Source organism: Ovis canadensis, chromosome 16 (genome assembly GCF_042477335.2).
Source record: "Ovis canadensis isolate MfBH-ARS-UI-01 breed Bighorn chromosome 16, ARS-UI_OviCan_v2, whole genome shotgun sequence".
Lineage (NCBI taxonomy): Eukaryota > Metazoa > Chordata > Mammalia > Artiodactyla > Bovidae > Ovis > Ovis canadensis.
Window position 1 is genome coordinate 41,873,795 of NC_091260.1, and position 72,089 is coordinate 41,945,883.

The following is a 72,089-nucleotide window of genomic DNA, read 5'->3' on the forward strand; positions in this document are numbered from 1 at the left end:
GAAGTCATATTAGTGGAAGAACAGATCCATGGATCTATGGAACTGAATAGAAAACCCAGAGATGACCCCATAAAGCTATTTCCCACACACTTTTGACAAAGTTACAAAAGCAGTTAAATGGAAGAAAGCTAGTATATTCATTAGATGGAATTGGATTAATTGCATGTCTATGGGCAAAACAAACGAACAAACCTTGATCCAAACCTCAGAACTTTTATCAAAGAATAGCTTCTAGATTAAGTGCAAGAAGTAAAATTATAAAACTTTTAGAAGAGAACATGAGCCCAAGGCATGTAGAAGAGTTTTTAAGCATGCCACCAAAAACATATTCCATTAAAAATAAAAAATAAATGGGGCCTTATCAAAAAAAACTCAAGAATTTGTGCTCTCTGAAAGATCTAAGAGGATCAAAATAGCACTGCTCATTGATAAAAACATTTGTATACCACATATCTGACAAAGGATTCATACTTATCTAGAATATATGCATAGCTCTCAAAAGTCAGCTATAAAAAGGAAGACAATACATTTTTAACAGAGACAAAAAAACATGAAGTTTCATTTCACTGAAGGGAATATATGGATGGTAAATAAAAATGATAAAAGATGTCTGAACTCAGTATCCACTTCTGCTGCTGCTGCTAAGTCGCTTCAGTCATGTCCGACTCTGTGCGACCCCATAGATGGCAGCCCACCAGGCTCCGCCATCCCTGGGATTCTCCAGGCAAGAACACTGGAGTGGGTTGCCATTTCCTTCTCCAATGCATGAAAGTGAAACGTGAAGGTGAAGTTGCTCAGTCATGTCCGACCCTCAGCAACCCCATGGACTGCAGCCTTCCAGGCTTCTCCATCCATGGGATTTTCCAGGCAAGAGTACTGGAGTGGGGTCAGTATCCACTAGGAAATATACAAATTGAAATCACCGTGAAATATCACCACAATAAACCTATTGTGCTATGTGCTTGGTCACTCAGTTGTGTCTGACTCTTTGTAAGCCCACGGACTGCAGCCCGCCAGGCTCCACTGTCCATGAGCTTCTTCAGGCAAGAATATTGGAGTGGATAGTCTTTCCCTTCTCCAGGGAATCTTCCTGATCCAGGGATCAAATCTGAGTCTCCTGCATTGCAGGTAGATTCTTTACTGTCTGAGCCACCAAGGAAGCCCATATAACTATCAGAAAAATTAAAATTAAAATAGTGGCAGTATCTGTTGAGGTACTTTAATGGACTGGAACCTGGTGGTCCGGAGTCGATGATAAGAAAGTAAAGGAGAGAAAGAGGCTGATATTCCTTGGTTTACACAGAAAGCCAATAAAGCCCCTTGCATGGGGCTTGCTCTGTTCACGGAAGCCTCAGGCGCCCTCTCAATGGGGTGAAGGCACAGAGTGCCTTCTCTAGAGGGTCTTAGAAGCCCGGGAAGGAAAGTGAACTCAGAGGGCCTCTGCGCTCCAAAGAAATAGCCTGAGAGGGAAAGAGAGAAAGAGAAAGAAAGACATGGGGACCAGAGCTCTGATGGAGCAAAGGTATTTTAATCAGCATGGTGCAGGCATATATACTGTCTTACAAGGTAGTTATTCTCAGCAAAAATAAAGATTAAAATTCCAGACTTACAAAACATAGGCGATCCATATTAAAGAGAGAGAGTTGTAAACAATCACTTTTACCATATGGTTCACGAGAAGGAAGAAGATACTTATCACCATGTAGAAATACTAATGAAGGAAATGCCTGGATTCCTCAGTCCCAGGAGAGGCTTGCCTCTTCTCTTAATTCCTGAGTATTCAGGAATTAATAAGGAACAGAGAATTCCTGACAGATCCAAAACAGCACACAGGAAGCCTCCTGTTAAATGCTTCCTGACAGGTGGATTCTTTACTGTCTGAGCCACCAAGGAAGCCCATGTACCTATCAGAAAAATTAAAATAGTGACAATACCAACTACTTTGACTGTGTGGATCACAATAAACTGTGGAAAATTCTGAAAGAGATGGGAATACCAGACCACCTGACCTGCCTCTTGAGAAATATGCTGGTCAGGAAGCAACAGTTAGAACTGGATATGGAACAACAGACTGGTTCCAAATAGAAAAAGGAGTACTTCAAGGCTGTATATTGTCACCTTGCTTATTTAACTTATATGCAGAGTATATCATGAGAAATGCTGGGCTGGAAGAAGCACAAGCTGGAATCAAGAGTGCCGGGAAAAACATCAATAACCTCAAATATGCAGATGACACCACCCTTATGGCAGAAAGTGAAGAGGAGCTAAAAAGCCTCTTGATGAAAGTGGGCTTAAAGCTCAGCCTTCAGAAAACAAAGATCATGGCTTCTGGTCCCATCACTTCATGGGAAATAGATGGGGAAACAGTGGAAATAGTGTCAGACTTTATTTTGGGGGCTCTAAAATCACTGCACATGGTGACTGCAGCCATGAAATTAAAAGACGCTTACTCCTTGGAAAAAAAGTTATGACCAACCTAGATAGCATATTGAAAAGCAGAGACATTACTTTGCCAACAAAAGTCTGTCTAGTCAAGGCTATGGTTTTTCCTGTGGTCATGTATGGATGTAAGAGTTGGACTGTGAAGAAAGCTGAGTGCCGAAGAATTGATGCTTTTGAACTGTGGTGTCGGAGAAGACTCTTGAAAGTCCCTTGGACTGCAAGGAGATCCAACCAGTCCATTGTAAAGGAGATCAGTCCTGGGTGTTCTTTGGAAGGAATGATGCTAAAGCTGAAACTCCAGTACTTTGGCCACCTCATGCAAAGAGTTGACTCATTGGAGAAGACTCTGATACTGGGAGGGGTTGGGGGCAGGAGGAGAAGGGGATGACAGAGGATGAGATGGCTGGATGGCACCACAGACTCGATGGATGTGGGTTTGAGTGAACTCCAGGAGATGGTGATGGACAGGGAGGCCTGGTGTGCTATGATTCATGGGGTCGTAAAGAGTCGGACACGACTGAGTGACTGAACTGAACTGAACTGAGCACAAGGCAAATCTTTGTCATGATGAGATAGTACTATAGCTTAATAATGGTAGTGGTTATGTGAATCTGCACATGTGACCAAAGACCTAGAATTACATACACACATTGTCCATTGTGAAAATCCTGGTTTTGATATTATATGATAGTTACGTAGGATATAATCATTGAGAAAAACGGGTAAAATTACAAAGGAGTTCACTGAACTACCTTTTCAACTTTGCATGTTTTTAAATCAAAATAAGAGCTCTCAAAAGTATATAATGGATTTAATATCCCATTTTACAGTAATACCTGTACTAGCTAGGGTTCTCCAGAGAAATAAAACTGATGTGATGAAACCAACTGTCACAGCAACCCAGCCAAATATTGAGGAATTAAAAGAATAAGGTATAAGCATAAAGTAATGTATTTGATTTAATCCTAGTTTGGCATTTTCTTCTTTTGACATAATAGTTTAGGCCAAGGATATTGCCAATATATTTTTTTAAATTCTGCTTTTGGAATTATCATTCATTGGTAGTTTTTTTTTTTTTTTTTTACCATTCTGAGTATAGCAGAGTTTAATCCATTAGGATGGATGTTACTTTTTGAAATAATTAAAATTCATTCCAAGTTAATTTAACCAAAACAATGGTTTAGTAGGCTATGCCATCTTATTTGTTTTAAAAGAAAAATATGTACTTAAATTAGTCAATGTTATTTCTTTGTATAGCAAATAAAATTCTCATAATAAAAGACTCCCCCAAATTAACGAGTATTTGGTGTAATTGCAAAATCAACAGAATAAGTGAGAATAAGTGTAGTTTTCCACATACCAATATTAAAGAACAGAAACTTTTGAATTTTTAAATTTCTTCAGTGTTTGTTAAAAATCAGACCCATTATGTTGCAGCCATATATCCTATTTCATGCTCTTTAAAGTATTAAAAATGATCTTTAATACTGTTAAACCCAACTCATCATATTATCGAGAATACTGAGGCTTAGAGAAGTTAAAGAGATTTGTCTAAGATCACATAGCTAGTGGTGGCAGAAATAAGACTCGAATCCATGTGACTGGAAATGTTTTCAATAATAAACTGGGAAATATCACGTTAAGAATTACACTCTCCCTTTCTTTTTCTGTGTATTGTTAAAGAATGCTTTCACTTTATCTTTTAAACAGAAGTAAGATTCCAGGTTTTATGTAGTAGAATATTTTGGAGAAGTAAATAGAAAAGAGGAGCTGTTTTTGACTATGCTGTTCTCATTAAAGGAAAACAGTTTTTATTTTAGCTCCTTTCACTTCAGGATTTTAAACTTAGGTATTATTTTGTTACATTTCTCTTCTTTTCAGAAGAAAAGCCAAACTACAAAATTGAATGATGTCATCTACTATTGCAGAAGTGGACTTTTACTTTAAATTGAAGTAATTAGTTTTTTTCTGAAAATTTTCATTTCTAATCTTTACTTTTCATTACTACTATTCATTATTATTACTTATGGTTAGAAGTAGTTTAGTTAATACACTAAGGTTAAATTGTAGAAAGATATTTAAATAGAAATTCTAGATAATTATTTGGATAATCCAAATCAAAATGTGCTACCCTATTCCAAGCAGCTAATCAGGGCCAACATAATTATTTCTGTTTGGTTTTACCTTGAATTGACCAGAAAACAGCACCTCTTTTCCATTTCACTTAGAAATCTATTGTTTTCTATAATCTGAAACTTTATTAAACAGATTGAAGTTTGTATAAATGTGATTTCAAAAGTCACATCCTTTTCCTAACACTAAAGAAAAGAGAAATCTCTTTTTACTAAAGAGAGCTTTGAATCTGTTAGTTCAATTCCCAATCTGGGGGCAGAAGTAGTTTATAGAGGAGAGATGAACAGAAGGAGAAGTGCCTGGAGAGCTGAATTTACTTGCTTTGGAAAGGACAGTAATCTGCAGGTGCATAGAAGAAGCTAGATTTGTAGCCTATTTGCATTCCTTTCTTATCCTCTTGGATCCTTTGTCATTTTTGTGCTCCTGGACTCCCACTGTGCTTTCAGGTCAGCCCCTGGAGCTCTGTGGAGGATTGCCCTCAGGCTGATGGAAACTATTGCGTGTCTGGAGAACAGAAATCCCTGGGAATTGACATCCTCCCTGCTTAGCTCTTAACCAGTGATGCTGCAGCCTAGAAATACTTCCACTTTCTTACCGCAGACTGACATTGCCTTCAGAGCTTCTCTGTGGGATTGAGCCATAGTGATGCTCCATGAAACTTTAACTGATATTTCTTCCCTTCCTTGGATTCCTTGCCTGTCCAGAATGTTTTCCACACTCCCATGTCGAGGAACTTTTCTAAAAAAAGTCACTCTCTTGTGAGTCTTTATCTCAGAGTCTCAGAAATCTGACCTAGGGAGGAAAGACAATCTCAAAGACAAATTTCACAATGGATTGGACTAGGGAATTGGAGGAGTTTGGAATGAAGGAAGAGAGACAAGAGGGCAGGAAGGAGCTTCTTGGAGTGAAAGATCTCCATTTGTAGAGGAAAAAACTTGTTTTTTTTTTTTTCTTTTTTTTTTGTAGCTTTTGAATGGGATCCTGCTGTCTTAGATTGCATTTCCTGGAAACAGGCTTTGAGACTGATGACTGCACATAGTTATTGGGGAGTGCTCTTGGGAGATATACCATTCTGCTTTTGCTTTTTCCTGAACTGTTCATTCTTCTGAGTGTGCAGTATTATAATAAAGGCATTACTGTGTGTATAATCTAGCTTTTTTTGGCTTAACAAAAGATCCTGTCTTTGTATATATTAGGGACTGTTAAGCAGAAGTGAGTTTCAAAAAAATATTTTCCCCAATCAGCAAAAGCTGATACATGCAACAAAAACAGATATTGGAAAAAAGATCTTTTGTGCACATGTATGTATATTAACAATAATGTTGAACTACTTCTAAATATTGCCTATAAATCTTGAGTTGTTATTGTTAAGTCTCTAAATCATGTCTGACTCTTTTGTGACCCCAGGGACTGTAGCTCGCCAGGCTCCTCTATCCATGGGATTTCCCAGGCAAGAATACTGGAGTGGGTTGCCATTTTCCTCTCCAAGGGATCTTCCCTACCCAGGGATTGAACCTGTGTCTGTTGCCTTGGCAGGGGGATTCTTTACCACTGATCCACCAGGGAAACCCATGAATCCTGAGTAATATTGATAGGTGATAATCAATTAATACTGAAGAAGAGATGAACCTAAGCCAAGGTATAAACTTTAAAAAAAAATGTATATGCAATTTATTCAAGTTTGTCCTGGTGGTTGAGGCCTGTGGGAATATCTGTGCATTTAGAAAACGGCAAAGAAAACTGTTGCTATACATTGCAATCTGATGCTGTTCCCCTGCTGCAATTGATTGGTGTAAATTAAACACTTCTCTTAAACTGAGTCAAACATGAGCCTGTCTATTCTTTGTCTACTGAATGTTCAGTTTTTTCTTGAGTCATTTCCTTTTACTTTTAAACTTGTTTGTTATTTAATATTTTATTTTTCTTAAGACATAATCTGTTTTACATTCTTGTGAACCTTCTAGTTTAGTCTTTCCCTGAAATAATTATTTTTTTCTTTTATTCTTTTTTTACTTTCCTGAGTTCTATGTTCTTATTTTTTGAGTATTTCTATTTCTAATTAATTTTATTTTTTCATGTTTTTAATTATTTTATTAATGTATTTTAGCTTGTTTTCAAGAATAAATATTTTTATTTTTATCTCTTCTATAAGATTTCTAGCAGGCATTTTACAAATATTATTCTGCTCCTTTTTCTCTTTTTACTTTGTATGGAATTTGACCTCTCTTGCTCATTTTAACATAAAATTAGTTTTCCTTAGATATAGTTAAGCTTCCCAAGTGGCACAGTGGTAAAGAATCTGCCTGCCAATGCAGGAGACTCAGGTTTGATCTCTGGGTCGGGAAGATCCCCTGGAGAAGGAAATGGCAGCCCACTCCAATATTCCTACTTGAAGAATCCCAAGGACAGAGGAGCCTGCTGGGTTTAGGAGCCTGACCCCAGTCCATGACAGTCAGACATGACTGAGTATGCACACACCTAGATGTAGTTCAGAGTGGATTTTGTAAGTTCACACTTCCCGTTTCTGTGGTTTTCCTGTTGTGTTAAAATTAGAGAATTTGCTCTGAGATTGCCTGCCTATGTCTACCTGCCTCTACTTTTATGTGGTCATTCTCTTTCCTTTGAGCTCTTCTGGTGGCTCAGACAGTAAATCATCTCTATTACACCTTATTTATTCAGTTTTGCTTCTACTCTGTGTTGTTCCCCATTGTGTGAGGCTATGTGCAGGAAGGACATCTTGCCAGATCTCAAGTCTATAAGGAGGTGGACTGTACCCACCATTGTGATCATGCTGTAGGCCTCTGGAACTCATCTGCTATTTTGGTGAGCCAAATCACTCCTAGTGTCAGCTGTTGTTCTCCCATTACTTGACCTTATGTGCCTTCCAATGAATATCTGTTGACTATTTCCAGGCTTTCTCTATCCTCAGAGTTTTAGATGACGTATTTCTTTCCTCCACTTGATCCCACACCGACACTGAAATCATGCAGTTCTTATGACTGTTGATGCCACTCAAATCTCTTTTTATTTTGACATTAATAGATATTCAGAGTGTCATTAGAAATGCTGTCCTTGGGCTTTTGGCTATGTCGTTAGACTTATTTTGTGTTGTAATTTGGAGAGTGTCAGACTATGACACTATTATTATTATCTCCCCAGAATCTCCATTTACTTTTGAACTACAATTCAATTACTGTTTGTTCTTGTTGTTCAGTCACTAAATCATATCAGACTCTTTGCAACCCCATGGACTGTAGCCCACCAGGCTCTTTACTGTTTGTGTTTTCCCTTTATAAAATCACTTTATAAACTTTGAGTGATTTATCATATATTTACTGACTTTTTTTCAATGCCCCTGTACTGATTTATTTAGCACAATTTGGGAGACACTTCTAGACAATATTCTGATACAAGAATTGCAACTAATTGATTGGTTAAATAAGTTAGTCAAGACATAAATGTTAATTCATTTAGGAGACACAAGTTGGGATCTATATAGCACTGAACTTTGTGCTTCTTCATAGATTTCATTTGATGTCTCCTTTTTTCCTCATGGTCATCATCCCATCTACATTGGGCCATGTCTCCACTGTTAGACCCGAGGTCATGTCTGTGTCCTTAGAGGCTTGTGAAGGACTAGACAATACAAATCAAATATGGGGAAGGCTAGTGTTTGATTTGTAACTTTATTTACCATTTCTCAAACTAAATAGTTTTCTAAGATTCTCTAAAAGTGACCAATTAGTTGCTTTGTTTCTTAAATTATTATGAAATCAATGATCTAAGCATATTTAATGTATTTTGTTCTCTTGCAATCAATATCCTTAGCTATTTTCAATTTATCCTATCTTTAGCCAGTGATAATCCCTTTAAGTTAGCTCTTTTGTTCTTTTGACATGGCCCGTCTTAGGTTTTTCTAGTTAGGTTTTTGAAACCATCAAAGGTTAAAAGTCATCTTTTAACTTTTACATGGACATCTTTTACTCATCTTCTATTGTATTTTGAAATCCCTCCCAATTTTAGCTGGTATCTTCAAGTAGCCTTGTTGAGTTATCAATAAGAATGTATTATATGTATTTTTGAGTTTTCAGGCTTATAAGACAACCTGTTACTTTCTCCTCCATAACCGCTAACACTGGACAGGTCTTGTAGCTATTGCTGTTAGTTGCCACCCATTTGTATTTTAGAGTTTTTGAGACTATCTCATATTACTTATCTTTGATTTTAGGTGATGCTTGTGGGAAATCTTTTTCATGAGAAAAATTTTGAACAATTCCAAAACTATGGTGTTATTTCCACCATCTCTCACGCATATCCTAGTGAGACGCTTGCATATGCAATCTACTAGTCCTCCAAGCATGGGGGAACTTTAAGATGAGTGTAGTTTTCTTTCCATTTGACCTTTGTTATATACATTTATATTTCTATCGGGTTTATGTAGTGGCTGGATCTTTTAACCAAGAAAAACATAATTTAATACCTTTCTGTAACTGAATGGAATTTCTATTAATAAAACTATATCTAATTTCTAAAATTTTGATAGCAGACAACTGTCCCCAATCAATCCAAGGCTTTCTTGTTTTCCTAAGTTTGTCTCTTAAGTCCTTCAGTTCAGTTCAGTCACTCAGTCATGTCTAACTCTTTGCAACCCCATGGACTGCATCATGCCAGGCTTCCCTGTCCATCACCAACTCCTGGAGCTTACTCAAACTCATGTCCATTGAGTCGGTGATGCCATCCAACCATCTCATCCTCTGTCGTCCCCTTCTCTTTCTGCCTTCAGTCTCTCCCAGCATCAGGGTCTTTTCCAATGATTCAGTTCTTCACAACAGGAAGCCAAAGTTTCAGCTTCAGCATCAGTCCTTCCAATGAATATTCAGGACTGATTTCCTTTAGGATTGACTAGTTGGATCTCTTTGTAGTCCAAGGGACTCTCAAGAATCTTCTCCAACATCACAGTTCAAAAGCATCAATTCTTCGGCACTTAGCTTTCTTTATAGTCCAACTCAGCTTGGTCTGTCCCTTCTAAAGAACTTTCATTTTGATTCACCCTTATGATATCACTGGCTATTGTTTGGCCACCAATTTCTCATTGGTAACTCATAGCTGAAAGAATGGTGAGGTTGTTTTTTGTTTTTTCCCCTTTACCTGGGGATATCCAACTATTCTAAAGAAATGTGGACTTAATAAGAAGGGAATACTTACTAGCCAATTTATAGTTCTCTCATCTCATTTTATATGAGAAAATTATTATAGAAAATTTAAGCAACTTTGCAGACATTCCTCAATCCAGGAAACGGTGAAGCTGGAAGTTTGCTCTACTCGCTAGAGGTTAGTTCATAGGTTAGTAAATAGGCTGAGTTCAATTTTGGCGATCTTTTTTCCTTCTTTACAGTTTTGCCACCTGTCTGGAATCCATTCATTTTATGACTACCTTTCCTACTCAAGATAGAAATAGTCTTATTTAAAGTTATATTTTTAGTACTTAAGATTTTAAAGTGACTTCGCATAGTTCAATTTGTCTCTTCTGTTAATCTATGAATTAGGAAGGTTAAAAGATGCTATTCTCATTGTTTCGGTTAAGAGATTGGGATCATGATTTTAAATTACTTGTCCAAGGTCACATACCTGGGTAATGTGGATTCAGGACTCAAACTCATACCTTCTGATTCCTGTTCTAATTATTTGTATGATATACTGTGTGGTCTTGAGACAGTCTTTTCTCCCATAGCAGTTGTACTCAAAATTTTATAGTGAGAAGCTCTTTCTATTGTCAAAATTTATGCATGCTCCATAAGACAGTGATTGTATTTTCAGTTTAAATTGATTGTTAATATGTGAAACTGAATAATTAAGAACTTCTATATGTTCTTCAATATAAATATTTTCAAAGTAGAATCTATACTGAATAAAAATTAATAAATAATATTTAATAATTTTATAATTACTGTGTATTTTTGTGTGTCAGAGACTACTCCTTAATTCTCTAGGCATGAATACTGGACTGGGTTTCCATGCACTCCTCCAGGGGACCTTCCTGACCCAGGGATGGATCCCATGTCTCTTATGTCTGCTGAATTGGCAGGTGGGTTCTTTACCACTAGTGCCACTTGGGAAAGCTCTTATTATTTATTAAACCTGCACAAATCCATTTCAAAGGATCAAATGTCCAAAATTATATTTGAAGTTATCTGGGAATTGGAATTAAAATCTATCTGCTTACAAGTCTTTTAGCCTCATGTGCTCAAGTATGTGTGAAATAACATATTTATTGAATATACATAAACTGCTTAATTCATAAAATTTGGAGCTCCTTGCTATATATTAACAGCATCTCTAATAGTAAAAAATGGGTCTAAGGGGTTAGTGGCTTAATGCTTTAGTGTTATTAATGTATTATTTTTAGGAAGTGATACTTAACTCAAAATATTGAAAGATTTAAAAGTTTTCCCTAAAATGATGCTTAGCATAAAGATGTGGGCATTATGTATTGAAAGCAATATTTCTGGATTAGGCCAATCTCTCCCAAAAAACTTCTAAGCTCCTATATGAAAGGCAAGTCATTTCCTTTTTACTAGTTTTGCCTCTAAGAGGAGTGTTTTACAAGGATCTATCAGAAACCTAAGACTCTAATAAAACACCTCCAAGGTGGAACTCAAGTTTAGAGAAGTAAACCAAGGAACTGAAATAAATAGACCTTGACTCGGGTTGTTAAGTTAGAGTAATGTACCTTCCAAGATCTGGTTGTCTTTAATCTTAGGATTAACATATGTGGTGTGAGTCTTAGTTAATGTGCTTGAGTTCCAAAGACACATTAGCAAAATCAATGTCATTAATTTATAGTTACACCTCATTTTCCCAACCAGCAACTCAATGGCATTTAATTGTTAATTACATTACAGTTAGAGGAAAATGTGTCTTTGTGAAGTATATCTTCACTGTCTAAAATGTTTTTCTGTTTTCTAAATTTATTGGAGAGACTGCTTACAATAGCTTTGTGAACTAGTGTGTAAATAATTAAAAAAAAAAAAATCAATAGACCTGTATAAGGTCAGAACCTGAGAATGGAATGAGATCAGTTAAACAATGTTGTTGCAAAATAAGGAAATAGAGCCCATATCAGTTGGCAAAGACATTGTTATTAACATAAATCTGAACCTCTGTATACTTAAATTTGAGCACAGTTTAACCATGTGTCATGCAAGCTGGAAAGATTATCAAATGAACAGATGATCATAAGTAGATACATAAAGAAATGAGCTCATTAGATTATACATGGATGCATATCTTAGTCCCCAGTATAATATAATACCAATTCACTTTTTGATTGAAAATTGTACCAGTTTGTAAAACCAAGACAATGAAACCATTAATGGGCCAGCTGATGTTAATGATACAGTAGAACTGAATTTTGTATTTATAAAGTTACATCAAACTCTAAATAATCAGAGAATTCAACTAAATGTAACCTTAGTAGAGAACCATAAGGAAGTGAAGGTAATCAAACTTTTTTCCCCTGACCTAATTCTCCAGAAAAATCTCGGGAATATTTTGCATGGAGTGTATATATTAATAGGGAAAGAAGATTAAATAGTGTAGGCCTACATATACTTGTGTGTTTAAAAACACTTGCCACTCTAGTCTTTAATTTCACAGCACCTGCAATCTGCAGTACTTTTAAAAAGTTTCTATTTCCTAGATATGAGTCATGCTTTGTCCTCAGGCATCACTTTTTAAAAGCACCTATATCTTATGCAAAACAGTCTGCTAAAAATATAAATAACTAGCCAAAATCATGTTGAATGAACATCATGTTTCAAGCAAACCTCTTTGGAATGAGTGGTAAACCTACAGGGCATAAACTATTAGAAAATTCTTCATAGCTTAAGAGTAACCACTGTGGCTTACACCTGCACTATCTTTAAAATGGTCAACACATGACTTATGTACACTCTCCTCATCTTTGAACCACTTTCTACTCTTTCTTCTCAAACCACATCAGAAAAAATTTTGCTTTATTAGAGACTATTCTTAAAAGAAGTGGCATGACAGTTGTCTAATTTTCCAGAGACTTACGCTTGTTTTCTTCCGTATTGAACTATCATCATAAGAAACTACATTTTCTTGTTCAATCTCTTTCTAGCTCACTCATTAAAAATAAAATCCCATAACAATCTGCTGCTCCAGAATTTTCTTTTGGAAATTAACAATCTTATAACTGTCAAAGTAAAAATATCTTAGCCTATTAATATACCATGTATATTTTCACTATCTAATTCTAAAGGAAATTATTGTTATAGTCAGAAATATTCCATAATCATTATGTTGATAATGCTGCTTACAGAATTGAAGAATTTTAGGAAAATTTTCAGTGTTTGAGGACCATAAATTATACTTGTGTAAAAAAAATAGTGATTTTGAAGTAACAAATCTTGATAACTCAAGAATTTGATTATATTTTAGCTCAGTGGTTCTCAGCTAGAGGTGGTTTTGTCTATTTTCCTTCCCCAAGGGAACATTTGGGGACATCTATGGAAACTTTTTGAGATTTGGGGGAGTGCTCCTGGCATTTAGAGGGTAGAGGTCAGGAATGAGTTAAAATCCTACAGTGCACAATTCAACCTCTCCCTTGACGCAGAGTCATCCGGTTCAAAGTGTTAATAGGGCCAAAGCTGAGAAAGCCTGCCACCTGATATGATTTTTGTACTGCAATGATGTGGTCCATACGGCTCAATATTTAGAATGTTGTATTTTTGAGGTCCTGGAGAAAGATCTTTTCCCTAAATATGGCTGTTAACTTCAGAGAAATTGTTCAACAAATTAATCTTTGATAATAATTTTCTTGTACATATGTAGTTAGTAATTATATGAAGGAAATAAATAAAAACCAGAAAGTTAAATGTAGATGTAAACATAAGGATCAACTAGAACTAATTTCTCATTTAATATACAAGATAATAGAGACCGGTAGATTTTACTTGACTTGTGGTCACGTATATTGTGGCAGGATTGGTGTCACAGTCTGTTACCCTTCAGACTAAACTGAGACCAAAATTTTACCCATTATTTATAATATAAATTAATCTAATACTATGTTCTATTGAAATTAATATGATGCCCAAAAATTAGTTGAGTAAAGGAAGTAGAATTGGTTTCAAAATGGTTAAATTTCAACATGTCTGGATATTGATTTATATAAAAAGATGTTCTTTAAATAAGCCCTCAGTTTAGAAATCCCCAGTAAATATTCCCTAAAAAGAATCTGAATCTGAAATGTTAAATATCACAAAAGTTGAAATGCTATTTCTATTTTAGAAAAAGCAATTATGGAAACTCATAGACATTCTCACTCTTTTGATATCAACTTATAATTATTTAGAGTTTGATTATTTTTTGTGTGAAATGTGAAGTCCTTGCTCTCCTGATGTTTTGCTTTTTCTCATTTTGTTCCTCATTAGCACCTGTCTTGAGAGAGAGAAAGAGCAAGGAAAAAGGATGAAGCTTCAGGCAGACAATGTTTTTACTTGTTAATAATAATCAGAAATGAAAAGGAGGAAAAGTAGAGGTAAGATTTTCTTACCCTCTATGCATTTGGATGTGACTCACTACACGAGACAGAGGAACTAAGAAACAGTGCTTCACAAATCCTTTATTAAGGATGATGTTCAATAGTTAAATAAATCGGTCCATTATCTTTTAGCTCATTAGTCATAAATAAAAACACTCATTTACTGTGTTTACAAGTTAAAATTAACTCCTGCTTTTCATCATTTATATTACTGTCATATTATCCCTGAAAGGTAATCAGACAGGTATTAATATCTCTTTTGTACAGATAAAGAAACTGAAGTTCAGAGAAGTTATTTTTGTCAAGGTTACATGCATGGAGAATCATCAGTCTGAGAATGAGGCTAGGGTCTTATGACTCCTCAACAATACTGGGACTCTTTATAATGTTCTAAGCAATCCATTTATTTTTTGTGGAGCAAATTTTTATAAAGAATTATTCTTATATCTACAATAAAGGTAATGAATCCTTATAGATCAAAAAAGTGTTTTTGGAAAGTTCAGAACTTTTTGTTCTGGCTTCTTAGTATATGTTTAATGCTTTATTTTGAAGTAGATTTGTAATGAAGATTGTATAGGGGACCCTCCATGGATATTTCAACCACTTCCATTCAAACATCTTTCCCTTAAGATTGCAAGGTCTTGGGGAATGTCTAAGCAATGTTGTATTTGCTGGAGCATTTAGTAGAGTGTGTGAAACACAATAGATTTGCATATGTGTGCTGTGCCAAGTTGTTCACTTGTGTCTGCCTCTGTGACTCTATGAGAGCCTCTGGACTGTAGCCCACCAGGCTCCTCTGTCCATGGGATTCTCCAGGCAGATATTGGAGTGGGTTGCAATGCCCTCCTCCAGGTGATCTTCTGGACCCAGGATTGAACCTTCGTCTCATGTCTCCTGCATTGGCAGGCAGGTTCTTCACCACGAGCACCACCTGGGAAAACCCACTGCAATATACATAAGAAGCAAATAAATTAAAGAAAGCATGAGTGGATTGCTTGGGACTCTTGACAGAGTAAAAGTAGTTATAGACTGGGTAGCATACAGGAAGACTGAAGTTCTGAATGAGGAAGAATCACAATCTTGAGTTATCTTTAGGACTTGGCTGATTATTGTCCTGGGAATGAATATAAATGCAAAATTCATTCCAAATAAATTTAACTTGTGACTTTAAATGAGGATCTGCCACTCCTCTTAATGATAATACTCGAAGTCAAGATCTAAGCACATAGGTCAATAAAATATTGAAAAAATGTTCGGAACAACTACTTTTTTCTTGAACCTCCTTTCTCCAGAAAAATCTAGGTGAATTCAGAGAAGCAAACTGTGCCCCATTGAACCCATGTTTTATTAAAAGTTGGACTCAGTTCATGAAAATACATTAATAACTTTAATGGCAACTAAGAATATCAGTATAGTCACCTTGAGGCTAAGAGGAACTTGGGTTGTTTCTCAGACTTTAAGAGTAAAAGTTGGCAGTTGAGTAACCTCAAATAATGACCCTTGGATGAAGAGCTTTTTGTTAGTGTTTCAGGGAACAGAACTGGACAGCTGAGAAAGATTTGTTTTTGTTTTGAAGGCAAACCCCAACTGAAATCTAGTCTTAGCAAAATAAGAGAGATGGCAGAGCAGAAGCTCATTTTCTCCAGGTTAGCATGCATCAGCAGGAGAAAAATAGGCTTGTTTTTGGTAAGAATGTATAAAAGAAAATCTGTTTTCTATACAATAATTTTGCACAAAGAATAATAGCTCTAAGAAAACCTAGCTTTCTAATTAGTGCAAATAACAATTATTATTCACTAAACCACTAAAAATAAAATAACCAACAAATAAGTTATACATTTTGTTTTTACTATCATAAATACATTCTGATTTTTAATTAAATGGCTATAGTAACTCCTCTAAGTCACAATGTCACTTTCCTCCCCTTCTTTTTACTGGGAATACACCTCTGTCTTATAGGTTTGTGTATTCTGTTAGGGTTTTATTCACCTTTGTATTTCTCATCCCACTCCTGAAAGCCTGAACAATAAGTATCCAATATAAGTATGTTGACTACATGAGTGACTGAGAGGACCAGAGTGCACAAAACAAGGGTAAGGAAATGGTTAAAAAAAATGTTTAAGATCATGTTTCAATATGATTTTTACACTTTCACAGATCAAAAAGAATTTAAAAAATTGAGCTTGCAGAAATCATAGAAGTCATTTGCTCCAATCTTATTGTTGTAGCTATAAAAGATGAATCTGAGTATTTGATCAAATTTAAGAGAGTAATAAGTGGGAAAAATATATCAACACTGGCCTCTTTTTTCCCCAGTGTATTGATCTTTTCATTTAATCAAATCTCATCTAAGTATTTGCACTATTATTTTAGATATAGTGTCTTATTTTATTTGTCTTCATGTTGAAGCAGAAAAACCTAAGTTCATGTACCTAATGAAATGCAATAAGAGAAAGCATTTTTCAAACTTAAGGTGCATTAAAATCACTGGAAGCTTGTTCAAACTCAAACTGCTGGAACCCACCTTCAGAGACTCTGATTTGTTTGGGAAAGAGCCCAGAGCAAAGCCTGAGCATTGTTCTGTGTTGGTGAAGAGGAAAGGAAAAGATATCACCTTCTAGATAGAAAAAGAACTGTTTGTGTGACATTCCTTCTTTCTTTCTTTTTAACCTCTGAAGACCCCCTGGGTGTGGAGTGATTTATTTAATGGGTCACTGTGAGAAGCTGGTTTAGCAGGCCTTTTCCCCTTAGCACTGCTGGGATGTGGAGCACGAGGCCATTCTAGTGCTTAGGATCTCAGCCTCTTCTGGGGTGGGTCCACTTCTAGCACTGACAGAACCGAGTGGAAACATCTGCTTTGTTCACGTATTAACAAGTCATATTGTCCAAAATAAGTAGAATACATGCATCTGCTTCACCTCCTAGGAATAAAGATGATGCTTCAATCTCATGTTGACTTTTTGTTTTTTAATAAAACAGAATTAAGAAGGGAGATCATGAACTCCTTATTGCTGAATTCAGACTTATATTGAAGAAAGTGGGGAAACCACTGGACAATTCAGGTATGCTGCTGCTGCTGCTAAATCGCTTCAGTCGTGTCCGATTCTGTGTGACCCCATAGACGGTAACCCACCGGGCTTCCCCATTCCTGGGATTCTCCAGTCAAGAACACTGGAGTGGGTTGCCATTTCCTTCTCCAATGCATGAAAGTGAAAAGTGAAAGTGAAGTCGCTCAATCGTGTCTGACCCTCAGCGACCCCATGGACTGCAGCTTTCCAGGCTCCTCCGTCCATGGGATTTTCCAGGCAAGAGTACTGGAGTGGGGGGCCATTGCCTTCTCCAATTCAGGTATGACCTAAATCAAATCCCTTATGATTATACAGTGGAAGTGACAAATAGATTCAGGGGATTAGATTTGATAGAGAGAGTGCCTGAAGGACTATGGACAGAGGTTCATGACATTGTACAGAAGGTGGTGATCAAGGCCATCCCCAAGGAAAAGAAATGCAAAAACACAAAATGGTTGTCTGAGGAGGCCTTTCAAATAGCTATGAAAATAAGCGAATCGAAAGACAAAGGAGTAAAGGAAAGATACACTTATTTGAATGCAGAGTTCCAAAGAATAGCAAGGAGAGATAAGAAAGCCTTCGTCAGTGATCAATGCAAAGAAATAGAGGAAAACAATAGAATGGGAAAGACTAGAGATCTCTTCAAGGAAACTAGCAAGGCTGTCCTAAGACGGTAGAGGAATAGTACAGGGAAACCACTTTCTCCCCCACATATTCGTTGAAAGATTGTTTGAATGTTGAACAACTCCCACAAAACAACTTCTGAACGCTGGCAAAGGACACTGGGCACCCAGAAAGGCAGCCTATTCTCTGAAAGGAGGTAGGACAAAATATAAAAGACAAAAGGAGGGATAAAAGAGTTAAGGACAGAGACCTGTCCCCAGGAAGGAGTTGTGAAGGAGAAGTTGCCAAACAGCAGGAAACCCTCTCACCAGCAGGTCTGTGGGGAGTGTTGGAATCTCAGAGGGCAACATAACTGGGAGGAAAAAAAAAATCCTACAGAACACGCACCTAACCGCAACTCCCAGCAGAGAAGTAGCCCAGACTCTCCCACCACCGATCTGGGGGTGCTGGACAGGGAGGCATGGATTGCATGCTTAGGCGGGGGCCTGAATGCCCTGAGGACAATCTGAGGGAGATAACCTGAGATAGCCAGAGAGAGACAGGGAAAAAAAAAAAAGGTAGAGAGAGAGAACTTTCCCGTGAAAAGCTCTAACATAAGGCACAGCCTGGCCCATTCATAGAACAAAGGATTGAGCCAATACCAAAGGAGAGCTAACTGGCTGTGGTCCAGCCCATCCCCGCCCCCCAACCCCCTGCCTGAGGCAGAGAGGCAGGAGAGGGACAACCAGAGCTGAAAGGCAAGGGGCAATCTTGGCCCCAGAGATGGCATCTTCCACCACAGTGTGAGCAGGCTCCCAGTTGCTAACCAAATCTTCTTGGGACCCTGGACAGTTGACATCTGCCAGGAGGGTTGCAGCCAGAGATCAGCTCCCCAGAGGAGACACCTGGCAGAGTTGAGACAGCACTCTCATGGCACAAGCAGGAAACCAAGTGGCTGGGACACTGAAGGTGATTAAGACACACAGCCCCACCCACAGGCAGCAACCTCCATAATAAAGAGGAACCACAAACTTCTGGCCTACAGAAAGGCCACCCCGAACAGAAAAATCTAAACAAAATGAAAAAGGCAGAGAAATGTTCACTAGGTAAAGGAACATGATAAATGCACACCAAACCAAACAAAAGAAGAAGAGATAGGGAGTCTACCTGAAAAAGAATTCAGAATAATGATAGTAAAGATGATCCCAAATCTCAAAAACAGAATGCAGTTACAGATAAATAGACTAGAGACAAGGATTGAGAAGATGCAAGAAATGTTTAACAAGGACCTAGATGAAATAAAAAAGAGTCAATCAATAGTGATTAATACAATAACAAAGATCAAAAGCACTCCGGAGGGAACCAACAGTAGTATAACTGAGGCAAAAGATAGGATAAATGAAGGTAGAAGATAGAATGGTGGAAGTAAATGAGTCAGAGTGGGAAAAAGAAAAAAAGAATTAAAAGAAGTGAGGACATCCTCAGAGACCTCTGGGACAATGTTAAATTCCCCTACATTTGAATTATAGGAGTCCCAGAAGAAGACAAAAAGAAAGGCCATGAGAAAATACTTGAGGAGATAATAGTTGAAAACTTTCCTAAAGTGGGGAAGGAAATAGCCACCCAAGTCCGAGAAACCCAGAGTCCCAAACAGGATAAACCCAAGGTGAAACACCTCAAGACAAATAGGGATCAAATTAATGAAGATCAAACACAAAGAACAAATATTAAAAGCAGCAAGGGAAAAGCAACAAATAACACACAAGGGGATTCCCATAAAGATAACAGCTGATCTTTCAATAGAAACCCTTCAGACCAGAAGGGAATGGCAGAACATGCTTAAATTGATGAAAGAGAAAAACCTACAACCCAGATTACTGTACACAGCAAGGATCTCATTCAAATATGAAGGAGAAATCAAAAACTTTTCAGACAAGCAAAAGCTGAGAGAATTTAGCACCACCAAACCAGCTTTTCAACAAATGCTAAAGGATCTTCTCTAGACAGGAAACACAAAGGTTTATACACTCAAACCCAAAACAATAAAGTAAATGGCAACAGGATCATACTTATCAATAATTACCTTAAATGTAAATGGGTTAAATGCCCCAAAAGACAAAGCCTGGCTGAATGGATACAAAAACAAGACCCCTATATATGTTGTCTACAAGAGACCCACCTCAAAACAAGGGACACATACAGACTGAAAGTGAAGGGCTAGAAAAAGATATTTCACACAAATGGAGACCAAAAGAAAGCACGAGTAGCAATACTCATAACAGATAAAATAAACTTTGAAATAAAGGCCATGAAAAGAGAAAAAGAAGGACACTACATAATGATCCAAGGATCAATCCAAGAAAAAGATATAACAATTATAAATATATATGCACCCAACATAGCACCACAATTTGTAAGACAAATGCTAACAAGTATGAAAGGGGAAATTAACAGTAACACAATAATAGTGGAAGACTTTAATACCCCCTCATACCTATGGATAGATCAACTAAACACAATTAGCAAGGAAACACAAACTTTAAATGATACAATGGGCCAGTTAGATCTAATTGATATCTATAGGACATTTCACCCCTAAATAGTGACTTTCATCTTTTTCTCAAGTGCACACGGAACATTCTCCAGGATAGATCAAATTCTGGGCCATAAATCTAGCCTTGGTAAATTCAAAAAAACTGAAATAATTTCAAGCTTCTTTTCTGTTCACAACGAGGTAAGATTAGATGTCAACTACAGGAAAAAAAAAAAAACTATTAAGAATACAAACATATGAAGGCTAAACAACGTGCTTCTGAATAACCAACAAATCAAAGAAGGAATCAAAATATGCACAGAAACAAATGAAAATGAAAACACAACAACCCAAAACCTGTGGGATTAAGTAAAGGCAGTGCTAAGGGGAAGGTTCATAGCAATACAAGCTTACCTCAAAAAACAAGAGAAAAATCAAATAAATAACCTAACTTTATACCTAAAACAACTAGAAAAAGAGGAAATCAAGAACCCCAGGGTTAGTAGCAGGAAAGAAATCATAAAAATTAAGGCAGAAATAATTGGAAAAGAAACAAAGGTGACTATAGCAAAAATCAACAAAACTAAAAGCTGGTTCTTTGAGAAGATACATAAAATAGACAAACCATTAGCCAGAGTCATCAAGAAAAAAAAGGAGAGGAATCAAATCAACAAAATTAGAAATGAAAATGGAGAAATCACAACAGACAACACAGAAATACAAAGGATCATAAGAGAGTACTATCAGCTACTACTATTGTCCTACAACTGTAGGACAATAAAATGGACAACTTGGAAGAAATGGATGAATTCTTAGAAAAGTATAAGCTCCCAAAACTGAATTAAGAAGAAATAGAAAATATTAACAGACCTACCACAGGCACAGAAATCAAAACTCTAATCAAAAATCTTCCAGCAAATAAAAGCCCAGGACCAGATGGCTTCACAGCTGAATTACACCAAAAATTTAGAGAAGAGCTAACACCTATCCTACTCAAACTCTTCCAGAGAATTGCAGAGGAAGGTAAACTGCCAAACTCATTCAATGAGGCCACCATCATCCTAACACCAAAACCAAACAAAGATGCCACAAAAAAGAAAACTACAGGCCATTATCACTGATGAACATAGATGCAAAAATCCTCAAAAAAAGTCTAGCAAACAGAATCCAACAACATATTAAAAAGATCATACATCATGACAAGTGGGCTTTATCCCAGGGATGTAAGGATTCTTCAATATTCACAAATCAATCAGTGTAGATACACCACATTAACAAACTGAAAGATAAAAAACATATGATTATCTCAACAGATGCAGAGAAAGCCTTTGACAAAATTCAACATCCATTTACAATAAAAACCTTCCAGAAAGCAGGGATAGAAGGAACATACCTCAACATGCTAAAAGCCATATATGATAAACCCACAGCAAACATTATCCTCAATGGTGAAAATTTGGAAGCATTTCCCCTAAAGTCAGGAACAATACAAGTGTGCCCACTCTCACCACTACTATTCAACATAGTTTTAGAAGTTTTAGCCACAGCAATCAGAGAAGTAAAGAAATAAAAGGAATCCAGATTGGGAAAAAATAAGTAAAACTCTCACTGTTTGCAGATGGCATGATCCTCTACATAGAAAACCCTGAAGACACCACCAAAAAATTACTAGAGCTAATCAATGAATATAGTAAAGTTGCAGGATATAAAATTAACACACAGACACCCCTTGCATTTCTATACACTAACAATGAGAAAACAAAAAGAGAAATTAAGGAAACAATTCCATTCACCATTGCAATGAAAAGAATAAAATACTTAAGCATAGATCTACCTAAAGAAACAGAAGACCTATATGTAGAAAACTATAAAACACTGATGAAAGAAATCACAGATGACAGAAATAGATGGAGAAATATACGTTCGTGGATCAGAAGAATCAATATAGTGAAAATGAAATATGAAAATGAAAATACCCAACGCAATCTATAGATTCAATGCAATCCCTATCAAGCTACCAACAGTATTTTTCAGAGAACTAGAACAACTAATTTCACAATTTGTATGGAAATACAAAAAACCTAGAACAGCCAAAGTGATCTTGAGAATGAAGAATGGAACTGGAGGAATCAACCTGCCTGACTTCAGACCATACTACAAAGCTACAGTCATCAAGACAGTATGGTACTGGCACAAAGACAGAAATATAGATCAATGGAACAAAATAGAAAGCCCTGAGATAACCCACGCATCTATGGACACCTTATCTTTGACAAAGGAGGCAAGAATATACAATGGAGAAAAGACAATCTCTTTAACAAATAGTTTTGGGAAAACTGGTCAACCACTTGTAAAAGAATGAAACTTGAACACTTTCTAACACCATAACACAAAAATAAACTCAAAATGGATTAAAGATCTCAATGTAAGACCAGAAACTATAAAACTCCTAGAGGAGAACATAGGCAAAACACTCTCTGACATAAATCACAGCAGAATCCTCTATGACCCACTTTCCAGAGTAATGGAAATAAAAACAAAAATAAACAAATTGGACCTAATTAAACTTAAAAGCTTTTGCACAACAAAGGAAACTATAAGCAAGGTGAAAAGACAGTCTTCAGAATGGGAGACAATAATAGCAAATGAAACAACTAACGAAGAATTAATCTCAAAAATATACATGCAGCTCAATACCAGAAAAATAAAAAACCAAATCAAAAAATGGGCCAAAGAACTAAACAGACATTTCTCCAAAGAAGACATACAGATGGCTAACAAACACATGAAAAGATGCTCAGTATCTCATTATCAGAGAAATGCAAATCAAAACCACAATCACAATGAGGTACCATCTCACGCCAGTCAGAATGGCTGCTATCAAAAAGTCTACAAACAGTAAATTCTGGGAACCCTCTTACACTGTTGGTAGGAATGCAAACTAGTACAGCCACTATGGAGAACAGTGTGGAGAGTCCTTAAAAAACTGGAAATAGAACTGCAATATGACCCAGTAATCCCACTTCTGGGCATACACACCAAGGAAACCAGAACTGAAAGAGATAATGTGTACCCCAATGTTCGTTGCAGCACTGTTTACAATACCTAGGACATGGAAGCAACCGAGATGTCCATTGCAGACTAATGGATAAGGAAGTCATGCTACATATACACAATGGAATATTACTCAGCTGTTAAAATGAATGCATTTGAATCCGTTTTAATGAGGTGGATGAAATTGGAGCCTATTATACAGAGTTAAGCAAGTCAGAAAGAAAAACACCAACACAGTATATTAACACATATGTATGGAATTTAGAAAGATGGTAATGATGACCCTATATGTGAGACAGCAAAAGAGACACAGATGTAAAGAACAGACTTTTGGTCTCTGTGAGAGAAGGCGAGGGTGAGATGATTTGAGAGAACAGCATTGAAACATGTATATTATCATATGTGAAACAGATCGCCAGTCCAGGTTCGATGCGTGAGACAGGGTGCTCAGGCCTGGTGCACTCGGATGACACTGAGGGATGGGATGGTGAGGGAAGTAGGAGGGAGGTTCAGGATGGGGGACACACGTATACCCATGGCTGATTCATGTCAATGTATGGCAAAAACAGCCACAATATTGTAAAGTAATTAGCCTCCAATTAAAATTAATTAATTAAAAAAAGAAAGAGATATCAAGAGAACATTTCATGCAAAGATGGGCACAATAAAGGACAGAAATGGTATGGACCTAAAATAGGCAGAAGATATTAAGAAAAGGTGACAAGAATATGCACAAGAGCTATGCAAAAAAAGATCTTCATGACCCAGATAACCATGATGGTGTGATCATTCACCTAGAGCAAGACTTCCTGGAGTCCAAAGTCAAGTGGGCCTTAGGAAGTATCACAACAAACAAAGCTGGTGGAGCTGATGGAATTCCAGTTGAGCTATTTCAGCTCTTAAAAGATGATGCTGTGAAAGTGCTGCACTTAATATGCCAGGAAATTTGGAAAATTCAGAGTGGCCACAGGACTGGAAAAGGTCAGTTTTCATTCCAATCCCAAAGAAAGGCAATGCCAAGGAATGTTCCAACTACACACAATTGCACTCATCTCACATGCTAGCAAAGTAATGCTCAAAATTCTTCAAGCCAGGCTTCAACAGTATGTGAACCAAGAACTTCCAGATGTGCAAGCTGGATTTACAAGAGGCGGAAGAAGCAGAGATCAAATTGCCAATATCTGTTGGATTATAGAAAAACCAAGAGAATACCAGAAAAACATCTACTTCTGCTTTGATTATGTCTAAGCCTTTGACTGTGTGAATCACAATAAACTGTGGAAAATTCTTCAAGAGATGGGAATGCCAGACCACCTAACTGCCTCCTGAGAAATCTGTATGTAGGTCAAGAAGCAACAGTTACAACCAGACATGGAACAATGGACTGGTTCCAAATCAGGAAAGGATTATGTCAAGGCTGTATATTGTCACCCTGTTTATTTAACTTATACGCAGAATACATCTTGTGAAATGCTGGGCTGGATGAAACACAAACTGGGATCAACATTGTTGGGAGAAATATCAATAACCTTAGATATGCAGATGACATCTCCCTTATGGCAGAAAACAAAGAGGAAATAAAAGCCTCTTGATGAAAGTGAAAAAGGAGAGTGGAAAAGCTGGTTTAAAACTCAACATTCAGAAAATGAAGATCATGGCATCCAGTCCCATCACTTCATGGCAAATAGAAAGGGAAGCAATGGAAATAGCGAGAGACTTTATTTTCCTGGGCTCCAAAATCACTGCAGATGGTGACTATATCCATGAAATTAAAAGACGCTTGCTCCTTGGAAGAAGAGCTATGATCAACCAAGGCAGTATATTAAAAAGCAGAGATATTACTTTGCTGACAAAGGTCTCTCTAGTCAAAGTGATGATTTTTCCAGTAGTCATGTATGGATGTGAGATTTGGACTATAAGGAGAGCTGAATGCTGAAGAATTGGTGCTTTTGAACTGTGGTGTTGGAGAAGACTCTTGACAGTCCCTTGGACTGTAAGGAGATCCAATCAGTCAATCCTAAAGGAAATCCATCCTGAATCTTCATTGGAAGGACTGATGCTGAAGCTGAAACTCCAATACTTTGGCTACCTGATGCGAAGAAATGACTCACTGGAAAAGACCCTGATGCTGGGAAAGATTGAAGGCAGGAGGAGAAGGGGACGACAGAGGATGAAGTGGTTGGATGGCATCACTGACTCGATGGACATGAGTTTGAGTAAGGTCTGAAAGTTGGTGATGGACAGGGAAGCCTGGCGTGTTACAGTCCATGGGGTCACAAAAAGTGGGACAGAACTGAGCGACTGAAATTTAAGAATGGGAAAGGATATTAATTTATTTTGTTGCCTCCTCAGGTGATTTCTGCTCCTTGATGCAGAGGCATTTGTTATAAATTGCTGAAGTATTTCAGGTTATTACATTCATTTATATAGCCCCTAACAATTTTAAGTAATGATGACTATCATAGCAGCTATTTCTAGATATTTAAGCATAACCCCCCAAACATGACATTCAATTTTCTATTTTATTATATACTTTATATATCATATATAAATGTGCACAATTTAATTATATAAATTATAACTATATTGTTTATATTAGTTATATAACATTACTTTTTTATGCTAGTCTATCATCTGAGGTCATATTAGCTGAAATACTTGGGCTCTTTTTCCAGAATAGATCAGTGTAATCTGCAGTCCAACTCTAACTTCTGGGTTAAAAAAAAAAAAATTTATGGATATTCATGTTATTTGGCATAAGTGAAACCAGGAAGATGGTACATTTTTTTATATCTTATAATACAAATGATATGTAAAGATTTATATTAAGAAGTTTTTTGGCCAAGTTCACATTTTTTATTAATATTTTAAAATTAATGAAGCAAAATTGTGAGTGGATTCTTATGGTGAAAAGATAGTTCACCAAAGTAATGCATTGTTCTTTCTGAATATGTTCTCCCTTTCAGAGATTAAAAGCTGTTACAAGTTTGGTGTGAATCTTGCCACATTTTTTTAAATGCACTGAAATGTATAGTTTTAATTTTTGTATTTATTTAAATGATGATATATTATTTTGCTACTGTATTTAAAATGCTTTATTTAAAACATCAATATGTAATATAAAATAGTAAATTTATAGGTGAATTATGAAGCATAATAAAACAAAATTCACATCTGAAAAATCTGAAGATTATGAGTACCACAGAAGCTTCTTGTATGTACTGCTTTCATCTTCTTGCTAGTTTTGCCCCAGTGTGTTGCTATCTTGAATTTTGTATTTTTTTCTCTTGAGTTTAAAAGCTATTTTCTCTTTCTGAGACCCACAACCACCTCTTTCAGTTGCTGTGGCATTCTAGTAAGTCTTGATACATCATACAGCAATTTCACCTGCCATGTTTTTCTTCCTCAAGTCATATTGACCATACTTATGTTTTTGCTCTTAGTATTCAAGTAAGAATCAGCTTGTAAATTTCCCCAAATATCCATTTTGAATTTTTTTTTGGAAATTATTTTGCATCTAAAGACCAATAAAGGGAGAATATATTTTTTTTAGAAACTTCAATTTTTACATCTATTAACATGCTGTATCTGTTTGTACACCATGTTTTCTCTGATTTCTCTTCCACAAAGTAGATTTCAAGAAGCCATATACCAAAATCTATATGCAAGCAAAGACCATTCTTTTACTACTTTACTTCCCCAAATTCTTTTTATTTTTTTGCTATGGATGATGAGTTCAGCTGTTACTATTATAAACATGATAATCAGATAACACCTGAATGGGTATCAGTGCTGTATTATACATGGAACAGAAAATAGCTTGTCCTTTCAATGAAGTTAATTAATTATAGCAGTAGTGGAGCAGTGGTGGTCAGCTAGGAAAAGAAAGAACAGATCTGAGTCCTCCCGGGGACTCATGATGTTCTGCTTTTGTTCAGAAAGCCCAGAGAAAGAAGACTGAGAAAGCAAAATATCTGAGTAATGACAAAAATCTAATTTAAGACAGGGAGCAACCTAGTTGTGAAAAGATGGAAACTTGCTCTTACAGAACTGCTTATTATTACTTTGAATATGAAAAGTGAGAATTTGGAGAAGTCAGAATTATGCAGGTGATTAGATTACATCAACATCACATTTTATGATCCTGACACACTTTAAGATCCCTGGCTACCTACCAAGATATGCTTGTCCTTAGAGTACAGATATTAGCTTCCAGATGAACCAGTGGATAATATCAAAGTATTTCTCCTTGCTCTTCACTTTTACAACACTGATTGGGTCTCATCTACTTTATACAATTTATGTAACTTTGAGATTTTTATTCACTTAAAAATACAAAAAAGTAAAATATATTTGATAAATTATTACAGTGATTTCTTTTCAATTTTAAAGCCTTGGAAGCTGAAAACTTTCTATTTTTCTCTTCATCAAACCTCAAACAAAGATTACTGAACATTCTGTTTCCTAGGAATACGATTCAGAAAGACCATTTCTACATCACCTTCTCTGGCCCCTGAATAATATGATTTCCTTCACAAGCTATTATTTTTATGTGCATAAAATGTGACTGCAATAGAACAAACCAAAATCAAAAAACAAACCCAAACAATAATATGGCACTGGCTCTTTATCTTGTATTGATTATATGGCTAACCTGTACTTTACTGATGACTTTAATATGACGTTTTACCACCCTATTTCTCTTTGTTTCAATACTTGATGTTTGACTTGATGGTTTTGTTTAAAATGAGTCACACCATACTGAGATTTCTATTGTCAAAATTCTGAAAGGTACAAGTAGTCCATTATCTTTGATTTAAAGTGGGAGTTACAGGGCAGAGAAAATAATCTATCTTGGCCTCAGGAACACAGTATAAAATCAGTACTAAAGTATTATTGAAAAAATAGGTGACATATCTACAACATAATGTAAACCTTCTCTTCAGTGTGTTTTCCAGCAGCATTAATGAGCAACAATACCTAGAACTTAGCAATGCTTAGTAACAATAGTAACAATGCTGAAAATAGCATAAGTTTACTTTTGCACACATTATTTCTTCCTGATGAAACTCACCAAAACATTCTTCTTTGTAACTGTGAACAAAAGGGTAAAATGTTAAACAAGAAAAAGAAAAGCCACCCAATATGCACTAACAGCTGTCTTCTTTCCTTAAACATGTAGCTATAAATAAGTGTTTGACATCATACAGCATATGCTATTTGGCTTGCATTATGAGCATCGTTTTCAAAAGAATTAACCAATTCAGCAAAAAAAATTAAAAAAAAAAAACACCAGAGAAATACCATTAGAATAAAGTGATAATTGTTTTGAGAAAATTGAGGAGGATCTGAGTTCTTATTCAATATTTTACTTTCTTAATGAATAGATAATACAACATAGTTTGAGAAGGAGAATGGACCTAATATTTGTTAAATATTAAATACCTGTCAGGAATTATGCTCAACAGAATTAAAGCAGAAAGAAATATAGTTTTGTGTCAAATGTAATATAGATATGGCTACTCTTATAGACAATTTGAAGGGAAGAAGCCTGATGGATCTGCAGAGTCTGAAAGAAAAGAGGTATAATGAGAGGGACCTTGAAAGAGAGGAGGACAAGTGACGTGGAGAGAAAAAAAGTCTGGGGAAAGAGTACAAATATGCATAAAGCAAGGTAAAGGTTCATCATGTTGTCCCTGAGAAGTATGGAAACATCAGTTAAACTGGGGCATGGGGTCATACAGAAGAACAATTGCAGATAGAGTAGGAAATTTAGGGACAGGATCCAGAAAAAGAATCCGGTTATACAGGCTCTCAAATTTGAATTCAATACAGTTAGTCAACAGAGAAGAATGATTGCTTTGTTTGTTCACTTGTTTTCCTGTTGAAAGTTTCTGACCCACACAAGGAAAAACTAATTAATAACATTTGCTCCTGGCTCTCTGATGTTCCTTTCCAGTTTACTGGCTCTCAGGAAATTTCCCCAGATGGATACTTTTCAGACCTTGAGCACCTTGCTAAACTCATTCCTAGTATTTGGGAGACTTCCTTAGGTTGACTAGATTTGAGACACTGACCCATCTAGCTGACATTCTTTCTAAGGAATATATTCCCTAATTTTTATCCCTTTCTGCCTAGTTACCATACTCCAAAGCTATGCATCTAGAGACCATCAATAAACTTTTCTGTAAGGAAAATTAAAGAGAAAAGAAGTGGAAAAAAAAATTCCAGATATCTAGAAATTACAGATATCTAGAAATGATACCTTTTCTGTATTCAGAATTATTGCCTCACCTTTGCATTTCCTTAACAGTTGTTTTGAAAATTAAATATATTTTTCTGTCTCACTCATTGTTAGATCTTATGATACATACTACAGTTCAGTTTCTTAGGGTAATTCCTATTTTATTAGCTTGCTATTACCCCTTTGAGGATTAAAATGTTCAGGGACTTGATGCAAATTTACTGTTGAGATATTTCTTATCTCTTAGTCAATGAGTATGAACTACTCTAGAGTATCCCCTTTGTCAGATGTGACATATTTTAGGTATAAATTCAGGAACTTAATAAGAAGGCCTTATAGGAAATTACTAATTGGCCCCAAATTGTAATTTTTCACTGGATTTTATTAACTACAAATTTGTCAGTCACAAGTACTCATTCACATAAATGTAGATAAACATGTTCCCATGAAGGTATATTTCAGTTATAATTTTGGACCTCAGCAAATCTTCTGAGTTATATCCAAATGAGTATTGTAAGAAATAAGTGAGAAAAGAGAAACAGGGAAGGGGAAAGGCAGGAAGAAAAGACAGGAGGGATTAATAGAATGTTAACCAGGAGGAGAAGGGGGTGATAGAGGATGAGATGGTTGGATGCCATCATTAGCTCAATGGACATGAGTTTGAGCAAACTCCAGGAGATGGTGAAGAGATAGGGAACCTTGGCGTGCTGCAGTCCATGGAGCTGCAAAGAGTCAGACACGACTGAGTGACTGAACAACAGCAACCAGGGGAAAACAACAACGTATTTTACAAACAGAAGAAACAGAGGTAGAGCGGAGTGATAAAGGCAGGGTTGGTGTGGGTATATGGGTGGAGAGGATGGGCATGGTATGTCTAGGTACAGGTAAGTAATAGATTCTGAATTAATTGCTTTCTTATTGTGCTCTGGTCTCCTGGTAGGACATGCCAGAGTTCAGCCTTGTTCCTTGGCTTCCTTCATTTTTCTAAATTTTGTTGCAAAAGTCACTTACTATACCCCAATTTGTATTCTGAGTTTCTTATTCTGGCTTTACGAAAATTCTCAGTTGATCACTTTTTTAAAGTAATGGCTAGAAATTTGACTAGTCTGTTGGATTTTTTTAGTTTTAACAGAACAGTGTAAAGATAACTTGCACATGATTTGCATATATTATACTAATAGTTTAAAAATAATCTGAGTTCAAATATGGTTTCAAATTTTAATAGCTTGTTGATTATAAGAAATGAATTATTTTTTATGATGTTTGTCATAATAAGATTTTGTAGTTTAATATGAGGGACTGCAGAATCATAGGTCAGCCGTTAGAATCATAGATTCATATTAAGTGACATAATTTATTGATAGATACAATTCATATTCTGAAATCAGATTGCTTGTGTGGAAATCTAGCATTTAATACATTCTAGTAAAGAGATCTTTAGGAATAATTTTACCTCTCTGATCCTCACCTTCCTCATATGTTGAAAAGGATTAATAACAGTAACTACTTCAAAGAATTGAGATATTGAATACCAGAGATCCAAGGTGAAACTAGGCTTATTTTGGCTTGGCACAACTATGTATGTGGTTCTTTCTTCCTACCCATCGCTCCCTCAGCTCTTTTCATGACTCTATCCCTTATTTTATTCAGGTTCCGCATCACTGATCAGTCATTCTGCAAGAGTATCCATCCTCTTCCCTGTTCTCTCCTTTTTTGTATTACTTTCCTTCTGCACCTACATTATAATAACATAAAATATATTGGACTGCCTCTTGCACTTCAGGTTATCCATTTATCACTATATCCTTGGCACATGGAAGATGTTCCAACAGATATTTATTAAATGACCAAATGAATTGATATAATTCTTAAGAAACACTCAGCAAAGGAAACTGCCATTAACTTTAACCATTAAAGTTAAGGGCTAAAATGATAAATATGAATTTTTCCATTCTGTTTGTGTTAAAAGTACATACTAGGTACATTTTAGTTTAACTCTGGAATTATGAATTTACATAGTCATTTTTTTATAGGTGCTGGTCAATATCATTCTTAAATTATACTTCTGATGTTTAAATCAGTTTATTGGTTTTTGAACATGTTAAGAAACATGGACTAACTGATATTTCTGAGGTTTTGTAATTCTTTAGAATGTAAGTTTTTGTTAAAAAATAAAACATCTTATCATCTGTGAGATATATTTACATATGAAAATGAGATATGAAAAATAGACTTCCAGTTTTTGAAGACTATGATTAAAAATATGAATCAAAAAGAGTGGATATATACCGGAAACTAACACAGTGTTGTAAATCAACTACACTTCAGTTTTAAAAAATTGAAAAAAAAAAAAAGAGAGTGAATAGTTTTTCTAACTTGTTAAGATTCATTTTTTTCTAAGTTTAAAATAAAGTCTAAATATCTTTCTATTATAAAGTAAAATTAAGTTCATTGAGTTTTTTAAAATTAATGAAATAATGCACTATTGGTGAAATGAATTTTTCATCCTAATTGGATTTTCTGGTTGACTAGAGCTTATGCTTACTCTGTTAAACATCTACACACATACACACAATTGATTCTTCTCCTTCTTAAACAGAATATACTTAAATAATTAGACTCAGCATTGCTCTGAGTTAAACAAAGACATCACTGAATGTGTTGAGAGACTTACAAAAATATCAAAAGCAAGCCAGGAAAGTAACTACAGAGAGCAGAGCAGTGTTAGAAAGTTCTTATCCTTTTAGATGTAGGTCTCTTCCCCACTCTTAAAAGTTATTGAGTATGTTAAAGTGCTTTCACTTATGTAGGTTATATGATTTGATTTTTAGAATATTAGAAATTAAAGTTGATATATTAAAATTTTATTTATTCATTTAAACACAAATTCATAGCACTTCAACATAAATTCATTTGAACATAAATTCATCTATTTTAATGAAAAATAGCTATACTTTCCAAAACAAACAAAAATAGTGAGAAGAGTGACACTGTTTTTACTTTTATGCAATTAAAATATATCTTTGGCTTGGGAAGGCAGCAGATTCTCATAACTGTTCTGTTTCAATCTGTTGCACTAGGTTGTTTTGGCTGACATAGATAATGAATATTCAGACACACAGAGCAATAGTTGGAAAAGGGTATAACAGCCTTTCCAGAACATTTTAGATATTGTATTTGCATACTATTACCAACTAAATAAGTGGTAGTTTCTTACAGGGTTTTTGCAATGTGAAATGTCTTATCAGTGAATTTTTCTTACTTTATTACGTTAAAATTCATTGTTCTATATCACATTTTAAAAGTATCTCTTACCCATACTAGACTTTGTAATATCATTCATTTGTCATTTGGAAATATTAGTTTACTGAGATATGCAGATCTTCCAAACGTTGACCTAGTTTGTTCAGTTCAGTTCAGTTCAGTGGCTCAGTCGTGTCCGACTCTTTGCAACTCCATGAATCGCAGCACGCCAGGCCTCCCTGTCCATCACCAACTCCCGGAGTTCACTCAGACTCAAGTCCATCGAGTCAGTGATGCCAACCAGCCATCTCATCCTCTGTCGTCCCCTTCTCCTCCTGACCCCAATCTCTCCCAGCATCAGAGTCTTTTCCAATGAGTCAACTCTTCGCATGAGGTGGCCAAAGTACTGGAGTTTCAGCTTTAGCATCATTCTTTCCAAAGAAATCCCAGGGCTGATCTCCTTCAGAATGGACTGGTTGGATCTCTTTGCAGTCCAAGGGACTCTCAAGAGTCTTCTCCAACACCACAGTTCAAAAGCATCAATTCTTCAGCGCTCAGCCTTCTCCACAGTCTAATTCTCACATCCATACATGACTACTGGAAAAACCATAGCCTTGACTAGACGGACCTTAGTCAGCAAAGTAACAAAGTAATGTCTGCTTTTTTAGGCAATAGTAAAAAAAAAAATCACATGTATTAATATTACCCTGCTCTTCCTAGACGGAGAAGGCAATGGTACCCCACTCCAGTACTCTTGCCTGGAAAATCCCATGGACGGAGGAGCCTGGAAGGCTTCAGTCCATGGGGTCGCTAAGAGTCAGATACAACTGAGCGACTTCACTTTCACTTTTCACTTTCATGCACTGGAGAAGGAAATGGCAACCCACTCCAGTGTTCTTGCCTGGAGAATCCCAGGGATGGGGGAGCCTGGTGGGCTGCCGTCTATGGGATCGCACAGAGTCACGCACGACTGAAGTGACTTAGCAGCAGCAGCAGCAGCTCTTCCTAGAATCATTTACAAGACTCCAAGTTCATGGTGGCATTAAAAGTTTCCCAGAATTTCTTGAAAGCTGAAAAGGTCTTATTGGCAACAACAACAAAAATCTGTTAGTTATTTTCTTTGTGAGGCTTACTTTGTTCATTTTGGGGGAAAAATGCTGTTGTTTCCAAGTGTGAACCAGTATCTCTGTGGTTATTTCTTTCAAATAAAACTGATATTCCATGAACAAAGTGGCTAATTTAACTCACAACTTAAATAATTGCATATGTGCAATTACTTGAAATAACCATCATACCATAATGGAACCAAAGTATTTATGCATGCTTCCTATTTTGTCACATAAAACAGTAAAAAGACATTAAAAACATGGTATTCAAGGGTTCATTTTTATTTATTTATTTATTTTTCTTGAGTTATGATTAACATACCAAATTATGTTAGTTTTGTGTGTACAATGTGGGGAGTCCATATTTTTTATCCATTGTGACATCATTAACACAGTAAGGCCTGTTGCCATCTGTCACTACACAAAGTTTACAGTATTATTGACTATATTCCCTATATTGTACATTATATCCCTATGACATTTATTTTATAGCTGAAAATTTGTACCTATTAATCCCCTTCATCTGTTTTGTCTGTCCTACTACTTCCTTCCTTTTTGGCAGCCACCAGTTTGTTCTCTGTATCTATAAGTCTCTTTCTGTTTTGTTTGTTCGTGTTTTTCTTTTTTTTTTAGATTATGCACATAAGTGAAGTCCTATGGTATTTGTTTTTCTTTGTCTGGCTTATTTCACTTAGCATAATACTCTGGGTACATTAATTTTGCTGCAAACAGCAAGATTCATTCTCTTTATGGCTGAGTAATATTTCACATATACGTGTGTATGGGATTCTCAGGTGACTCAGTGGTAAAGAATCTGCTTGCCCATGCAGGAGTCACAGGAGATGTGGATTCAGACTCTGGGTTGGGAAGATCGCCTGGAGGAGGAAATGGCAAACCACTTCAGTATTCTGGTCAGAATAACCCCGTAGACAGAGGAGTCTGGTGGGCTGCCGCCCATAGGATTTCAAAGAGTCAGACACGGCTGAGCGACTAAGCACTGAGCACATATATATGCATGTGTGTGTGTGTGTGTGTGTGTGTGTGTAATACACATCTTCTTCATCTGTGGTATCTTTACCACATCTTCTTTATCTGTTCATCTTTTGGTGAGCACTTAGGCTGCTTCCATATCTTGGCTATTGTAAATAGTGCTGCAATAAACATAAGGGCACACATATCTTTTCAAATTAGTGTTGTTTTCTTTCAGATAAATACTCAGAAGTGGCATTGCTGGATCACATGGTGGCATTATGTTTAATTTTTGTGGAACCTTTATATATGGACAGAGGAGGCTGCATGGCTATCGTCCATGGAGTCACAAAAGAGTTGGACAGACTTAGCGGCTAAACAGCAACAATACTGTACTGTTTTCCACCGTGGCTGCACCAATTTACTTTCCCACCAAGTGCTCCAGTGTTCTCTTTTCTCCACATTTCCACCAACACTTCTTTCTTGTCTTTTTGATGAATTCCATTTCTGCAAGTGTGGAGTGATATCACATTGTTCTTTTCCCTAATAGTGATACTGAGCATCTTTTCATGTGAATGTTGGGAATCTGTATATCATCTATGAAAATATATTCTTGTCCTCTGCCCATTTTTTTAAGCAGGTTTCTTTTTAATTGATATGTATGTATGTGTACTTTGTTTTGAATATCAATCCCTTCCTTTCCTGATATATTCTTTTCAAATATCTTCTCCCATTCAGTAGGCTGCTTTTTCATTTTGTTGATGGTTTCCTTAGCTGTGCAAAAGCTTTTTCAGTGAATATAGCCCCATTTGTTTATCTTTGCTTTCATTGCCCTTGCCTGGAAAGACATATACAAAAAATGTTAAGATCAACATCAAAGAGGTTACTGCCTATATTTTTTTCTAAAAGTTTTATCATTTCAGGTGTTACATTTAAGTCTTGAATTCATTTGGGTACATTTATATATATGGCATAAGAAAGTGGTCCAGTTTTATTATTTTGGATGTAACTGACCAGTTTCCCAATAGCATTTATTGAAAAGACTGTCTTTTCCCCATTGAATGTTCTTGCCTCCTTTTCATAAATTAATTATCATTTGTTATTAGTGGATGTAAATGCAGCTAACTTCTATGTATTAATTTTGTATCCTGCAACTTTACTGAATCCGTTTATTAGTTCTAATATATATTTTTTGGTAGAGTCTTTGTGATTTTCTATATGTTGTGTCATGTAATCTATAAATAGTGACAGTTTTACTTCTTTTTTTATTTGGCTGCCTTTTATTTTTTTTGTTGTCTGAATGATGTGACTTGGACTTCTGATGCTATATTTAAATGAAGTGGCAAGAGTGGGCATTCGTGTCTTGTTCCTGATCTTAGAGGAAAAGCTTTTATCTTTTCATCATTTATTATGATGTTAGCTCAGAATTTGTAATACATGGTCTTTATTGTATGGAGCAATGTTTCCTGTATACCCACTTTAAAAAAAATGATTTATCATAAATGGATGTTGGATTCTGTCAAATACTTTTTCTATATTATTGAGATAACTATATAATTTTTATCCTTCAGTATGTTACTGTGGTATACCACAATGATTGATTTATGGATGTCAAACCCTGTTTGCATCCTTGGAATAAATGCCACTTTCTCATCGTGTGTGATCCTACTAAACAGTTGTTGAATTTTGTTTGCGAATATTTTATTGATGATTTTTGCATCTATGTTCATCAGGCATACATGCCTGTTTTTTTTTTTTTTAAATCTTTGTCTTGTTTTGCTTCTGGGTAAAGATGGTCTTGTAAAATGAGTTTGGAAATGTTCCTTCCTCATCAGTTGTTTTGGAATAAATAATTGGAGAAGAATGAATATTAACTCTTTTTTTAATGTTTGGCAGAATTCACTGTGAAGCCATCTGGACCTGGACTTTTGTTTAAGGACAGTTCTTTGGTTACTAGTTCAAGTTTGTTATTAGTAATTGGTCTACTCATATTTTCCATTTCTTCATGATTCAGTCTGGAAAGATTATGTTTTTGGGATATTGCCCATTTCTTCTAGGTTGTGTAATTTGTTGGCATATAATTGTTCATAGTATTCTCTTATAGCCATTTGTGTTTATTTGTTGTTAGTTATAATTTCTCCTCTTCCATTTCTGATTTTATTTATTTCAGTGCCGTCTTTTATGATACAGCTGGCTAAAAGTTGTCTATTTTGTTTTTTCCAAGAATCAACTGTTAGCTTCATTGACCTTTTTGATGTAGTCTCTATTTCATTTATTCTTGCTCTGATCTTTATTATTTTCTTCTATCTACTAACTTCAGACTTTACTTTGTTCTTTTTTTTTAAGTTTCTCTAAATGTACCTTTCAATTAAGGTTTTTCTTGTTTCTTGAGATAAGCCTGTATCACTATAAACATCCTTCTCATAACTGCTTTTGCTGCATTGCATAGATTTTTGACAGCTGTAATTCCATTTTTGTTTATCTCATAGTATTTTTAATTTCCTCTTTGATTTTTTTTCATTGATAGTTTGATTATTGTTTAATCTCTCAATGTTTATGATTTTTTCCCCCAGTTTTCTCCTTGTAGTTGAATTCACTGTCATCAGAATAGACACTGCATATGATTTCAATTTTTAAAAAATTACTATGACTAATTTGTAACCTAAAATGTGATCTATTCTGGAGAATGTTACATGTGTACTTGAATAGAATGTGTATTTTGCTTCTTTTCTCCCTTTATTTTTGTTAATACTAGTTTTATATATTAAAGTGCTCCTATGTTGAATGTATAAATATTTTCTATGTTATATCCTCATGTTGAATTGACCCTTTGTCATTATATAATGTCCTTCTTTGGCTTTTGTTACAGTTTGGTTTTCAAATCTATTTTGTTTGATATGAGTATTTCTTCCCTAGACTTCTTTTTGTTTCCACTTGTTTGCATTTCCACTTTCAGTCCATGTGTGTCTTTAGATCAGAGATTAGTCTCTTGTAGCTAGCATATACATAGGTCTAAATTGTTTAAAATCTGTTTCATTTCCCTATGTCTTTTGATTAGAACATTACATTTAAAGTAATTATTAGTAGGTATGTAGTTATTGCCATTTTGTTAATTGTTTTCTAGTTGTTTTTGTTCATTTTCGTAGTTTTTTTTTTTTTTTCCTGTTCTTGTCTTCTCTTGGTTTCTTCCCTTGTGACTTGATGGATTCCTTTAAACTTATGTTTTAATTCCATTCTCCTTATTTTTTGTGTATCCATAGTAGGATTTTGGTTATGGTTATCACGATGTTTATATATATATTGACTGTATATATGGTCATCTGTTTCAAGCTGCCAGTAACATATTTAAAAGCATTCTAAAAGCACTACATTTTTACTTCCACCTGCATGCTTTAGGCATTTGATGCAATATTTTACATATTTTTATTTTGTGATCCTTTTCCTGCTTATTATAGTTATAGTTGATTATACTGCTTCTGTCTTTTAATCTTATACTAGCTTTTTAAGTGACTGATCCACTGCCTTTACTATAGATGTTCCTTTATCAGGGAGATTTTTCCTTTCATATATCTTTTTGTTTCTAGTTGTGGCCTTTTCTTTTATGTTTAAAGAAGACCCTTTAACATTTCTTGTAAGGCCAGTAAATTTTTTTTTCCTTATCTAGGAAACTTTTTCTCTCTCTTTCAATCTGAATAATAATCTTACTGGATAGAGTATTCTGGTTATACATTTTTTTTCCTTTCAGTTCTTAAATATATTCTGCCACTCCATTTGACCTCTAAAATTTCTGATGAAAAGTCAGTGGATCATATTATAGAGTTTCCTTATCAGATTAGTTTTTTTTTTTTAATCTTGCTGCCTTTACAATTTTCTAACTTTTCTCATTTTAATATAACATCTGTTGGTGTAGACCTTTTTTAGATTCATCTTCTTTGGGACTCTCTGTGATTCCTGTACCTGAACATCTGTTTTTTTCCACAACTTAGGGAAGTTTTGAGGCATTATTTTTTTCAATATGTTTTCTGTCCCCTTCTCTCAACCTTTTCCTTCTGGGGTCCTTTAATGAGGATATTAGTATAGTTGATATTGTCTCAGGATTCCCTAAACCCTCATCATTTTAAAAAGTTTCTTTCTTCCTTTTGCTGTTCTGATTTATTTCCACTAGTCTAGAATCCAGATCACTTATATGTTCTTCTGTATCATCTAATATGATGTTGATTCCCTTAGTGTTTTTTTTTTATTTCAGTTATTATATTCTTCAGTCCTGGTTAGTTATATTTTCTAAGTCATTGTTGAAGTTCTTACTTAGTTTCTCCATTCTCCTGAGTTTAGTGAGTATCCTGAAGACTTTTTCTTTGAATTCTTTAATCAGATTGATTACTTTTCTCTGTTTCACTAGAACATTTTTCTGGGGTTTTATTTTGTTCTTTCGTTTGGAACTCGTTCCTCTGTATCCTCACTTTGTTTGGCTTTCAGTTTTTGTTTCTATGAATTAAGCACAGCAGCTACCTCTCCTGGTCTTGAAGGAATGGCCCTGTGTGGGAGTGTCTCCTCTGTGGACCTCTTGCACCTGAGAGCGTTGACTGACTGACTGGAGCTGGAGTGGATGTGGGCTGATGGCAGACCCTGGTGATTGCTGCACCAAGGTCACCTTGGTGGGCTGGATAGGGCTGGAGCAAACGGAGGCCGGAAAGAGTCCTAGGGGGACTCAAACAATGGTGATTACCAGCACCTCCAACCCCCAAGGAGGGCTCCAGCAGTTTCTTGCCTGTTTGAAAGAAATTATAGGGTTAGTGAATGGATTTTCTTCCTAGGTAATCTAGGTTCCCTTTAAACTGCTGTCTTTTCACGGTGTCCTAAAATGGGTGAGTCTGAGCTCTGGCTTCTCAGAAATATCCCTCCCTATTGCAGGTCACTGTTTCTCCATCTTTTCTACCCATTTGCATGTAGTCGTTCTGTGTGTGTTGTCTGTTCAATTACTCCTCAGTGTTTTTTAGGAGGAGTTGCTCTATATGTAGGTGCAGATTTGTTGAGTCTATGGGAGGAGGTGAACTCAGGGTCTTCCAATGCCACCATCTTGGACCCCTCTCAAGGACTGATATTTAATAATAAGAATGCAGAGGTGATGAATTCAATGACTACTGAAGAATTTTCTTGGGTCAGAATTTTATCTCCTGGACTTTCAATCATATTTTGGAAATTTCAGATTCAGTGTAACATAAGAAATATTATTCTGTATATGTTGTATATCAAAAACTATGATTCACTGAAAATATATAATAAAGAAAATACAGTTGTTATGCCTGCTCTAAACATTCAATCTTTGAATTCACAATATAAATAATTTAATATAATTAGATAAGTACTCTTATAGTGGCATTTACAAAGTGCTTTTGTACACAAAAGAAAGGTAATTTATTTTTTTCTGGAGCTAAGCTTGTTGTTGTTGTTGATGTTCAGTTGTTCAGTCATGTCTGACTGTTTGTGAACCAATGGACTGCAGCTTCTCTGTCCTTCATGGTCTCCTGGAGCTTTCTCTAACTCATATCCATCGAGTCAGTGATGACATCCAACCATCTCATCCTCTGTTGTCCCATTCTCCTCCTACCTTCTATCTTTACCAACATCAGGGGCTTTTCCAATGAGCTAACTCTTTGCATCAGGTGACCAAAGCATTGGAGCTTCAGTTTTAGCATCAGCCCTTCCAGTGAATATTTAGGATTGATTTGCTTTAGGAGTGACTGATTTGGTCTCCCTGCTGTCCAAGGAAATCTTAAGTGTCTTCTCCATCACCACAATTTGAAAGCAGCAATTCTTTGGTGCTCACTCATCCTTCTTTATGGTTCAACACTCATATCCATACATGACTACTGGAAAAACCATAGCTTTTACTGTAGGGAACTTTATCAGCAAAGTAATGTCTCTGTTTTTTCATACCATATCTAGGTTTATTATTTAAAAAAGTCTGAGCACCAAAGACTTGATGCCTTTGAATTGTGATGCTGGAGAAGACTCAAACTTTGGCCACCTGATATGAAGAGTTGACTCATTGGAAAAGACCCTGATGCTGGGAAGGATTGAAGGCAGGAGGAGAAGGGGATGACAGAGGAAGAGATGGCTGGATGACTAAATGGACATGATTTTGAGCAGGCTCTGGGAGATCGTAAAGGACATGGAAACCTGATGTGCTGTAGTCCAGGGGTGTCAGAGTCAGACATGATTGAGTGACTGACCAAAAACAAGGTTTGCCATAGCTTTTCTTCCAAAAATTTAGAGTCTTTTAATTTCATGGCTTCAGTCACCATCTGCAGTGATTTTGGAGCCCCCAAAAATAGTCTGTCACTTTTTCCATTGTTTCCCAATCTATTTGTCATGAAGTGATGGGACCAGATGCCATGATCTTAGTTTTTTGAATGTTGAGTTTTAAGCCAACTTTTTCACTCTCCTCTTTCACCTTCATCAAGAGGCTCTTTAATTCCTCTTTGCTTTCTGCCAAAAGGGTGGTGTCATCTGCATATCTGAAGTTATTGATATTTCTCCTGGCAGCCTTTATTCCAGCCTGAGCTTCAATCAGCCCTGCATTTCACCTGCACATAAGTTGATGTACTCTGCACATAAGTTGAATAAGCAGGATGACAATATACAGTCTTGATGTAATCCTTTCCCAATTTGGAACCAGTCTGTTGTTCTATGTTGCTTCTAACTGTTGCATTTGACCTGCATACAAATTTCTCAGGAGGCAGGTAAGGTGGTCTGGTATTCCCATCTCTTTAAGAATTTTCCACAGTTTGTTGTGATCCACACAGTCAAAGGCTTCAGTGTAGTCAATGAAGCAAAAGTAAATGATTTTTTGGAATTCCCTTGCTTTTTCTGTGATCAAGTGGATGTTGGCAATTTGATCTTAGTTCCTCTGCCTTTTCTAAATCCAACTTGCAGATCTGAAATTTATTGATTCATGTACTCTTGACGCCTAGGTTGGAGGATTTTGAGCATGACCTTACTAGCATGTGAAATGACAGCAACTGTGTGGTAGTTTGAACATTCTTTGGCATTGCCTTTCTTTGGGACTGGAATGAAAACTGAATTTTTTCAGTCCTGTGGCCACTGCTGAGTTTTCCAAATTTGTTGGCATATTGAGTGCAGCACTTTCACAGTACCATCTTTTAGGATTTGAAATAGCTCAGCTGGAATTCTATCACCTCCACTAGGTTTGTTCGTGGTGATGCTTCCTAATGCCTATTTGACTTCACACACTCCAGGATGTCTGGCTGTACATGAGTGATCACACCAACCTGGTTACCTGGGTCATTAAGATCTTTTCTGTTTAGCTCTTCTGTTTATTTTTGTCATCTCTTCTTAATATCTTCTGCTTCTAGGTCCATAACCTTTTTGTCCCTTGTGGTGGTCAAGTAAACCAAAGGGTACATTTGGTTGAATGTTCAGTGTTACTGATTATAGTTGTGCCTTCTATCAAATATAGAGTAGATTAACCAATACCACTGTGGGAATTATTAATGTCAGTAAACTTATCTATGTTGTATTTTAAAGTGCTGAACTCTACTGAAGTAATGACTTAATATTAGTCAATAAAAATCAGTATCAATGACAACAACTGTTTGATGTTCAGAGGTGTGTGTGGCAAATGAACATATACTTCATGAAAAAAAAAAATGAACTCTAAAGTTGGACCCAAACCCATTCTCAACTAGAGAACTAAGCCAGAAACAGGTCTAACAACAATAGCAAATCCACCTGCATTGCTTAAAGTTGAAGATTCACTGGCTGTCTCATGCCACAAATAACATAAAACTAAAGTATTAATGGACTGCAAAGAGATCCAACCAGTCCACTCTAAAGGAGATCAGCCCTGGGTGTTCTTTGGAAGGAATGATGCTAAAGCTGAAATTTCAGTACTTTGGCCACCTCTTGTGAAGAGTTGACTCATTGGAAAAGACTCTGATGCTGGGAGGGATTGAGGGCAGGAAGAAAAGGGGACGACAGAGGATGAGATGATTGGATGGCATCACCGACTCAACGGACATGAGTCTGAGTGAACTCTGGGAGTTGGTGATGGACAGGGAGGCCTGGCATGCTGCGATTCATGGGGTCACAAAGAGTCGGACACGACTGAGTTACTGAACTGAACTGACTGAAAGTATTAATAACAGCCTATCTTCAGTTAATTGTGAGTAACACTAAGTTATCCAGCCTGTATCCTTTCATTTATAATGTTTGTCTTCCCAAGTATGTGGGCAATAGATTAAGACAACATGAATGAGTGTAAATGTATGTTTAGTTAGATGTGGTTAAAATGCTTGCATCAGCCAGTTCTGTTCAGTTGCCCAGTCATAACCAACTCTGTAACCTCATGGACTGTGGTACACCAGGCTTCCCTGTCCATCACCAACTCCTGGAGCTTACTCAAACTCATGCCCATCGAGTTGGTGATGCCATCCAATCATCTCATCTACTATCATCTCCTTCTCCTCCTGCCTTCAATCTTTCCCAGCATCAGGGTCTTTTCCAATAAGTCAGTTCTTCACATCAGGTGACCAAAGTATTGGCGTTTCAGCTTCAGCATTAGTCTTTCCAATGAATATTCAGGATTGATTTCCTTTTGGATTAGCTGGTTTGATCTCCTTGCAGTCCAAGAGACTCTTAAGAATCTTCTCCAACACCACAGTTCAAAAGCATCAATTCTTCAGTTTTCAGTTTTTTTCACAGTCCAACTCTCACATCCATACACGACTGCTCGAAAAGCCATAGCTTTGACTGGACAGACCTTTTTTCTCAAAGAAATGTTTCTGCATTTTAATGTCTCTACTTATTAATGTCTCTACTTATATAAATACTCTATGCCATTTTATTTTGAGTCTGTTCCCTCTTCTCCATGATAAGGTCATTCCCTCATATGAAGTAATTTTGGCTTGGCTGTAATCAATAACAAATAGTATTTGATGAGAAAAGGACGGACATGGGGGACAGTTTGGTCTAGACCTCAAACATGGATTGGTTCAGTGCAGCCAAAGAAGAGCATCATGCTTGGGAATGAAGAGCAGAGATGGTGTTGAAGAGCTTGGAGGCTGTAGTAAATCTCATACTATACTTAGAAATTGAAATAACAGTCTACAGATAATTAAAGTAATTTCAATGAAGAAGTTATCATCAGGTCTTCTTGGTAGCAGTAGGAAAAGATACTTTGGAGCTTACTGAAATGGATACAGGAGATCAATCAGCAAGTAATTGAAATAATATGACACCTCCTCTTGATGAGTGAGGCACCACTATAATAAAATATATGAACATGTATTTTTATTTGGTAGATATAATTGTGTATATAAATTGCCAGGTAGTTTAGAACACTGAGTTAGTCTTTCAGAATCTCAGGAATGTGTCAGAATTTTTCAAATCTTCCTATGGACATCTCATCCAAGTTTTCCTTTTGAGCATTTTTTTTTTAAGTCTGTTGCTTTCCCTAATTCTTTTCTTTTCTTCTCCTTCTTCTTCTTCTTCTTTTTTTTTTTTTTGCTTGGCAGAAATGTTTAGTTATTTTCCCTGTTTTCAACAATTGCTTTCTAGGAAAAGGATGTTTGCACTGAGAAAGTTCTGAGTCAGGTCATTTAAAGACTCTCTTGCAGGTTGAGTCTTCAGAGGAACTATCAGACAGGTCAGTAACGACAGTTCTCTGGGAAAGTAACTTTGTAAGAGTTTCAACACCATTCTAACCTCTCCCATGACTGCCAGGTTGTTGGTTTTCATCATGATTACAGGAGCTTGGATCTGAGGCTATTGCATAGCTTTTGAGTGTAAAATAGAAATAGGACAAGTTGAAACATGACAAAGGTCACTGTTCCTACAAATTTCAGTGTTTTTCCTGAATAAATGCACCCTAGATTGCTACAGCTAAGGGATTTCCAGAGTTCTGAAAAGTCTGAATCTTCCAACACTTACCACTGTTAATATTATAAATGAGATTACTTTTAGACATGCCATTTTCACTGGTGTCACTCATTTATACTCATTTAAATTGTATTAATATATTTATTTGCAATGCAGATTCACTAAAGTTTTTTTCTTTCCCTCCAGTTTAATGGAAATATAATTGACAAATAGAATTGTATAAATTTAAAGTGTACAATGTGATGATTTGATATATGTATACATTGTGAAATGATTGTCACAGTCATATTAATTATCTCATATAGTTGCCTTTTTTGGTATGAGAACACAAGATAATTCTATTAACAACTTTCAAGTGTACAATACTGTATTAAGCATAGTTACTATGCTGAGTATTCAGTTCAGTTCAGTTGCTCTGTCATGTCCAACTCTTTGCAACCCCATGGAATTCAGTACTCCAGGCTTCCCTGTCCACCACCAGCTTCCAGAGCTTACTCAAACTCCTGTCCATTGAGTCAGTGATGCCATCCAACTATCTCATCCTCTGTCATCCCCTTCTCCTCCTGCCGTCAATCTTTCCCAGCATCAGGGTCTTTTCAAATGAATCAGTTCTTCGCATCACGTGGCCAAAGTATTGGAGTTTCAGCTTCAGCATCAGTCTTTCCAATGAATATTCAGGACTGATTTCCTTTAGGATGGACTGGATGGATCACCTTGCTGTCCAAGGGATTCTCAAGAGTCTTCTCCAACACCACAGTTCAAAAACATCAGTTTATTGGTGCTCAGCTTTCTTTATAGTCCAACTCTCACATCCATACATGACTACTAGAAAAAAACCAAAGCTTTGACTAGATGGACTTTGCTGGCAGAGTAATGTCTCTGCTTTTTAATATGCTATCTAGGTAGGTCATAACTTTTCTTCCAAGGAGCAAACGTCTTCTAATTTCATGGATGCAGTCACCATCTGCAGTGATTTTGGAGCACCTCCCCCTCCAAAAAAAAATATAGTCTCTCACTGTTTCCATTGTTACCATCTATTTGCCACGAAGTGATGGGACCGGATGCCATGATCTTAGTTTTCTGAATGTTGAGTTTTAAGCCTACATTTTCACTCTCCTCTTTTATTTTCATCAAGAGGCTCTTTAGTTCTTCTTCACTTTCTTCCACAAGGGTGGTGTCATCTGCATATCTAAGGCTATTGGTATTTCCCCTGGCAATCTTGATTCCAGCTTGTGCTTCATCCAGTTGAGCATTTCTCATGATGTACTCTGCATATAAGTTAAACAAGCAGGGTAACAGTATATAGTCTTGATGTATTCCTTTCCTGATTCCATTCCAGTCTGTTGTTCCATGTCCAGTTCTAACTGTTGCTTCTTGACCTGCATACAGACTTCTCAGGAGGCAGGTCAGGTCGTCTAGTAATGCCATCTCTTTCAGAGTTTTCCAGTTTGCTTTGATCCACACAGTCAAAGTCTTTGGTATAATCAAGATAACTAGAATTTAATTATCTTATAACTTAACACTTATATTCATTAATGGGCATCTTCCTTTTCTCCCCTACTTTAGTCCCTGGTAACCACCTTACTACTCTACCTCTATGACTTTGGAATTTTTTTTAAGATGGTCCATATAAGGGAGACCGTACAGTGTTTATCTTTCTCTGTGTGGTGTATTTCTCTTAACATAATGTCCGCAAGTTTCATTCAAGTTATCTAAAATGATAGAATTTTTTTTCTTTTCTATGGCTGAAAAATAGTCCTATATATCTAGGAATATATAAAATATATATGTATAATATGCCACATCTTCATCTGTCAATGGACATTAGTTTATTTCCATATTTTGGCCATTGTGAATGATACACAATGAGCATGGAAGTGCAGATAGCTGTTTGAGATACAGATTCCATTTCTTTTGTATATAAACCAAGCAGTGGAATTGCTGGAGGGTAAAGTAGTTCATCACTAAGAACAAAGCTAGTGGAGGTGATGGAATTCCAGTTGAGCTATTTCAAATTCTGAAAGATGATGCTGTGAAAGTGCTGCACTTAATATGCCAGAAACTTTGGAAAACTCAGCAATGGCCACAGGACTGGAAAAGGTCAGTTTTCATTCCAATACCAAAGAAATGCAATGCCAAAGAATGCTCAAACTCCACACAATTGCACTCATCTCACACGCTAGGAAAGTAATGCTCAAAATTCTCCAAGCCAGGCTTCAGCAATACATGAACCGTGAAATCCCAGATGTTCAAATTGGTTTTAGAAAATGCAGAGGAAACAGAGATGAAACTGCCAACATCCTCTGGATCATGGAAAAATGAAGAGAGTTCCAGAAAAACATCTATTTCTGCTTTATTGACTATGCCAAAACCTTTGACTGTGTGGATCACAATAAAACTGTGGAAAATTCTGAAAGAGATGGGAATACCAGACCTCCTGACCTGCCTCTTGAGAACCCTATATGCAGGTCAGGAAGCAACAGTTAGAACTGAACATGAAACAACAGACTGGTTCCAAATAGGAAAAGGAGTACATCAAGGCTGTATATTGTCACCCTGCTTATTTAACTTATTTGCAGAGTACATCGTGAGAAACGCTGGGCTGGATGAATCACAAGCTGGAATCAAGATTGCCAGGAGAAATATCAATAACCTCAGATATGCAGATGACATCACCCTTATGGCAGATAGTGAAGAGGAACTAAAAAGCCTCTTGATGAAAGTGAAAGTGGAGAGTGAAAAAGTTGGCTTAAAGCTCAACATTCAGAAAACTAAGATCATGGCATCCAGTCCCATTACTTCATGGGAAATAGATGGGGAGACAGTGGAAAAAGTGTCAGAATTTATTTTTTGGGACTCCAGAATCACTGCAGATGGTGACTGCAGCCATGAAATTAAAAGACACTTACTCCTTGGAAGAAAAGTTATGACCAACCTCATTTCAGTTCAGTTCAGTCGCTCAGTTGTGTCCGACTCTTTGCAACCCCATGAATTGCAGCATGCCAGGCCTCCTGTCCATCACCAACTCCTGGAGTTCATTCAGACTCATGTCCATCGAGTTGGTGATGCCATCCAACCATCTTATCCTCTGTCATCCCCTTCTCCTCCTGCCCCCAATCCCTCCCAGCATCACAGTCTTTTCCAATGAGTCAACTCTTCACATGAGGTGGCCAAAGTACTGGAGTTTCAGCTTTAGCATCATTCCTTCCAAGGAAATCCCAGGGTCGATCTCCTTCAGAATAGACTGGTTGGACCTCCTTGCAGTCCAAAGGACTCTCAAGAGTCTTCTCCAACACCACAGTTCAAAAGCATCAATTCTTCCGCACTCAGCCTTCTTCACAGTCCAACTCTCCCATCCATACATGACCACAGGAAAAACCATAGCCTTGACTAGACGGACCTTTCTTGGCAAAGTAATGTTCTGCTTTTGAATATACTATCCAGGTTGGTCATAACTTTTCTTCCAAGGAGTAAGCGTCTTTTAATTTCATGGCTGCAGTCACCATCTGCAGGGATTTTGGAGCCCCAAAAATGAAGTCTGACACTGTTTCCACTGTTTCCCCATCTATTTCCCATGAAGTGATGGGACCAGATGCCATGATCTTCATTTTCTGAATGTTGAGCTTTAAGCCAACTTTTTCACTCTCCACTTTCACTTTCATCAAGAGGCTTTTTAGTTCCTCTTCACTTTCTGCCATAAGGGTGGTGTCATCTGCATTTCTGAGGTTATTGATATTTCTCCCGGCAATCTTGATTCCAGCTTGTGTTTCTTCCAGTCCATGTTTCTCATGATGTCCTCTGCATATCAGATAAATAAGCAGGGTGACAATATACAGTCTTGACGGACTCCTTTTCCTATTTGGAACCAGTCTGCTGTTCCATGTTCAGTTCTAACTGTTGCTTCCTGACCTGCACACAGATTTCTCAAGAGGCAGGTTGTGTGGTCTGGTATTCCCATCTCTTTCAGAATTTTCCACAGTTTATTGTGATCCACAGAGTTAAAGGCTTTGGCATAGTCAATAAAGCAGAAATAGATGTTTTTCTGGAACTCTCTTGCTTTTTCCATGGTCCAGTGGATGTTGGCAGTTTGATCTCTGGTTCCTCTGCTTTTTCTAAAACCAACTTGAACATCAGGGAGTTCACGGTTCATGTATTGCTGAAGCCTAGCTTGGAGAATTTTGAGCATTACTTTATCAGCGTGTGAGATGAGTGCAATTGTGCGGTAGTTTGAGCATTCTTTGCCGTTACCTTTCTTTGGGATTGGAATGAAAACTGACCTTTCCAGTCCTGTGGCCACTGCTGAGTTTTCCAAATTTTCTGGCATATTGAGTGCAACACTTTCACAGCATCATCTTTCAGAATTTGAAACAGCTCAACTGGAATTCCATCACCTCCACTACCTTTGTTCATAGTGATGCTTCCTAAGGCCCACTTGACTTCACATTCCAGGATGTCTGGCTCTAGATAAGAGATCACACCATCATGATTATCTGGGTCGTGAAGATCTTTTTTGTACAGTTCCTCTGTGTATTCTTGCCACCTCTTCTTAATATCTTCTGCTTCTGTTAGGTCCAGACCATTTCTGTCATCTTTGCATGAAATGTTCCCTTGGTATCTCTAATTTTCTTGAAGAGATCTCTAGTCTTTCCCATTCTGTTGTTTTCCTCTTTTTCTTTGCATTGATCACTGAAGAAGTCTTTCTTATCTCTTCTTGCTATTCTCTGGATTTCTGCATTCAGATGTTTATACCTTTCCTTGTCTCCTTTGCTTTTCACGTATCTTCTTTTCACAGCTATTTGTAAGGCCTCCCCAGACAGCCATTTTGCTTTTTTGCTTTTCTTTTCCATGGGGATGATCTTGATCCCTGTCTCCTGTACAATGTCACGAACCTCATTCGTAGTTCATCAGGCACTCTTTCTATCAGATCTAGGCCTTTAAATATATTTCTCACTTCCTTTGTATAATCATAAGGGATTTGATTTAGGTCATACCTGAATGGTCTCGTGGTTTTCCCTATTTTCTTCAATTTGAATCTGAATTTGGTAATAAAGAGTTCATGATCTGAGCCACAGTCAGCTCCTGGTCTTGTTTTTGTTGACTGTATAGAGCTTCTCCATCTTTGGCTGCAAAGAATATAATCAATCTGATTTCGGTGTTGACCATCTGGTGATGTCCATGTGTAGAGTCTTCTCTTGTGTTGTTGAAAGAGGGTGTTTGCTATGACCAGTGCATTTTCTTGGCAAAACTCTGTTAGTCTTTGCCCTGCTTCATTCTGCATTCCAAGGCCAAATTTGCCTGTTACTCCAGGTGTTTCTTGACTTCCTACTTCTGCATTCCAGTCCCCTATAATGAAAAGGACATCTTTTTTGAGTGTTAGTTCTAAAAGGTCTTGTAGGTCTTCATAGAACCGTTCAACTTCAGCTTCTTCAGCGTTACTGGTTTGGGCATAGACTTGGATAACTGTGATATTGAATGGTTTACCTTGGAGACGAACAGAGGTCATTCTGTCGTTTTTGAGATTGCATCCAAGTACTGCATTTCAGACCTTGTTGACATGATGGCTACTCCATTTCTTCTGAGGGATTCCTGCCCACAGTAGTAGATATAATGGCCATCTGAGTTAAATTCACCCATTCCAGTCCATTTTAGTTTGCTGATTCCTAGAGTGTCGACATCCACTCTTGCCATCTCTTGTTTGACCACTTCCAATTTGCCTTGATTCATGGACCTGACATTCCAGGTTCCTAGGCAATATTGCTCTTTACAGCGTCGGACCTTGCTTCTATCACCAGTCACATCCACAGCTGGGTATTGTTTTTGCTTTGGCTCCACCCCTTCATTCTTTCTGGAGTTATTTCTCCACTGATCTCCAGTAGCATATTGGGCACCTACTGACCTGGGGAGTTCCTCTTTCAGTATCCTATCATTTTGCCTTTTCATACTGTTCATGGGGTTCTCAAGGCAAGAATACTGAAGTGGTTTGCCATTCCCTTCTCCAGTGGACCACATTCTGTCAGACCTCTCCACCATGACCCGCCTGTCTTGGGTTGCCCAGCGGGCATGGCTTGGTTTCATTGAGTTAGACAAGGCTGTGGTCCTAGTGTGATTAGATTGACTAGTTTTCTGTTATTATGGTTTCAGTGTGTCTGCCCTCTGATGCCGTCTTGCAACACCTACCATCTTGGGTTTCTCATACCTTGGGCATGGGGTATCTCTTCACCGCTGCTCCAGCAAAGCACAGCTGCTGCTCCTTACCTTGGATGAGGGGTATCTCCTTACCGCTCCCCTTCCTGACCTCCAACGTGGGATAGCTCCTCTAGGCCCTCCTGCACTCACGCAGCCACCGCTCTTCCTGGCCGCAGACCCTGGCCTCCGGCGGCAGGTGGCTCCTCCTGGCCGCCACCCCTGACCTCGGATGCTGGGTGTCTCCTCCCGGCCGCCACTGACCCCGGATGCGGGGTAGCTCCTCTTGGCCGTTGCCCCTGACCTCGGACACGGCGTGTTTCCTCCAGGCCACCACTGACCTCGGACTCAGGGTAGCTCCTCCTGGCCGCCGCCCCTGACCTTGGACTTGGTTAGCTCCTCTTGGCCGTTCCTGCGCCTTTGCAGCCTGGCACTCTAGGCCACTGCCCTGACCTCAGACGTGGGGTAACTCCTCTCGGCCGCGCTTAGTGCACCGGGTCGCGGCCGCCCACACTTATGACCAACCTAGATAGCATATTAAAAAGCAGAAATATTACTTTGCCAACAAAAGTCCGTCAAGGCTGTGGTTTTTCCAGTGGTCATGTATGGATGTGAGAGTTGGACTGTGAAGAATGCTGAGCACCAAAGAATTAATGCTTTTGAACTGTGTTGCTTTAGAAGACTCTTGAGAGTCCCTTGGACTGCAAGGAGATCCAACCAGTCCATTGTAAAGGAGATCAGTCCTGGGTGTTCATTGGAAGGACTGACACTAAAGCTGAAACTCCAATACTCTGGCCACCTCATGCGAAGTGTTGACTCATTGGAAAGGACTATGATGCTGGGAGGGATTGGGGGCAGGAGGAGAAGGGGACAACAGAGGATGAGATGGTTGGATAGCATCACCAACTCAATGGACATGAGTTTGGATGAACTCTGGGAGTTGGTGATGGACAGGGAGGCCTGGCATGCTGCAATTCATGGGGTCACAAAGAGTCAGACAAGACTGGGTGACTGAACTGAACTGAAAGTAGTTCACAAAAGGGCTTCCCAGGTGGGCTAGTGGTAAAGAACCAGTCTGCCAGTGCCAGACATAAAAAATGTGGGTTTGATCCCTTAGTTGGGAAGATCCCTTGGGAAGGGGAATGGCTACCCACTTCAGTATTCTTGCATGGATAATTTCATGGACAGAGGAGACTGGTGGGCTACAGTTCATGGACAGAGGAGACTGATGGGCTACAGTTCATGGGATCACAAAGAGTCAGACACAACTAAGCATCCACCACTTTTCTTCACTTTCAGGGTAGTCACTTTCAACCTGTATGTGTCCTTAAAGCTGAAGTTAGCTTAGACTCATAATATCATTGGGCTGCTATATAATTTTCCTATATCAGATTCCATGTCCTATTAGCCTGTACGATAATTTCTTATATCATACTCATCAGTTTATTATTCAGTTACTCCTGCATTGGGGCCATATTTTGTCCCCAGTGCTCCTGGTGCCTAATGTACAATAGTATGACAAAGGGAATATAGATTCCAGACAAAGGGAATATAGATTCTAGACAAAGGACCTGAGTTTGATTTTGTTCTTACATACTTTACTTGCTTGTTGTGTTCAAGAGCAGCACTTAGCTTTTATAACTCTTTGTTGCCACAAAATTTGACTTTACAAAGATCTCTTTATATCATTTAGGAAAAAATTATGAAGGAAATTCATCCATCCAAACTAGTAACTAAATAGTTAGTGAAGATAGAATTGAGACATTTTCCTCTTTTCTAGTGGAAAGATTCGTTACTCTTATGGCTGTTCCATTGAGTAACCCCTAGTATCTGCATCAAGCATTAATTTGCATAGGCATGCTATATAAAATAAGCCATGTAAGATACTTTGCTTTTGTTTAAAAATGCAAACCATTAAAAAGAATTTATTCTTCACTGAATACACAACAAACAAACTATGCATTAAATGAACTACCCCATAATCAGAAAAAAGTATCACAGTTACCTAAGTCAGTGATATTTTTGAGAGAATGCATGTTTCAAATGAAAACTTGGCTTCACCTACTGTTCTAATCTATCTACTGAGTACAACATCAATCACCATCTGTTTTTCTCCTATCATTTATGTAACTTGCCTCAACATATAGTTGTATGTGGTTTTTTGGGGGTGGAGGTAGGGTGGGATAGTCATACATTCTGCTTAAATTTCCCTTTTTAAAAATAGTCAAATGTTAATGAATTTTTGTTTCATTTTTAGTATTTAATTTCAATATTTTGTATATAAAAGTAAAAAGGAAAATAGGTAATAAAGAGATTAGTTCATATTTCTAAAGTAATGTACAATTTTATGCAGAAGCTAACATTTATTCATTTTGTTATTAATATGTGAGATTGATCATCTTTTAAACAACATTTTTTATTAAAATAAATGCAAATTTATTATTGAAAAATTAGAAACAAGAGAGTACAGGGGGGAAAAAAAAGTCCAAAATAAATATGCAACCTCTAGGAAAAAAAAATAGTACAAAATAAAAATGATGTTCATATGTAGGGTGATTTTACTTAAAACTTTGATTAATGTATATATCCACATATATTACATGAAGGCTTAAATCTTGCTTATTCTTACCTCATTACATTCTTAGGTTATTGACACATGTAGTTATAAAAGTTTTGAGGTGACTGGAAATGAACAAAGAAAAAATGCTTTCATAAGGGCAGTGCTGAGTGAAAAATTAGGTTTTGAACAGAAACAAACATATGATTGATAAGGCCATTCAAGATTCTCATGGAAAGAGAAAGCCCACTGATAGTCTAGAGATGGAGAAGCAAGAAAGAGATTCATATTTTGGAAATCTATTAGTAAAATACCATTATTTGTTTTATGTGATTGAATAATATAATGTAGATGTCTCCAAAGTACCCGGAGGCTATCTATCTGAGTCTATCTATCCATTATGTTAATGAGACAGCAATATGGCTTTGTCCCATTCCATGTCCCACCATATGTAATCCCAATCTTCAGTATTTCCCAAAGGGCTTATATCACCATCATCATGATTATATAGTTTTAATTTATCATAAATGTCTTCATAAATGATCCCTGTAATTAATATTTCTTTTCAGCATCACACTTTTTAGTATGACATAATCTTCCCTTCTCTTGTTTGGCAGTTTACTCCAATGTACTTGTGTGTTGACAAAGGTCCATATAGTAAAAGCTATGGTTTCCCCAGTAGTTGTGTACAGATGTGAGAGTTGGACCATAAAGAAGGCTGAATGCAAAAAAATTGATGCTTTTGAACTGTGGTGTTAGAGAAGATTCTTGAGAGTCCCTTGGACTGCAAGTAGATCAAACCAGTCAATCCTAAAGGAAATCAGTCCTGAATATTCATCGGAAGCACTGTTGCTGAAGCTCTAATACTTTGGCCACCTGATGCAAAGAACTGACTCAGGTATGGAAAAGACCCTGATGCTGGGAAAGATTGATGGTAAAAGGAGAAGGAGGCAACAGATGATGAGATGGTTAGATAGCATCACTGACTCAATGGACATGAATTTGAGCAAACTCCAGGAGATAATGGAGAACATAGGAGCCTGGTATGCTGCAGTCCATGGGCCTGCAATGAGTCAGACATGACTAGTAAGTGAACACTGGCAACTTGTGTGTAGCAGAAATTTACAAAGGCTTACTAATGTTTTGAGGGAGGCAGAGGGTTATTACATAAGTCATAAGAAAGCAACTTCATATTTGACATAAGATGCCATTCTTCTTAGAATTCCTTTAGTTATTTCTTTATCAAGAGAGATTCTGATGTCAGTGCTCCTCTGACAACACCTTGCTGTGAGGATTCACCTCTTTCCATGAAATCAATTTTTCCTCTCCTTCCTCCCCAAGCCTAAAAAATATCTTTCATGTGTCTAGTAAACACCTGAATACCGTTGACTTTTTATTTCAGTGAACGTGTTATTCTTAGTTGTCTCTGACTCTTTGCAACTCCATGAACTGTAGCCCATTAGGCTCCTCTGTCCATGGAATTTTCCATGCAAGAATATTAGAGTGGGTAGCCATTCCCTTCTCCAGGAGATCTTTCCAACCAAGGGATCCAACTCAGGTCTTCCACATTGCAGGCAGATTCTTTACTGTCTGAGCCATTAGGGAATTCAGAGTATTATGCACTTATCTTTGTTTTTCTATTTTTAGACAGTAAGTAAGGGAAGAACTTCACCTTTTACATTCAAAGAGATTTACTTAAATAAAACACAAGCTGGAATCAAGATTGCTGGGAGAAATATTAATCACTTCAGATATGCAGATGATACCACCCTTATGGCAGAAAGTGAAGAGGAATTAAAAAGCCTCTTGATGAAAGTAAAAGAGGAGAGTGAAAATGTTGGCTTAAAGCTCAACATTCAGAAAAGGAAGATCATGGCATCTGGTCCCATCACTCCATGGGAAATAGATGGAGAAACAGTGGAAACAGTGTCAGGCTTTATTTTTGGGGGGCTCCAAAATCACTGCGGATGGTGACTGCAGCCATGAACTTAAAAGACGCTTACTCCTTGGAAGAAAAGTTATGACCAACCTAGATAGCATATTCAAAAGCAGAGACATTACTTTGCCAACTAAGGTCTGTCTAGTCAAGGCTATTGGTTTTTCCAGTAGTCATGTATGGATGTGAGAGCTGGACTGTGAAGAAGGCTGAGTGCCGAAGAATTGACGCTTTTGAACTGTGGTGTTGGAGAAGACTCTTGAGAGTCCCTTGGACTGCAAAGAGATCCAACCAGTCCATTCTGCAGGAGATCAACCCTGGGATTTCTTTGGAGGGAATGATGCTAAAGCTGAAACTCCAATACTTTGGCCACCTCATTCGAAGAGTTGACTCATTGGAAAAGACTGTGATGCTGGGAGGGATTGGGGGCAGGAGGAGAAGGGGACAACAGAGGATGAGATGGCTGGATGGCATCACTGACTCAATGGATGCGAGTCTGAGCGAACTCCGGGAATTGGTGATGGACAGGGAGGCCTGGCATGCTACGATTCATGGGGTCGCAAAGAGTCGGACACGACTGAGCGACTGAACTGAACTGAACTAGACTTTACTATACTAAAACTCTCTTGAATTATCTTTCTTCTTTAGATGGTATTTCTGTTTGCAAATAATTGTTTCCCTCTAGGTATTTCAGCTATTCAAGTGAAGAAGTAACATGAATATTTGACCATTTTGGGGCTCTGAACTGTTTACCTTTGAGTAAAGTTTTTCAAAGTAATTCTATTTGCAAACGAAGTATTTCTGAAGATCTACACAGAGGCCAAATTTTGTATCCTGCCAATTTCATATGTTTAAGTCCTTACCTCCAGTACCTCACAATGTGACTGTATTTGAAGATAGGACCTTTAAAGAGGTGATTAAGTTTTTGAATGGAGCTCATTAGTATGGGCCCAACTCCAGTCTGACTAATGTCCTTAAAGAAGGAAATTTGGACATGGAAAAATACCTGGAATATATGCTCAGAGAGGACATATGAGGACACAGAGAGAAGAGGTCATCTGTAAGTTCAGGAGAAAGGCCTTGGGGGAATTTGAACCAGCAAACACCTTCATCTTGAACTTCCAACATTCATAAATGTAGGAAAATAAGTCTGTGTTGGTTAAACTACTCAGCCTATGGTATTTTGTTACAGCAACTCTAGAAAATTAATATTCACTCAGTCATGTCTGACTCTTTGTGACCCCAAGGACTCTACAGTCCATGGAATTCTCCTGGCTAGAATACTAGAGTGGGTAGCTGTTCCCTTCTCCAGGGGATCTTTTCAACCCAGGGATAGAACCCAGGTCTCCCACATTACAGGCGGATTCTTTACCAGCTGAGCCACAAGGGAAGCCCAATATAATATATAAACACTATTTGTGAAACTTTGCCACAACAATTAAAAAGCAATAATGATCCATTAAGAGTGAGAGAGAGAGGAATTACTCTAAGTACCAAATTATATAAATGTTTCTTTGGAAATGTCGAAGATAGTTTTCCAAATGACAATAATATAGGAAATAGATAAAATACTCTCTGGATGATTATTTAAACTTATATATTTTAAAGAAAGTAAGTACATGATGGCAAAGATAGAGGACAGTTTAAAAGAGACTAAAAATACTTTAAAAGACCTACACACATGAATCTAAGCTGGACTAGTGTAAGTTTATAGCACTGTCCCTTAGCTACTTTGAATATTAAGTATGTGAACTTTTTGACGTTACATTTTAAGCACTTAGTTTTTCTTCATGAATATGATAAACAAAAAGTTTAAATATATTTACATATATTTGGCATTAAATGTTCAAATAAGTATTTTCTAATTTAATTAACAGCAGAGACTATGTTTTCCACATGATGGAAAGTGAAAATATATTTAATTTAGTGTTGTAATTTCAACTGTACTCTGCTTACTAATCAATATTTATTTAGAAATCCAGAGAAATGGAATATTTCAAATATTTTCTTAGAGTGTTCTTTTGATTCTTCACCCCCTTTGGATAACTAGAGCTCTTGAGAATAGACAGAATGAGGAAAAACTGATACAAGTGTTAAAAGCTTCTTATATTATTTAACAACTTCATTTATATAAACTTTCTTAGGAATAATTATTTAAATTGAAAATCAATTAGATGACAACTGATAAAGAAAACCGTTTTACTTAATATTAGCTCCTGGGGCTTCCCTTGTGGCTCAGCCGTAAAAAATCTGCCTGCAATGCAGGAGTCACAGGAGGCCTAAGTTCAATCCCTGGGTTGGGAAGATCTCCTGGAGGAAGGCTTGACAACCCACTCCAATATTCTTGCCTGGAGAATCCATAGACAGAGGAGCCTGGCAGGCTAAAGTCCATAGCATTACAAAGAGTTGGATATGATTGAAGCAACTTAGCACACAGGCATGGAGTCATAGGAAAAATTAAACTGATCCTGGTTCTTTTTTTTCAAATTTCAAAGTGATCTTTGAAAACAACCACATCTTTTTTTTCCTTTGACTGGATGTATGATTCAGTTGTAGAAGGCTTGACATTTCTGACCAGGTCTTTTTTCAATGAGAGGATTGAAAAAATTTCACTTCCACACACATTTATAGAGATTTAACAAAATGTAATTTTTGACTTTAAAATTTCAACTGGTACTAGCAGCTTTTAAGAAATTAAGAAATTTACATTGAGAGGTCTTCCAATGAAGCAATGATTTGTAAAAACTTAGAAACTGTCCGGGAGTGAGTGTGGGTTTCGTATGAACTCTGAGAGATAGCTTGAGGAATCTTATTTTCTGTTTTTCTCTCAGATTCAAGCCACATAATTAGACAGTCACAGTCTTGAATAACACCTGTGATAGGATTTGTCCCCATGTTCTCATGCAAATTCCTTATCTAGAATTTTCATTCTCACAGATTCCAGTCAAATAGCAACATATTTTTAAGTCACCACAAGAATTTTCCAATCCTTAAAATCTGTGCTACAATGTACTCTGCTATTTCCATGACTGTTCGTTTTCTCTTCTGATTCTCCTGTCTATCCATCTAACTAATATCCTGCTTCAGGCCTGGCTCAGGTATCGGCTTTGCTCAGGTGGGAGATCAGTGATCTAATCAACCTCTCAGATGACCACTGTTTTTCATTCAGCTTATATTCTCTGACCTCTAAATGATTACAGCTTTTGTAGTAGCTTTAAAGAATACTTTCTCTTTCAGTCAGCTTTATATATCTCTCTAAAAAGGAACTTGGAAGGTCAGAGAATACCAAAAGGGTATGACCAAATAAGTGTCCTCTTTCCATTTTGAGGACAAGTTGGGAGATGAAGGTGTATGTGTGTATGTTTACATTTATTCTTCAATTGAATTCCACAAGGTATGTATTATTTCATTCAGAGTTATCATGAAAAAAATGGGTCACAAAGAAGTTAAATAACTTGTTTAAACTTACAAAACCAGTGTTTTAAAAAGAAGATTCAAACCTGTAATCTTTGGTCCAAAATTCCATGCTTTTTCCATGCCACCATGCTGTGTCTTGAACCAGTTATTTTTATCAACTTGACTGGCCAGCCAACTTAAACAGCTGAATTTTACATTCCTATTCACATCTTTCCTATTCACTCCACGGCTGTGAACTCTTGAAAGTTTAATGAATGCGATCTGATAATTAGCATCTATTTTTTAAGTGGAATGGAAATGTTCATGGCCAGGTTTCTTAACCATGGTGGGGGGAAAGACCATTTTTATATGAAGTCATGGCCTGATGAGTAATCACAGTGCACCTGTCAACATTATGAAAACACTCTTTTGAAGGCTGTGGTTTTTTTCAAAAGACTGTCATAAAAAGAACCAGTCTTTTTAAACTTCATGTGGTGATGCCTCATCGTCATGACTCAGCAGGTATTTTTATGACTCCCTAGGCATAAGACAGTTTTGAAATGATTGCATATCTTAAAATTCAGTAATATTCTAAAGCAATTATTTTAAATAGTTTTATTTGTTATTAAATAGATGAGGTTAGATTTGACTTGAAATAAAATCATGCAGTAGATGATATGTGCCTTTGTTTTGCCAATTTCATTATAATTTTTTCCATGACCTTTCTTCAGTTATCTTATGTTTACATATCTTTCTGAGTGTCTCCTATAGTAAGAAAATGAGGGGTGGATTAATTTGTATTGAGATGTGGATAACTAGCAAAATGATATCATTAAATATCTATTTTCTAAACCCTAACAATGAATTGTCTCATAAAAATGTTGGTCCTAAAGACTTTTATAACTGCTAGGATACCTTCCTGACTCACTCACCTCTGTCCTATGTAAATGATGATCTTTCCCATCTGCAGTACTAGAGATGTAGTAGAAAGCTTTGGGCTTTCCTTCTGGTTCAGCTTGTAAAGAATCTGCCTGTAACACAGGAGATCTGGGTTCTATCCCTGGTTTGGGAAGATCCTCTGGAGAAGGGAAAAGCTACCCACTCCAGTATTCTGGCCTGGAGAATTCCATGGACTGTATAGTCCACTGGGTCACAAAGAGTGGGACTAAATGACTTTCAGTCACTCAGAAAGCTTTACCTAATGACCCAGAGCCCTGTTTTGTTCACTTAGCCATTGCTACTTTAAAGCCTGGAAGCCAACATTTTCATATTTATCTTGGATAAAAATAAACACCATTCTTTTTAAAAATGTATACTTTTATGTATTTATGGCTGTGTGGGGTCTTCATTGGTGAGAGAGGGCTTCCTCTAGCTGCAGAGAGTGGGGGGTGCTCTTTATTGTGGGGCCTAGAGCACACAGATTGCAGTAGCTGTGGCACATGGGCTTAGGCTTCCTGGACCAGGGATCGAACCCATGTCCTCAGCATTGGCAGGCAGATTCTTATCCACTGTGCCACCTGGGAGGCCCCAAAATGAACACCATTCTTGTCCAAACTGAAATTATGATTTATTGTAGAGTTGCTGTTTATGAAGTTTTATGAAAATGGTGGCTGATGATTTTATATCTTTTCACAATGTGGGGTTATATAAATTGTTGAAGGATGCTAAGTTAGTTTTATTGCCTTACTAAAATTTTCCTGGTTTATATTCCACATTTGTGTTTTATCACTGTTTATTTGCATAGGCACTTTTAGAAAGCCATTGAAGGTCACAACTTTATTGTGAAGTGAGTTGGTAATATTGCTAATTAAAAATGTTTTTCAAGGGTTAGATTCTGTGTGCTGGTGGATGTTATACTAAAACTCACAACTTAAAAGAAAACTATCTGATATCCAACTCAGTTCAGTTCAGTTCAGTCACTCAGTCGTGTCCGACTCTTTGCGACCCCATGAATCGCAGCATGCCAGGCCTCCCTATCCATCACCAACTACCGGAGGTCACTCAAACTCATGTGCATCCAGTTGGTGATGCCATCCAGCCATCTCATCCTCTGTCGTCCCCTTCTCCTCCTGCCCCCAATCCCTCCCAGCATCAGAGTCCTTTCCAATGAGTCAGTTCTTTGCAAGAGGTGGCCAAAGTATTGGAGTTTCAGCCTCAGCATCAGTCCTTTCAATGAACACCCAGGACTGATCTCCTTTAGGATGGACTGGTTGGATCTCCTGGCAGTCCAAGGGACTTGCAAGAGTCTTCTCCAGCACCCCAGTTCAAACGCATCAATTCTTCGGCGCTCAGCTTTCTTCAGTCCAACTCTCACATCCATACATGAGTACTGGAAAAACCATAGCCTTGACTAGACAGAACTTTGTTGGCAAAGTAATATCTCTGCTTTTTAATATGCTATCTAAGGGCATTGGAATTTCTCTTCCAGTTATACCTGTGCTTGTCTCAGGCCAATAGTGAAAGTGGCTTTCTATAGTACCCCTGTAATCTTTTAATTCCCATCATGGAAAGAACTCCATTTCTTCCCTCTTCCAACTTTTTATCCTATGTTCTAAGGTCCCCAGCACATTAAGCTACCTTCTCAAATTCTCAACTATTTACTCATCTGCCATATTCTCTTCCATAGCTTTAAACATTATGTATTCTTTAATCATAAAATTAATAAGTGTAGATTTTATGTTGTTTATTGAAAGATAATATTCAATTATTTGCAAGTACCATAACTTATTTAAAAAATTTATATGAAGTTTTAAAATTTTTTTCAAAATAATAAAACTTCAGGGAGAAAATCTTGGTCCATAAATTTCAAGCATGCATATTAATAATTATTTAAGCTAATTTGCTATGAACGAAATTAATGACTAAAAGATAGACTATTCTATTTTTAAAGGCTCTGTGTATTTTGTATATATATGTATATATATGTGTATATATACATATATATATATATAGCTTTCTAGAAAGGTTATTAAAATTAGCACTCCTGTTCCCATAATGTATGTCTTTTTCAGCACACCATATATTTAAAAAATTTGTTCCAATTTGATTGGCAAAAGCATTATTAATTTGCATTGCTTTAGTTATTATAGAAGTTGGACTTTTTTCAAGTAGTTATTGTCTTATTGGTTACATTTTAATATTTAAATGTGTTTTCTTTAGTTTTATATTTAAAATTTATGTTTTTGCAGAAACTTTTAATTGAATAATATAAATTACTTTTTTGAGAGTAAAATTCCAAGGAACTATGATAGTGATGGGGCATATTATCTGGGAATCAAAAAGCAGGAAAAGGAAGAGAAACAATACTTAAATAATCATGCAAGTTAATGAATGCAGTTTTTACCAATGCTCTGCAGGATTGATATAGAATGCTAAGATAATATTTTGCAAAGGGACTTCATCTAGCCTAGAGTCAGTGAGTGAAAGAACTTTGAACTGAAAGCCACCCACCAAGTGTAGAAATTAATTAGGTAAGAGGGAAGGATGTTATACATATATCAGAAATTACCAGGACTTTTCCTTCATGGTTTATTTAAATTTTAGGACATTTAGGATTAAGTTTAGTCCATGTAAGTTTTTTTTTTAAATTTTAAAATAATAGTTTTTAATTAAATTATCCAGGTGTAAGATGAAGGAAAAACTGAAGTAGTATCTTCTGAGTCTCTCAGCTTTATGAGATATGGGCTATATCCACTTGTATTTATTGCTGCACCCTTATATCTAGGACAATGTCTGGCAAAAAAAGTACTCAAAAGGTATTTATTGACTGAATTAATTTAAATATCTAAGAAAAACACTGAGTTTTCTGTTACCAGTTCTCCACTAATCATTATGTACTCCATAAACATATACCAACAATGCACACTTATGTTTTTGAGCTCCTTGATGTAATTATCTTCCAAAGACATAGTATTTCGACTCTCCTACAAAATGTGTGAAAGCTTTGAAAGCAGGTGGACCCTGACAATATATTCGCTTGTTCATGATGATTTGATTCAATGTGCAAATGATGTGGTTAATCATACCCAAATAATTCCAAAAGCCTGCCTTTTCTCTAATTTTCATATTGTCCTTTAAACAGTGCACAGTAAAAGACTGATTGGTATACTTATACTACTTTATATATTCAAATTTTTACTAGGCGATTATACTGGCTGCTACTAGGATTTTTAAATAGAAAATGTGCTCTGTTTCAGATATTTTTGACAAGATTGGAACCATAATATCTTACTAAACATAAAAAACAATCACATCTATAACCAATTAATACTATGGACTATGTGTTTCTCATAACTCTAAATCTTTGTTTTGTCTAAGTTCATCTCTCTCTGAATTCTTGAATACCAATGCATATTTAATTATCTTATTTAATTACTTTCTTAAGTTATTTCTGAATAGTCATTCAATGATATGCTTTTACCATGCAAGTGAAAATTGAGAATATTTTCAATTCAGTTATACAAGATGGAAAAATCTCTTAGTCATTCATAGTTATAGAAGGAAATGACAATAGTTGAATATAAATAAATAGAAAAGTTGGAAATGGTAATTACAAATTTGTTTGCAATTGATTTTAAAACAAAGATAATTCATTCTGATAAGGCTTCTCTTTTCTGGTTACTAAAATTTCCAAGAGAGATATGTTAAAATATTAGCATATATATTTATAATAATACATACTTATATGTATGAATACATCATTTATTATTAATAATTGGCTTATTATTTTTATATGGATTGATAAACAGGCATTGAGGCTATACATTTCCACAAATTCAATGTCAGAGTTATGAATTCATTAATATTTAATTCTAATTAATAATTCTAAAATATTTATAAAATAAAAGTGATTAGTGTTAGTTATTTAGTATAAGTCCACTCAGACGTGTCTGATTCTTTGCAACTCCATGGACTGTAGCCCACCAAGTTCCTCTGTCCATGAGATTCTTCAAGCAAGAATTCTGGAGTCGGTAGCTGTTCCCTTCTCCAGGGGATCTTTTCAACCCAGGGATCGAACCTAGGTCTCCTGCATTATAGGCGGGTTCTTTATCATCTGAACCACCAGGGAAGTCCAGAAATGGTTATATAATACTTAACAATTGCTGGGGATGCTGTGGTAGACTGACTAGATCTCCCCTTCTGAACTGAGGCACTCAGACCTGGGCTCCTGATAGATTTGACTGTTAATGTGTCTGGGCTGAAACTCTTGTTTGGAATTGCCCTCAGCCAAATCGTGTCCCCTCCACAGGGGCAGCCATTACCAAGGACTAGTAGATGCTGGCTGTAGATCCCTAGCCCCCTTGGTTCAAGTTGTAAAACCATGAAACAGCCTTCTCATTTTAGTGTTCCCTATGGGATCAAGTGAAGCCTCTGCTGTGGCTGTTAAAGTTCAGTTCCTCCTTTTAGCCAGTCCCTCAAAGTGTTGATTTCCAAGGGTGCTCCCCAAATTTCTGTCCTGTATGCAAATTTTTGTCTTAGAATATCTTCTAGGAGATCCGATCTTAGACAGCTGGTGCCGGGGGTGGTCTAAGGAATCTGATTCTAAAATGGATTTTGAAGTTGGGCCACTAGCCAGCTGCTGACTTTGGGAACCCTATCACTAGTGGCAAGTGGAAAAGTGATACCTCTGGCATTCTATCAAGGTGCCATAACAACATTCACTGGGATGGGCTAACAGAGGAAGGGAATGCAGCTGTTGGCACAATATCTCAGGATTTTGAGAATTCAGAATATCTAGTATTTATAAGGACAGGGAAATCAAATGGCTGTTGCCAAGTACCACTTATGCAGTATAAAAAACCATGAAAATCTGAGGCAAAGTGTGAATGTGGAAGGACTTCCTCAGCAGTGTTTAAAGTAACTGTGATTTCTCACAGCTTAAAGACAAAGGGCTCAAAATCTTGCATAGGGCTTAATTCTATGAGTAGCCCATCTGCAGAGAATGTTGACTGTTCAGCTCTGACAAGTTTACTGTATTGAGGCCAAGTCCCTGATTGGCAAGTGCACAACTTGGGAAGTTCCTTCTTAAAATATGTGTTTTAGCTCCTTACTGACCTTACTCTAGACTTGACTTTGACTGAGGAAGGAGAATCCAGCTGGCTACTGCTGTGCTTCTGGGTGGTGGCACAATGAATCCAGTTTTGAAAGTGTTGAAAACAATGCAAAATACATTCGACTGTTGTTACAGTTGGATACTGCTACTAATAGAGTGAAGAATCATTGCTTGAATAATATACTGTCCTCCCCCCACACACACAAAAGAAGCAGACAGGAAATCTATAATAGCGAACAGGAAGAGCAAGTCATTTCATCTTTTTCCAGCCTTGCAGACTCTCATTAGTGACACATATTGGTAAATCAGAAGGGTAGTTTGCAGACTCCCAGAACCAACATATTGCAATATAAGATTGAATCTACAGTGGAATATAGAAGGGTGAACCTTAAAGACAATTACTTAGTAATCACTTTGGTAGACTGAAGGAAATAAAGCTTAATTATAGTGGGTAAGAGAGAGGATTGGAATGGAAAACACTGAGGCAGTGAGTACACAAAAATCTTCAAAGTTCTATAAAATGATGTATAAAAATGGGCCATTAGCTAAAAGGAATTGAGAAATTTAAATATGTATATATATATATATGTTAAATATAAGAAGCTATATTTTGAAATAGAAATGCTTATCTGTTAATCCAAATGATTGAATAAAAGAAAAGGAAATCCCACAGTGAGAAAAAAGAGGAAATTACTGATGTTCCTGAGTTGGTGAAATGGGGCAGTGGAGGGTTTGGCCTTGGATATGGGCAGAGAGAGTTTGTACATATTAGTAATGATGGCAGAGCTCATTCCAACTCATGAACTTGATTTTACAGATGTGGTAGAAGGAGCTTGTGTATGTTCTCACTGCTTTTCTCAGTGAAGTAGAAAGCAAGGCTACCCAGCTAAGCTATGCACAGACCCAAAGGAATTGTGAGATGATAAATGTTTTAAGCCCCTAAGATCAGGGTGATGTATTTATTATGCAGCAGTCAAAAACAAATACACTAAATATCAGCATATTTATCTAATATCAGACTTTCCTCATTACTATTTGCATTGAGTAGTAACTGCTCACAACTTCAAAGCAACTGTATCATAAACTCTGCCCAATCCAATCATTACCTTCCAAGAACTGCTTAAAACATTTAGTCTAGATCCTAAATCTGCATGAATAACTTCCCCTGACCCCCTTCTCTTATGCAGTAGATTTTATAAAATAAGTTTTTCTGGAGCACCAGAGTTTCTGGTGGTCCTTTGGAGAGTTAACATTAACTCATCCTCTAATATTTTGAATAATGTCACATAGCAAAATAATTAGATGATCAGATAAAAGAAAGAAAAGGAGTTTAAATGTATATTAAATTAATAAATATGGATATACATAAAGTGAATTAAACATATGTTCTGCTGTTTTTTTTCTATACATTTTTAGAATGTTTCAAGCTCTGACTCATTGTAGGTAGATGATAAAGAGTTACAGTCTGGGAATATGTTCTAAGTAACCCATAGGGCTAATTTATTGAATAAGGATTCATTTTCCACAGGCATCAAAATAGAAAATGTTCCAAGCTGCTTGAATGTTCCCAATTGGTTTTTAGGGCAAAATGGAATTCCCACTTGTCTCAAGAACAGAACTCAATGTCTCAATGTACAGAAATAAATTATTTACTTTGTGTGGCTTTCCAAGGATGCAAACTGGAATAAGAAAAACAGTCAAATAAGTTTCTAAAAATCTGAACGTAAGTTGTTGTAGTTGTTATTTCTTGAATTCTTTCAGAGGCAAAATTGAAAGCATTATTTTTAAAGTTTAAATGTACAACCAGTGAAAATGCTGGTATTGTACATTTTAAAACAATCCAGTATTATACCAGTATAATCTGATCCAAATAAGTAGATGTGGCTCAAGATAAGCCCAAATTTTTGTTATTCAGTCACTAAGTCTGTGTCCAACTCTGTGATCCCACGGACTATTAGCCCAAATTATTGTACTTTACTAGAAGGAAATGGCAACCCACTCCAATGTTCTTGCCTGGAGAATCCCAGGGACGGGGGAGCCTCGTGGTCTGCCGTCTCTGGGGTTGCAGAGTCAGACACGACTGCAGCGACTTAGCAGCAGCAGCAGCAGCAGCAGTACCCAGTAGATAATTGGCTTCTATTTATAAATATATACTTCAGAGTATATTTCTATTTCCTCTCTAATAAACAGCAGACATTTTTTTTACTAATACACATTTAGAGGATATACTTCTATTTACAGAAACTATGTTAAATAAATACACCAGTGTGTCATTTTTCACATTACACAATTAGTATTTCCTAATTGCCTACTTTGTGGGTAGGCCTATATTAAGCACAGTGGTAGAGATTAGGGGTCAACAAACTATGGCCTGTGGGCAAGGGAAACCCATTACTTGTTTTTCTATAGTCTTTTTGCTAAGACTGCTTTAACATTTTAAAATGATTGGATAATAATAACAAAACAAGGACAGTTATTGATACCTGAAAATTATGAAATTCAAAGTTAAGTGGTCACAAATAAACTTACTGGGATCGCATCAACTTTCATTTGTTTATATAGTGTCTATGGCTGACTTCATGTTACAATGACAGAATTGTATAACTGGAATATAGAACTTAAATTGTGCTCTGCTCATCACTGTGCACTTCACTACAAAACTTTTGAGACACAGTTAAAACTCAAGGATGTTTCAAGTGTCATGTGTATTAGCTCAATATTTTGTTTCATGTGTCTATTTATGTATGGATGGATTACCAGTGAAAACCCATTATGTCAAAACAAGAAAAGATATAAGTGCCCTTTGAATGTTGTCCTTTTGAGGCAGAGTGGAGTGGGGATTATTTTGTTATTAAATTACATGGCAAAGCATTGTATTATTTAAGCAATGACATTGTAATCAGGTTTAAAGAACATAAGTGCCAAAGAATTGATGCTTTTGAACTGTGGTGTTGGAGAAGACTCTTGAGAGTCCCTTGGACTGCAAGGAGATCCAACCAGTCCATTCTGAAGGAGATCAGCCCTGGGATTTCTTTGGAAGGAATGATGCTAAAGCTGAAACTCCAGTACTTTGGACACCTCATGTGAAGAGTTGACTCATTGGAAAAGACTCTGATACTGGGAGGGATTAGGGGTAGGAGGAGAAGGGGACAACAGAGGATGAGATGGCTGGATGGCATCACTGACTCGATGGACGTGAGTCTGAGTGAACTCCAGGAGTTGGTGATGGACAGGGAGGCCTGGCGTGCTGCGATTCATGGGGTCGCAAAGAGTCAGACATGACTGAGTGACTGAATTGAACTGAACTGAACCAGGCTAAATACCTATAATAATATCTCTAATATGGGAAGGCAATGGTCTAAAAAGATTAGAAAATTTAAGATTACCTTATCAGGACAGAATTTTTTTCCAAGAAAAAAAAGAGAAATGAAAATGATGCTACAACCAAAGTTTCCATGCATCTCCTTTGTTAATCAAGCAGGGAAGGAAATTTACCAATAGTGAGTTAATTAAATCATGCTTGATTGCAGGAGATGAAATTTGCTAAAAGGAAAATACTTGTTTAAGTCTATTAGCCCTTAGGCAAGAATAGTTGTATGAATTGTTGAGAACATTGAGAACATTAAAAGGAAAACAGGCAGATTGTTTTGATTAATTGTACTTGATTCATGATGAGTTCCTCAATGTTAACAACACTGTCACTTTTTTTTTTCAAGATTGCAGTGATGAGATTGATATGACTAAAGGATTAGCTTCTATGAACAGTCTGTGAGAATATTTTCAAAGTTTCGGTTCAGTTCAGTCACTCAGTCATGTCTGACTCTTTCAGAAAACTTTAATTCAGTACATATTTAAGTGGAATCCTCTAAGGATTTTAACACGTAGGGTGTTAAAAATATGTGTGAAGCAGAAAAGGACATAGTTGAACAAGTTAATAAAGCTTATGAAAAGTATAAGGAGTGTAAAACCTATGATTTATCCATTGTATTATTAACAGTTACTTTGTGGAAAATATTTGAATGTATCATGTGTTATTGAACCAATAATGCCAGTAGTGAACTTCATTTGTTCTTGTGGACTTGAATATCCAGACTTGCCTTACCAAAGAGGGGCCTGAAGGCTTAGCAGTGTTCTTTTGGTTATTGTTTTATTTTCTGGGGTGTGTGTGTGTGTGTGTGTGTGTGTGTGTGTGTATGGTGCTCAAGAATGAGGTGAAATTTTCCTGAGGAAGAAGAACCACCCTCAGATACTATTATCAAATACTGAACAACTTTGGAAGTTAGTTTTTGCTTCAGACTTGGTAATATTTCTTAATGAATTTAACCACAATTGTGAGACAAAATAGTGTTTATATGTGGAATTTACACAACAGTAAAGTCATTTTGACAACTAACATTCTTGAATCACAAGTAATATCATGCTCCTTTATATACTTCCTGCAGTGTCAAAAGTTAAAATGAGAAGCAAGACCTCCACTCCCACATAAATTGTAGTGAGTGTATTTCCTCAAAGCACAATTACATTCAGTTCAGTTCAGTTCAGTCTCTCAGTCATGTCTGAGTCTTTGTGACCCCATGAATCACAGCACGCCAGGCCTCCCTGTCCATCACCAACTCCCAGAGTTCACTCAGACTCACGTCCATCGAGTCCATGATGCCATCCAGCCATCTCATCCTCTGTCGTCCCCTTCTCCTCCTGCCCCCAATCCCTTCTAGCATCAGAGTCTTTTCCAATGAGTCAACTCTTCGCATGAGGTGGCCAAAGTACTAGAATTTCAGCTTCAGCATCATTCCATCCAAAGAAATCCCAGGGCTGATCTTCAGAATGGACTGGTTGGATCTCCTTGCAGTCCAAGGGACTCTCAAGAGTCTTCTCCAACACCACAGTTCAAAAGCATCAATTCTTCGGCACTCAGCTTTCTTCATAGTCCAACTCTCACATCCATACAATTACATTAACATTTTTCAAACCACAAGACAAGTGCAAAAGAAATTTGCATATATTTAACTTTGCAACTGAGGAGTATCCACCTAAACTTCAATTGGAGGGATTAATTTACAAAGCAATGGCATACTTAAAGGTAAATATCAAGAGAAGAGCATAACAGAATTATATAAATGCCTTCCAAGTGATGAATATATTTAATTAAAATTTTGTGGATTGATATCAGCATCATCAATATTTGACAAAATCTGTTTACAGGAAAAGACATTTTTAAAGATGAAATATACAAAATCTTATTATAGATCAGCAATAATAGATATATATTTGTAATTAAGTTTGATTATAGAAAGCATTAACTTTGAACTTTAAATAAGGAAAATCTTATTTCCCCCACAAATAATTGCAATGTATTCTTCTCATTAATAAATCTGTGTTACACGCATTTGTACTAAATTATTATTAACACTTATAAATTTCATCAGACATTTTGGAAAATTTTTCTCTGCTTTATGAATACTTATACAATATCCTAGATTATGACCCTTGGTACTGAAATATTTACTATTTGGCTCTTTACAGAAGAACTCTTCTGACCTCTGGTAGCTGAAAGACCACAGAACTTAAACATAAAAAGATAAGTGAAAATATAAGATTTTTAATGTGTCAAATGAGAGACAGTGACTGTAAAGAAATATGTAGGGGCAAATGGAGGAAGACATCTCAAGGGAAGTAGGATTCAAGCTGTGCCTTGAGGTTGGCTAGGTAGGAGACAGAAGCAGGGGACAAGACACCAAAGACAAAAAGAGACATGTAAATGTTATATTTAAGAAACAGTGAGTGGTGACTAGATAAGAAACTTCACTTAGAAGGGTGTTAACATGGAGGGTGAATGGGCAAGATTGTCAAGACTCCTGGGTGCTAAGTGTTAGGGATTGACTGTTTATCCATTCCATCTCCCCATCCAAATTAACACTCCACCCTCCCAAGGTGACTGTATTAGGAGGTGGGTTTTTTGAGATATAATTAGGATTAGCAGAGATTATGGGAGTGCATCTGGCATGAGTGGGAAGAGTGCCCTGAGAAGAGTCAGCAGAGAGTTGATTGCTTCTCTCTGTTCTCTGCCACATCAGGATACAGGGAAAGGTTGGCAGTCTGCAACCCACAAGAGGGCCCTTACAGGAACCTAACCAGGCTGCACTCTGAACTTGGACTTCCAGCCTCCAGACTGTGAGAAATACATTTCTGTTGTTTACAAACCACCTAGTCTATGATATCTTTATTATCACACCCCAAGCTGACTAAGACACTAGGTTAAAGAGCAGACTTATTTTGTGGCACTTTGGAGATTTGCAGTATTGAAGAAATTACTCTTATATGCTTGAAGAGGAAATAGCAACCCATTCCAGTATTCTTGCCTGGAAAATTCCATGGACAGAGGAGCCTGGTGGGCTGTACAGTCCGTCGGATTGCAAAAAGTTAAACATGATGAGCGATTGAGCACTCAATCTTCCATGCAATTTTCTGTTTATCCTTCATAACTTTAAATATCACTTACTCCTTGGTGTTTTCCTCAACTCTTTCAAACAGAATAGTGAGTAGGAAAGAGATTCAATAACAACAAGAACAAAAAAGAGTAGGTTTGCAAGCATGGCAGAAAGAACAGTGAAGGAATATTTAACAGTAATTTATTCCAGTGTTATATGGTTCAAGGCAGCTGTAAATTTGTGGGCTCTAAAATATAATATCTTAAGTCAAGAAAATGATACACTCTATGGTTTCAGAGAAAGAAGTAAAACATTTAATATTTCTTAATTTGAAGTTTAGTTGATTTACAATGTTATGCTAGTCTCTGCTGTAGTGCAAAGTGATTCAGTTACACACACATACACACACACACGCATCTATTCTCTTTCAGGATCTTTTCCATTATAGTTAATTAAAAAAATATTAAATGCAGCTCTCTGTGCTATACAGTAGGAACTTGTTATTTACATATTTTATATATGGTAATTTAGTTTGGTAGCAGATAGATGTTATATATACAAGAAGGCAAATTGGTTGTCTGAGGAAGCTTTATGAATAGCTGAGGAAAGAAGAGAAGCAAAAAGCAAGAGAGAAAGGGAAAGATATAGCCAATGGAATGCAGAGTTCCAGGGAC